The following is a 70,385-nucleotide window of genomic DNA, read 5'->3' on the forward strand; positions in this document are numbered from 1 at the left end:
CATCCCAGAGGCTCTCGTCACCTCTCGGGGCCTGGGGAGGAACGTGCCCGCAAGGGACTTGTGCCGCCTCTGGTCTTGGGTCCCTCATCTCACACCTGAGAAGGGCAGACCGGGAAGCCACTCGAAAGCCCCTTGTAGCCCTGCCCATCAGGCCTCCCCGAAAACTTGTGAGTCCTCTGGGCCACTGGGTCCTGGAAGGGAAGCAGGCAGATGTGAAAAGCTCTGATAAGCTCTGTAAGGCAAGGGTGAGCCACTCAGCCTGGGTTCATCCCTCAAGTGTCCCTCACACACCCACCGGCCCTTCCTCTGCTGGAAGGCACTGGGGATGTGGAGATGAAAAAGAAGGCGTCTCAAGATGCCGACAGGCCAGCAGGGAGGACAGACAAGTAAGCCAGGCTGATAGGAGCTGTCCCCGAGACGGAATACTGGCAAAGTGTGGGGGAGCACAGAGTAAGAAACACACCATGCCTCCAGGAAAAGGATGCGTGGCGGTTCTGGAAGGCTGGTGAGAAACAGGCATCCGAGTGCAGGCTCCAAAAGCAAGAGGGAGTCTGCCTGGTGGACGAGGCAGGGGGGTGCGCTCCAGGCCAAGGGCACAGCGCAGGCAAAGAGGTTGGAAAGTCCAATCAGTTTGAAATGACCTAAGAGTTCAGCAGAGTGTGAAGCAGTGGCTGGGAGACCGGAGTGGAGTCAGAGAGGCCGGCTGGGAGTCCGCCGCGGTGATGCGGACCAGAGGCCACGGGGACATGAGCTAGGACAGTGCCTCAGTCCACGCGAGGCCAGGTGGGGCCGCAAAGACCGGCCAGACGTGGATCCTCCTCTTGGCGGACAGACCCGCCATTCGCTCACCAGTAAATATTTACTGAGCATCCGTACTGTGCCAGATACTGTGTGAAGCAGGGACCTTTCTCCGGGAGAGAAAAGAGGTCTGAACGCTTTGTGTGAGTGTCCTAGGACCTGCTGTAAGAAAGAACCATGAAGCGAGTGGACTAAAACAACAGAAACTTACTCTCTCACTGTTCTGGAAGCTGGAGTCTGGACACCTCCAGGTGTCAGGAGGGCCGCACTCCCTCTGAGGCTCTGGGTGGGATCCTCCCTCGCCCCTCCTCGCCTCTGCCGGTGGCCGGTGTTCCGCAGCATTCCGTGGCTCGCAGCCACGTCCCTGCTCTCTCTGCCTCTCTCGTCACGCGGTGTTCTCCCGGTGCGTCCACCTCTATGTCTCTTCTGTTCTCACGAAGTCACCAGCCTCGTTGCATGAGCCCCCCCCACCGCCCCCCGGGAATGACCACCTCTTAACGAGTTACATCTACACAGACCCAATTTGCAAGTAAGACCACGTTCCCAGGAACCGGGGGTGGGACTTCACCATACGCTTTTGAGAAGGGACACAATGCGACCCACAAGGTCAAGTAACCACAACACACGGTGGCAACTGCCTTAGAGGAACCGAGGACGGGATGTGGGAATTCAGACTAACGAGAGCTCTTGCCGAGCAGGGGAATCCAGGGAGGCTTGCTGGAGGCGGTGGCCCCTCGGCCATCCATTGACAGGATTTGGACACGCAGCTATGGAGAAGGAAAGGCATCCTGGGCGGAGGGGGCTACGTGAGTGAAAGCAGGGAGGAGGGAACAGCCGGGCGGGAACTATCTCACACCGGTTATAACCAGTACCCGGAAAGTTCTCCCTCTCGCACCCCTCTGCCCGCCCTCCTCCGCATCTTGTGCAGCCCAGGCTCACTCCAGCTCCATCCCATCTTGCTGTTGGGCCTGGTGGGCTCTGGAAGAACGCTGCTCCCCAGGATCGTCAGGACACCCCTGCTCATGTCCAGACCTGGATTTGTTTTTCCCGAGCTGCAGTTAAGACAAATAATAATAATAAACTCTGTATTTATCAAGCAGCACGCCAGTAGGAAATTATAACCCTTTAAAATAAATATGTATCTAATTATAGGAAAGCAAGCTGACTTTTGCAGCAGGGCCAGGATTTCCCTTGCTAGCCGGGCCTGCAGATCCTGCCCCACCTCCCACCCCACCCCCAAGTCTCACTGGGCATTAACCTCAAAACTACGGTGTCTGCTGGGCTCTCAGCCGTGAGCCAGGCTGTGCTGAAATGCCCCAGCGGGCTTGAGAGGAAACTGGCTCCCTGGGTTTTCCTGGGCCCTTGATTACCTCCCAACCACGACGCCGCAGCCCCCACCTCCTCCTAGACTGTCTGGCCTGCCCGCAGGCCTTTGCCCGGCGTGCATTTCTGTGGTTGGCAGTTGTCTCCCTTACAGAAACGCCAGGAATCCCGGAGAGGGCAGAACTGAGCCATCGTGGGGGAGGAGCTCAGCCCCAGGGCTCCCGGCAACCCCCCACGCCTGCCCTCCAGTTAGTGGCGCGGGAGGCCTTGTCCACACACCCCGGGAAGAAGGAGCAAACGGCTGTGAACGTGTTAGTGGGGACATGTGGTAACCGTCATCACTTAGGAACTGCGTGCAATTACCACCTGCCAGGTGAGTCCTAGAATTAGTTCGTCCTTTAAGCAAATGTTTATTGAGCATCTGTGACGTGCCAGGTACTGCTAGTTGACGGGCTCACTTCGGGTCTTTGCTAGAATGTCCCCTTCTCACGGAGGCCTGCCCTGTGTGATTCCTGTCCCGTTCCTAGCCTACGCCTGGCTTGCCCACCTTCCCTGACTCTGCTCAACGTTTTCCCTACCACTTGTCACCATCTAGTATTCTAGGTGACTTACCTTTTGTCCACTGTTATTGTCTGTTGCCCCAAAGGGAAGGTAAGCTCTGATGCCGTGGGGTGGATTGGGGTTTTCTTTGCTACTGTAGACCCACTAGGTCGAGGCTGGGCACATAGTAGATGCTCAGTTAGTATTTGCTGAATTGCACTGAACTAAGGTCATTGTTTTTGGAACCAGATAAATCAGGTTAAATCCCCACTCTTTACTGGCTGTGTGAAGTTGAGCTGTGACATAACCCTCACTGAGCCTCATTCTCCCCTTCTGGAAAGTGGAGCATCCCTGGGGATCCCAGGAGACGTGAGGCCCGAGGAGCCCAGAACAGTGCCTAGCCCAAAGACACATCTCAAACACCAGGAGGGAGGCTTCTCGGGGTCAGGTTTGGGGCGGGAATTCCAAGGTCCGTGGAGGCCTCGAGTGTCAGGCAGGCAGGATTCGAATTCTGACACTGACCCTTCCTAGCTCCGTGACCTTAAGCACATCACTCAACCTCCCTGAGCCTCAGTTGCCTCTTGTAAAACGGGATGCAAACAGCACTCCCCCTCGCTCAGAGGTGGCATTTGGTTGTGTCCATCAAGGAAGGCACAGTGCCTGGCATGTCGTAGGCAGCCACGGCTGACCGGTTCCTCTTTTCCCTCCTCCCAGAGGAGCTGTTGGGGGCTGAGGAACAGGAGCCTACGAGGGGGCAGAAGCCTGCGGCAGGGGCAGGGGCACTCTGTCAGACAGAAGAGCCCCTGGCCCCTCTTCCCCTGGCCATGCGTCCCCTCCTCCTCCAATTACCCAGCCTGGGCTTGTAAGATGTGGTCCTCGAGGACGTTCCCACCTCCCCAAGTCCACCCTGTCCTTGGCTCCTCGGCTCCCCCGAGGCCCTCTCTCTCTGCCCACTTTGGCACTAGTGGGGTCCCACAGCCTCCAAAATGAGATGATGGCTCCCCCCGGGACCTCCAGCAAATGCTGGAGGAAGAGAGGGTCTCCTGGGAAATGGAGGGCTCCCCCAGGGTCAGGGGTGGGCGTGCTGCCTCCCAGGCGCCTGCGGGTGGCTTTGTGTCAACAAGCAGAGGAGGACAGGGAGGGACTGATGCCAGTTCTGCAGCTGCGGGTCAAGAACAGGGCGGGTTTGGACCTGGTGGGAAGCAGAACAGGGAGGTGGCCATGGCAACCTTGCCTGGCACTCCAGACTGGGTGATGCCCCTCCACCCTCTGTGTCTAGATGAGGGCCAGGGAGGGCCAGCCCTCCCCAACGGGGCTGACTCTTTTGAGGACCGTCCCGGCCCCACATCACTAGCACAGAGTTGGGGTGAGGTCTGATGCCCGCCCGTGAGGCTCCTCAGCAGACACGGGGAGTGGGAGAGGAGGGGAGGTCATTGCACGTGCCGTGTGAGAGCCGGGAACGTATTTGTCGTCCTAAAGGTGGCACTTCCGCCAAGGCAGGGACGTGCCAGCTGCCAGGCAGACCTGTTCCGGCTTCCCCATTGCAGCGGCTTGGCAGGCACTGACCTGGAAGGGTCCTGGAGCAGCCCCAGTGTGGACGCGACGTGCTCCAGAGTTCCAGGGCCCCCTTAGTCTGGGCGATGGCAGGAAGCAACGGAGGCCAGGACAATAGATACACATGAGACAGACAATGAGCATGGGACAGACAGAAGACGCGTATAGGACAGAAGATTGAGTGTACTGAGCATTCGAGGTCTGGTGGGGGACGTGGGCTTCGCGTCTGCCTGTCACGCTGTGTGGCCTGGGCTGGGTGCCAAAGCATCAGGTTCATTCCTGGGGTTTCTACAGGTTACCGTGTATTGAGCTCCGGGCGCGCCGTTAAGCACTTTGCCTGCCTGATCTCATCTGAGCCCCAGAACAGCCTGTGAGGAAGGTACTCTAGTCTCCAGCCAGTAAACTGAGGCCAGGTCACTTTCCAGAGGCACACGCAAGCACCAGAGCAGGTTTTGAAGCCGGCTCTGCCCGCCTCCAAAGCCCATGTTGCAGACGAAGAAACCAAGGTCAGGAGAGGCCAAAGCCACCCGGCTAGTAAATACCAGAGCTGTCAGGCTCTGAGGCCGGGCTCCTTGACTGAGAGTCTGTGAACTTGGGTGGGAAAGAAATACACCTTGATGTCGCCTCACCTCTCAAGGAAATGTAACACGTCTCTCCCGCGTGAACGTACGCCCCACCCCACGGTTATCCTAGCGCGCCTGTGACTCTGTCACCAAGCCAAATCCCAGATCTTTCCATGCCGTGCCGCCATGGTGGCAGGTATCTTGAAACATCGTCTGTGTTCATCCCCACTTTGACATTACACGAGTTACCAGGCTGGATGTTAGGGGTTGTAATTTAACGCACTAGTAAAGAAGCATCCGTTGCAATAGCCCAATTTAAAAATTTTTGATAACTTTTTTCTCAAATATAATTGGCTTGTTTTGCAACCAGACATATTTTATGCAGTTAAAAACGTTGTTCTGAAAAGCCTGCACGGTGTTTATCAGTCACTGAGGTCATGGTACAGAAAAGGTGAAGGCCCCGTGCTCCCCAGGCTGTGCCCGAACCCCGACTCGCCTTTCTCGCAGGTACTCAGCCCTAACGTGCCACCCTTCCCTCTCCCAGGCAAAGCCCAGTAGCCAGCCTGGACTAGCCTGGGGGCTCGGCACACCTCGGGGGAATGTGCCCCCCCTCCTTATCTGACTCGCCCCTCCCCCAGATCCCTCGGCCACTGAAGAGTTAAAATGCCAAGTTCTCTGGAGAAGCCACTCTTCCCTTTTACAACCAAGTCAGGTTTGTGCTGATTTCCAGGCACCAATTACGGGCCAGCTCTCTTGGACCAATTAAAATGTGCAGGTGCAATAGTGTCGACATCAACAGTCTGGGGTTATCTCGGCAGATATTTTTTCATGAAATATTTATAAGAGACTCTGGGAATTTTAACCCCTTCTGTGGCTATGCTTCCCCTTCCTGGCAGGGTCCTCGCTGGAGGTGTGGGAGCTAGCAAAGAGTGAAGGCAGAGAGGCGTGCAGAATCCTGCAGAGGAGGGGGCTGGAGGGCTGGGCAAGCTCAGGAGTGGGTCAGGGGGAGCAGGTCCGCGTTTTTCTTTCTTTCTTTCTTTCTTTTTTTTTTTTTAAGAATCTATGAAATTTGGGGCGCCTGGGTGGCGCAGTCGGTTAAGCGGCCGACTTCAGCCAGGTCACGATCTCGCGTCTGTGAGTTCGAGCCCCGCGTCGGGCTCTGTGCTGACAGCTCGGAGCCTGGAGCCCGTTTCCAATTCTGTGTCTCCCTCTCTCTCTGCCCCTCCCCCGTTCATGCTCTGTGTCTCTCTGTCCCAAAAATAAATAAAAAACATTGAAAAAAAAAAATTAAAAAAAAAAAAAAAAAAAAAGAATCTATGAAATTAGACTAATTAAGAGTCTGGTGTTCTGGAAAGAGCCCGTGTGGGTTTCAGAAGTCCCAGGTTTAAGCCCGGTTCGTGCTGTGCCCTTGCCGTGTGACTTCGGGCAAGCGAGGTGGCTGGCCTCTCTGGGCCTCTGTGTCGTAATTTGTAAATGGAAGGAAATGCCCTCTCCCTGCCCACTTCCCATGGCCATGGTGGGGATTAAATGTCAGCGTGAATGGGAGAGGCTTTGGAAAGGGTTGCTGCCTGTGGAGAGGGTTGGGGGTTTTGCAAGGAGGTCTGGCTGCGGAAACAGATAACTTAGGCTCTCTGGCTACCAGACGTGGGCTGTGGATCAGCCCGACAGCCCCAGCATCTGGCACGGAACCTGGTACCAAGTGAGCACGCGTGAAGTGTTTGTGGAATGAATGTATGCACGGACCTGAGCACTTTCTAGCTTTGTGACTAGCTGTTCATGTCAGCGTCAGGCTCGTCACCTGTAACTGTGGCTCCTGGCCTCAGCCTCGCAGATGCCGGACAGACCTCTGGATCCCTGGGTGAGGGGCTACACCCTTCCCTTCCAGAATCCCCGAGGTACCTCTGTGCGACTACGATTGCATTCCGTCTCTCTGGCCCTCCCCTTCGAGAATCTTGCCCTCACCCCAGGCTCACCGGGCGCGTTCGGGAGGTGGAGTTCTCGCCAACTTATGTATTTAGTCACTCTTTTGCCCAGTGCTTCGCTACTGGAGGCCAGCTCCGCCCCCTTGCCCCCTCTTCTTTCCAGAAAGTTACTTTCAGAGTTTGCAAAGGAGGCTGGAAACGTGTTACAGCTTGAGGAAGGTCCAACACGCAATTTAAAACCAACAGCAAGAACACTGCAGCGATAATATTAAAGAACACCATGGGAAAGATCCGCCCATAAGGCAGCCTTCATGTGGGTCGGTTCCCTTCCACGGGTGGGGGTGGGGGTGGGGGTGGGTAGACTATTGAAGAGGCGTAGCCAGAATGAGCGCACCATTTTGCTGTCTGCTTTGTTCCCTCATTATCCGACCCTAAGCATTTTCCTTGTTGCCGTGCACTAAACAATGCTGCATCTACCAGTAGAATTTGAGACCGTCCCGAAAAAGCGATTGTTACAAAGACCGGATTGTTTCTTGGAATGCAGTGATGAGGCAGCATCCTTTCTCATTCTGTGGCTTGTAAAAATGGCACACGGGCTCTCAGGCTCCAGATGGTCCCTCGAGCTTCTGAGGACAGAGGAAGGTACAGATCGGCTCGAAATGGGCTGGGCCAGGTGATTTGGGTGCCGGGCGTGTCCTGCCCCCGATCCAAGCAAAGGGCCTATGCCCAGGTCTTCCTCCAGCTAATGTTGGGGTTGCTGCCGTCTCTGCTGCTGATCCCGGGGCCATCCCTCTCCTAGAACCTAAGGGCCCGGAGGCAGGAGGCGGTTCCCAGGACCCTGCCTTCTTCCTCTTGTGCTGTGGTTCGCATGAAAGGTGGAGACAGCGGTGCGTGATCTTTGCAGCAAGAAACAGCGTCAGGTGAAGCGCTTGGCGACCCTCGCACGCGAGTCAGGATCCCAGGCCCCTCGCTGACCAGCTTGCTTCCGTGCTCTTGACCTTGACTCAACGCGTAACGTCATCCCATTTGATCTCCGCGACGTGCCTCGAGCCGGCGGAATCAGCCTCGTCATCCCTGCTTTTGAAGTCCAAGAAACTGAGGCCCGTGTTAAGTAGCTGCTTCGGATACAATATAGAGAAACCAGATTCGGACCCCGGCCTCGACCACCTGCTGTCTGACCTTGGGAGGTTTTGCAGCCTCTCTGAGTTTCCACGTCCTCACGGAACCAGGGCCCTGCAAACGCTTAATAAATTCCGGCCACTCATCCCTCCCCGCGTGCTGCGAGCAAGTAAGTGCTTAGCTCTTACCGGGGCTGCCGGGACTCTGGCGGGAGTAGCTCGGCCTGAGTCACTTGTCCGAGGTGGGCCCACCACAGGGGGGCGGTCAGGGTGGGCCTCCGAGGTTTCTTCCCTCACCCTGCATTTCTTTCTGCCTTTCTCCAAACCAGCCCCACCGTGGCTCTGAAGAACGAGCCCAGCTTCCTGCCTCGTGCCTTCTGGCTACCAGCCTCCCAGCCTCAGTAGATTCCCCACCCAAAACAAGCTCACAGCCGCAGGTCTGCCCTCAGCCTTCGTTGCTGACAGCCAGACTAGAGGCAGGGAGGCCGCTTAGGAGTCCTTGATGGGAGGTTCTCCACGAGAGGGTGATGAAGGCGGGAGAGGGTGATGGGACCAGGTGACCGGGCCAGGAGAGGGTGATGGCAGTGTGATGGAGCGCAGACTGAGAGCGGTAAAGGAACAGAGTCCAGGACTCTCCAGCAGATTGGAGACGGGAAATGGGGATGAGAAAGGAGCCTCTAAGGGTCCCCAAAGCTCAGTCTTGGCTCATGGAGGACCAGGTTTGGGTGGAGATGTTGAATTTGATTTCTTTTCAACGTTTTTTATTTATTTTTGGGACAGAGAGAGACAGAGCATGAACGGGGGAGGGGCAGAGAGAGAGGGAGACACAGAATCGGAAACAGGCTCCAGGCTCCGAGCCATCAGCCCAGAGCCTGACGCGGGGCTCGAACTCACAGACCGCGAGATCGTGACCTGGCTGAAGTCGGACGCTTAACCGACTGCGCCACCCAGGCGCCCCTTGAATTTGATTTCTGCAGAGAAGAGCAGAAGAGACAGGTGGGGATCCAATTTCCAGAGCCTCCTGTGCCAGGTGGTGCCTGGAGGCGGAGACGCTGGGGGTTGGGGAGGAGACAGGCTGGGTCCGGAGAACACTGGGGGGTCCTGTGTTCTCTCCTGTAGCCGCCAGGTCACTGCAGCTCCTCGGGCTGGCGCGGATGGGACAGCGCAACCCTCAGTGACTGTGCAGTCAAGGCCTCTTGCCTCACAGCCTCCTTTGGCCAGAGATCTTCTTAGCCTGGTTACCCATCCTGACCTTCAGCTCATCAAAGGCAGACAATTTGGGTTTCGGAAACTGCTCATTCGCTTTTCTGCTTGCTGAGGCAGCAAAGCTTTAAGAGGCCCATCCAGATGTGGGCTCAAGCAATCAACCCCCTAATCAGGACTGAGCATGTCAGAAGGAGGCAGCAGCTCTTGGGGCCTGAGCGCCAGGCCCACGGGCCAGGCCTGTTTCTCTTGATAGGATGTTCAAGGCAGGAATCTTGAGGACTCTTAACCCTCTGGCTGACCTGGGGTTGGCAGCATCAGCCCTAGGGATGTGACTTTCCTTCCAGCAGGAAGACAGAGTTTGCTGTTGGGGCAGGGGGTCAGGGGGAATAAAAGTGTCCTGGAAAACTACTGAGCTAGGAGCTCTGAGTTGCTGTGTTCTTCTCGAACCTCTCCCCTGCTGAACCTTCACGGCATCGTTCGCTGCTCTGCAGAATTCACACAACAAATATTTTTTAAGTGACTCCAGGTGACAGGTGTACCTTAGGTGTTGGGCACACGGCAGGTGAGAGAATCCCGCCCGCCTGGAAATTTATTTCAATGCAGAATAAAAACAGGCATAACACTGCTTGCCTTTCTTACCTAGAGGCCCCCTGAGATCTTGTCCAACTGCCTCATTTTGCAGAGAAGCACATCCAGAGGGGGAAGGGACTCGCTGAGGGTCACACAGCAAGAACCCCCAGCCCGGGCATCTAGGGTGCCACCCAGCAGGGCTCCCATTACCCCCGGCTGCTCATAGGAGTTAAAGTAGGTCGCCTCTGCGTCATGGTTGTTAATCTTGTAATTGGAGAAAAGAGGTAGGTTTGGAAACCCGGCCATGACTGCTGGCTGCCTCCTTCGGCCCAGAGCCTGACAAGGGGCTGTTGGGGTCCCTGGCCCCTCCCACCACTGACAGTGGGGGCCAGGTGGGGCCTGGAGGTGATAGAAAACATGGGGATGGGGACACTGCCCTCGAACTATGCAGACTCTACCAGGAGGCAAAGACGGGGACTTAAAGGGAGACCCAGCCTTCCGGAACCACCTCTCTAGGCTGAGGCTGAGCCTGGGTGTCTTCCAGGCCCTGGTGGGAACATCCCAGGCCAGCTGCTGGACGGCCTCACTTACAACCCTGGGAGCTGATCTCGGAGGCTCTGCAGAGGCCATTAGCAGCACTTTTTTCCTGCTATTGCATTTTTACAGCCCCCAGCTCCTCTGGATAGCATTTTCCCTGTTAAATCAGATGTTTTGGGGGGAAAAAAATTAAGAGAAAAAAATGAATCATAATCCTAACCATAAATCCTAAGTCACGTTACTGTAAGCGGAGGGCTTCGTGGGATCTATGGATCAGAGGGAGTGTGTGGGAAAGCTCGGGAAAGCTCGCTATAATGAGGCAGCAAGGGAGGCCAGGTCTTCCCAGGGGGTGTCCTCCACCAGCCTGATATTTCACACAGCCTGGCTTCCCGATGACTTCAACCTCAGGGACGGGCAGCACATTTATCAGGAGGCTGGGGGCAGGCGGGGGAGGGAGCCAATAGGGAAAAGGGAATCTCTAGCAGAGAATGACATAGGTGGCCCCAAACCCTGGTTGATGATTCTGGAAGAGGCGAAGTACCATCCAGGACACCCCTACCTTTCCCACCCTGCCCGGGTTTCCAGAAGGTTCAGAGTCCTTTTCCAGGATGCCACCAAGGGCCTGTTGGTACCAAGAAGGTGTGTGTTCCCTGGCCTATCACTCTTGCTTAGGAGTCAGAATCCTTTATGGATGAGAGAACTCACGTGGGCAGGTGCGGGGGTTGCTCCCAGCGCCTCTGTGATCCAACCAGCTTTCCTCTGAGCATAAACAAACCAACTGCAGGAGGACTTGGAGAAACTCAAAGAGGGGAGTTTAAAAGAAGGCTCTGGATAAACATAAAATATAAAGCATGCTTGCACTTGGGAGAGGCTTGGCTCTGAGGGAGGGGCGAACAGGATAGTTAAAGGTTTATGAGCAAATGTTTATGTGGCGGTTCTTACTACTCAGATGTCAGGAAGAGGAAAGGAGCACAGAGAGGTTCAGAGATTTGCCCTAGGCCACACAGCAACCCCAGGTCCAAAGGCTCCTCATTCAGGCTTGGGATCATTTATCCTAATGGCTCAGGCAACGGGAAGCATTGAGCACTGCTAGGGACCAGGCCCTGATGGCAGGGGGAGAGGGGGGGATATAGAGAATGAAGCCCTCAGGAGTTCATGAGACAGCAAGGGAGAAAGGCACAGTAACAATTATGATGCCTGGTAAAGAGATCCATGGTTAATTTCAGATTTATTGCCATGGTTCATTCCCCGGAGAGATTTGAGGCAACAGCGAAGTGCTGTATATCAGAAGCAGGAACAAAGACTCTGGGGGCACTAGTGGGAGAGATGGTCTCTGTGTGTGCGGGGCGGGGGGGGGGGGGCAGAGGGAGGGGTAGTAGAGGGGGGATAAAGGAAATCCTCTCTTTAATCGTGCTTCAGCCTGATCTTGAGACACGGGGGTTTACCTGGAACAGAGGACTCAGAAGGGTGCCCCAGGTAGAGGGAAAAGTCTATGCAAAGGCCCAGAGGTAGGAAAAAGCAGGGTGCATGCCTGACTGTGAATGGTCAAGTGCAGAGGAGTGAGGAGGCCAGCTGGGGGAAGTCAGCAGGGTCCAGGCTGGAAAGGGCTTCGATGCCACAGAGTCTGGACTTCATCCCACAGGCGGTGAGGAGGCACAGACAGATCCAAGGAGGGAGAAGTGTCAAAGTGAGGTGGGCGTTCTGGAAAGATCCCTCCCACTGTGGTGACGCTGATGAAGGCGGGAGGCCGGCCAGGGGGCTGGAAATGAGGAAGTGTTTGGCACTTCTGGGACAGAGGTCGGAGGGAGGGAAGGTTTGATATAGACGTTTTGAGGATGGAAGGGATTGACCGGGCTTTTGGGGGGTGACGAAGGCAGGGTTCCCGACTGCTTCTGAGGTTCCAGCTTAGAGAGAACCCAGCTGAGCGGCCACAGCGTCAGTTTTTGAGCGTCCTGACCTCCGGCCTGGTCCACTCTCTCGTTAGGAAACCCAGCAGATGTAGCTTCTGATCCCAATTCCTCCTCTATCAGCCTTGCCGCCTCAGAAAAGGCCCTTTCCCTCTCTGGGCTTCTAGGCTCCAGTTTCCTTATCTGGAAATGGGATAACCAGAGGCAGGGCTGTGTGTTTCAGGTGGGTCCCAGCAGGAAACAGACTGATCACTCACATTGGATGACTTAAAAGAGAGTTTGATAAAGGGGACCGTCTACAGAGATCTGGGTGGGATGTAGGGAAATCTCAAGGCACGGTGCTGTGCCCCAGGTGACGGTGGTCCCCGCTACCACCCCCAGGCCGGTGTGGGGAAGGCTGCCTGGCAGGAGCCGTGAATGCCGGCCGCCCCTTCATTGCCATCCTGAGCCCTGGGCCTGGGGCCTTGGGCAGTGTGTGCCCTGGGGACGGAGTATGTGACAGTCCACCTATGCAAAGGTCAGCATGGATTCACACCCCTGACCCCAGCCGTTTCGGATGGAGAGGCCAAGGCAAGCTGCTGATACAAAATCAAATTTATCCCAAGTTCACCACCAGGACCTCAAATGATCTTTTTCCCTTTCTGCGCCCCATCCCTCTGCACCTCTCATTTTCTTTCCACCATCTCTTTCCCTCTCCCCCCACCTTTCTCCTCTTCCTCCTCCTTCCTCCTCTCCCCTCTCTCTCTGTCCTGGCCCAGACCCCCCACTTTCAACCTCCCTCAACACCTAACACTTCCAAAGAACTACTCCCCAGTCAGAATGCCCTCTCTTTTGACTTAACGTTTCCGGAGAAGGAGGGAGGGGAGGGAGGTGTGGAGTTAGTTGTTTAGTTAGTTGGGGCCCCAGCCACCCTGGGAACTGAGTCTAATGAACAGGGGCTCTCAGGGGCTCCCGCGGGTGGACAGGCTTCGCATTCCGTGAATGCCCGGGGTTCCTGGCCATCCGGAGCAATTGGCCCACCTGCCCGGCAGCCTGGACCGTCCAGGGAGGTGGTGGTCAGTCCTGAGCGTGACCGGCTGCTCTGGGTGCGTGCTGAGGGACAGGGGGTCGGCCAGAGCATCGGCACTATTTCGGGTGACCGGTGAGGGACCAGGAAAGACAGGAACCAACGAGATGGCATTGGTGTATGCTAGGCACTGGGCAAAGGGCTTTCACCTGCATGAATTCTCACGTTGGCCAGCCACAGCACTCACCATTATAGATCAGGAAAGCGACACAGGGGGGGCCAGCTGAGAGCTTGTGTCTGTGGAGGGTCCTGTGAGGAGCAGAGAGTAAGCAGAGTGCAGGCCAGTAACCCTATGGGTTGGGTTCCTACCGCGCGCCAGGCACGGGGCTGTCCTCAGGAGGACTGTTGTCGTCTCGTACGATTCCAGAAGGGAGTGGATGTGGCTGGTGGTCAAACACCTGGGATGTCAGGGCTGGATGGCAGGCATCTTCTAGAAGCCCAAACGCTCCGTTGAACAGATGGGCCACTGAGTCCCGGAGGGAGGAGGTGGCTTCCCCAAGCGCATGGGGAGTCTTCACCTTCTACCTCACTGCAGTATTTCTCCAGGACGTGTGTCCTGCTTCCAGTCTCCCCTGTGTCGAAGTTGATTTTTATTCCCCTCCTCAAACAATTAAGCTTTAATATACCAAAAACCTAAGGTTGAAAAAGAAGATTCCTCTCTGTGACACAAGCCATCAGCTACCTTCTGGGGTTTCCTCACTTCCTTCTTCTCGAAAGGGCTCAGGTTGGAAGTTGCAGAGGACCCAGCCATCAGGGGTGCTGGCCAAAGCCGCCACCCCAGAGCAGGCGATGGGGAGCCAGAAATGCTCCAGGAAGGGAGGGAAGGGTGCTGAGGTTGTCTACAGGGGGTCGGGCAGGCGTTGAGAGTTCTCTCTGGGGGTGTTGGTTTGGTGCTGACAGCACTGGAACATTCCTTTCCTCGCTGCTCCCTGAGGCACATCCCTGCACTGGTGGAATAAAGATTCCACGCCCCCCCCCACCCCCCCAGGGACGATGGGTGCTCGAATCAAGTGTAGTGCGTGTAAATTCTTCCCAGAGAAGATCTCTAAGGGGTCCAGGAGCCTCGGCAATGCAATGGAATGTTTGGATGTTTTTTAATTGTTCTGGAAGTAGGATCCATAGAGTTCATTAGATTATTTATTTATGTTGATGTATTTATTTACATGTTTTTTAAATTTATTTTTGAGGGTGCGCACCGGGGGGGGGGGGGGGCGGGGAGGGCCAGAGAGAGAGAGGGAAACACAGAATCCCAAGCAGGCTCCAGGCTCCGAGCCGTCAGTACAGAGCCCGACGCAGGGCTCGAACCCACGGACCGCGAGATCATGACCTGAGCCGAAGTCGGACGCTTAACCGACTGAGTCACCCAGGCGCCTCTAGATTTATTTATTTATTTTTTTTTAAATTTTTTTTTCAACGTTTTTTATTTATTTTTGGGACAGAGAGAGACAGACCATGAACGGGGGAGGGGCAGAGAGAGAGGGAGACACAGAATCGGAAACAGGCTCCAGGCTCCGAGCCATCGGCCCAGAGCCTGACGCGGGGCTCGAACTCACGGCCCGCGAGATCGTGACCTGGCTGAAGTCGGACGCTTAACCGACTGCGCCACCCAGGCGCCCCTAGATTTATTTTTAAATGGCAAAAAGAAGGTGGCTTTATTTGTATGCTTATTTTGTTATGAAATGTACATAAAGAAGAGTTGTGAAGTGTACTGCGTAACGTAAAGGATGATGAAACAAACACGGACCGATCATCCAGCTCGAGAAACAGGACACATTGTCACCGTCTCAGACCCCCCCGGGGGCCCCTCCCAGATCGCATCTCCCTCCTTCCCCCTCACGACGACTACTCTCCTGAGTTCTTAAAAATTTATCATCCCCTTGCTTTCTTTATAGTTTTCCCACCTATGAACTCATTCCTAAATGACGTATTGTTTGGGCTATGCCCACTTTTGAACTTTTAAACTGCAAAAGTTTATACTATACAAGGATTTATACTAGAAATATTCAGACTTGCTTTTCGAGCGCCACATTCCGTTGCTTCTGAGACCCATCCCTGTCGATGTGTGAACCTGAGGTCCGTTCCTTTTCTCTGCTCCATAGTCTGCCTTTATGTAGCTCAACCACAGCTCGGCAGGCCCTGGACATTCGGGGTGTTTCCAGGATCTGAGACTCACGGACGGCGTTCTGTAGACATTCTCTTATACGGGTGTAAGGGTTTCTCTGGGGAAAACAACCAACGGGGTTGGGTTGGGTCGGACGGCTGGGTCACGGGTATGTGCATATCAGCTTTAGCCAAGCCATCTCTAGAGTGTTTCCACCAATTTACATGCCCATCGGCCCGTGAAGGAGAGTTCCAGTCTCCCTGCACCCCGCAGGTGCTGATGTTGTCAGGCATTTTTGGTTTTGTCAATCTGGCGAGTGTTTGCGGTGGGGGAGGGGCTGGTAATGTTATTTAATTTGCATTTCTTTAGCGTTTCATAAGACTGAGCACTTTTTACACATTCCTTGGCCACTGGGTTTCCTCCCTGTAGAGGACAGCTCCGATCTATCACCCACTTTTCTACTGAGTTGTAGGTTTTGTTATTGATTGATCCGTATAAGGTTTTTTGTTTGTTTCGCTTTTACATTCTAGACGTCAATCCTTTGCCGTTATATGAATTGCAAATACCTTCTCATACCATGGTTTTTCTTTTGATTTGCGTTACCGTGTTTCCAAAGGGTCTATGACCCCAGAAAAGATTGATAACCACTTACATTAAGGTTCTGTAAACAGGAGGCATGTGAGCTAGAAAACCTCACACTTTTGTTAAGCCGAGTGGCATTACAGTGAATTGAACTGGAAATCAAAAATGTTGCCTTAGGGGCACCTGGGAGGCTCAGTGGGTTGGGTGTCCCACTTTGGCTCAGGTCACGATCTCGCGGTTCGTGGGTTCGAGCCCCACGTCGGGCTCTGGGCTGATGGCTCGGAGCCTGGAGCCTGCTTCCGACTCTGTGTCTCCCTCTCTCTCTGCCCCTCCCCTACTCACGTTCTGTCCCTCTCTCTCAAAAATAAATAAACGTTAAAAAAAAGTGTCACGGGGGCGCCTGGGTGGCTCAGTCGGTTAAGCGTCCGACTTCAGCTCAGGTCACGATCTCGTGGTCCGTGAGTTCGAGCCCCGCGTCGGGCTCTGGGCTGATGGCTCGGAGCCTGGAGCCTGCTTCCGACTCTGTGTCTCCCTCTCTCTCTGCCCCTCCCCCATTCATGCTCTGTCTCTCTGTCTCAAAAATAAATAAACGTTAAAAAAAATTAAAAAAAAAAAGTGTCACCTTAAAAGCCAAGATTCTAGCTTCTTTTGAAATACCAGACTAGCCAGGCCTGTGGCTCCTGAGTGGTGGGGGCCGCGAGTGGACACAGGGCCGGTGCTGTCTGTCACCCGAGTCCCTACGGCTTCCCAGACGCCGAGGGTCCACTGCCACTTATCACCCTCGGGCGGCATGGAGATTCCCTTCCACTGGCCTTTTCCAGTTGCGTATGTCATTTGTGGGCCTTCTCATGTGGTCAGCTCGCTGTCCCTCTGCACCCATCACCTGACACTACTCCATCTACTGCCGTGGCTGTCATTTCTGCTGTCACGTGGATGCGTCCGGTAGGACCACGACTTAGAACTGATCTCCGTCCTGAGTCCTGAGCAAGAGGAAATTTCACCTCATCTACGGAGCTGGTTTGATCAAGGCCTTTCCATAAGGACCTGGCTCCTTAAGGAGCGCGGAGAGGGAAGAAGGGCCCCGGAATCAGGTGCCATCGTCTGTTTGGGAGGACTGGTGGTGACCAATCAGACCGAGCCCATTGCCTTGATCCCCAGAAGAAGAAGAGAGGGCTATGGCAGAGATACCTGGTTTCCTGTTTATCTGGGGACACCTCGATTCATATCGCATTTATATCCATTAGCGTACTGAGCCTCGAAGGCCCAGACTCTGGGTGTCTGAGATAGAATGAAGTTATACAACCTGCTCCAGCTGGCTTTACACCCAATCTGGGAGGTTCGACAGGCCTGCAGCCAGGGGGCTCTTTAGCGCGGCTCATTTCTTGCACACTTACTCTGTACCAGCTGCTGTGCTGGGAGTTTTATGTGCAGCCTTATCGTCGCATCGACACAATTCTGCGTGGTGTAGCAACCCAGTCCTCATTTTCAGATGCAGAGATGGAAACCGTCAGGTGACCTAGCATCACGGAATACCGTAGGGGTTCCCCGCTCAGGCGTTGGGAGTTCCACCTGTCTGGGTTCCAGCCCTGGCCCCGTTGTCTGGGTGTTCCCGGACAAATTACTGTTCCAGAGCCTCGACTTCCCCGCCGATCAAATGGGAATAATAACACACTTACGGCTCAAGGTTTGTGTGAGAAGCCGGTGAACGGTGTCGTGGAACCTTTGGCACGGGACTCCCACAGAACAGGGATGAGAAGGAGCTGGGGTGCAAAGTCTAGTTCTCGCATCCCTGGCTTTCACCGGACCTTCTGCGAAAGCCCCCGCTCTCCCGTTCGCCACAGTCACAAAATGCCCGTTTCCTGCCCTGAACTGCCAACCCCTCCTCCCCACCCTTCTTCAGAGTCCCACTGTCCTGTCTAGGACACACAGACAGCTGTGGCTGGGCGGGCCCTGTGTCCATTCTGTGGGGCTGTGGGCTGTGGGAGGTTCTTTGGGGGAGCGGGGGGTGGATTTTTCTCCTGGGGTTAGTCCCTGCCCATCTTCACTGGGGAAAAACCGGGCGGGGCAGAAACATTCCAATTTCTCTTGGCATTTTCCGTTACCGTTTTCCTTCTCTCTCTGAGTGGCTATCCCATCAACCCCAGGCCATCAGTGAAGACGTGGATGGCCGTGTTCCCACGACCAGTCGGAGCATATAGGACCTGAGCTACAGGCCTGCGGCATGACGTGGAACTTGCTGTGTCGTCCTGGACAGATCTAGAAACTGGTCGTAGCAAAGCCCTTTCTGGCCTTTCCCCGTTTGCTCTGAAGTCTGACCGGCCCACTGAGGTTGGCTGCGTTGATTTCAGCCCCCTGTGCCTCCCTCTTGAGTTGCACCTTCTACAGAAGCCTTCCCTGCCTCCCCAGAACAGTGTGGGAAGGAAGAGTGGGCCTTAGGGGTCAGGCCGCCTGGGCTTGAACCCTAGTTCTGCCCCTCACTGGCTGTGTGTCCTGGGGAGAGTTACTGAACTTCTCTGTGCTTACGTCCTTATCTTAGGACGTCCTTATCTCAGGACAGAGCCCTGTGCAGGGCGGGCATTCTGTCTTGGCTGTCGCTCTCGTCGGAGTCAGGCTTGTGCAAGAAGCATAGGCTTTCCCTGGGTCCTTCCACTAGCTTGCCCTGTGACTCTAGGTGTCTCTTGTAATCTCGCCAAGCCTGGTCTGGGTTGCCCCCCGGGAGAGTGGTTGCAGGACCCGCTTCGGGGGCGTGAGATCCGTGTGTCTCACAGGCCTCGTGCTCAGAAGGGCCTCCCGCTCGGTGATTCTCCGCTGTTGCCCTCCTGAAACGCCCAATAACTTTTAAGCCTTTAGCACAAGGTCCTGCAAATCATGGCTTGCGTTTCTCTCTCCTGTCTTGTGCCTCACCTTGGCTGGACTGGGCAGCAATGCCCGTGGCTGGTCCGACAGGGGCCACCCTGCACAGAATTCTGGAGGCTCCTGCTGGCTGTCGCTCCCCAGCCGTGGCTGATTCACCAGGCTCTGGGCCTCCACAGGCACAAGGGCCACTGTCCCCCACCAGGTGACATGTGAGCTGTTTTCAGTGGAAACTTTTTAGCTTGGGATTCTGACCTCGGAGCGGGTTGATTTAGGCTATCTGCTGCCGTGGAACTGACCATAAATTTTCTGCGTATTAGGTGATTTCAAGGAAAAAAAATCAATTTTAATAGCAGCAATCAAAACTGTAGAAACCCGCAACTGCCATCATGGTGCTGCTTTACATCTGGGTTTGCAGGACAGGAAGTCAAAGAGCCAGAGGGTCCCCAGCGCCCTGCTGGGGCAGGGGTGGGGGCGGGAGGGGGAGGGGTGGGGGGAGGGGACCCATCAGACTGGACCAAAGCCTCCTTGATAGCGGCTCTTCAGACGTAACATTTTGTGTTACGGCTGGTTAATCTTTAAGCCGGAATGTATTCTTTATTCAATGATAATTATGAATTGTTTCATAGCTAATTCATTCTCATGATTGAAACCCCAAAACCACAAAAGGATAGAGGGAGAAAATTCTCCCTCCTGCCCTCCTTCCTGGAGGCAGCCCGTGTTCTCCGGGCTCTTGTGTGCTTCCGAGAGAGTTTATTTGTATTCGAGAAAAAAAAAAATTATGTATTTATACTCCTATATTTCACCCATTTTAATACACATGGTCACATACAATGTCCACGGTCTGCACCTTGCTTTTTCGGGATGTATCTTGGAGACAGTTCTTCATTCACTCAAGCTGAGTTTCTTTGTTCTTTTATATGGCTGCACGGTGGTCTGTTTAAAGAGCCCTGCCCTTATTTAACCGGTCTCCCTGGTTATGATGGATGGCAGGCTGTTTCCATTCTTTAGAGCTGTGCGTCTTGAACAAATTCTGTTCCCCCCTCAGCTCACCGCTGACACCTGTTTAAGGGGCAAATGGCGCCGTTCCCTTCGTCGAGCCTTCCTTACACGCCGCCTGTTACAGCTCCAGCCGATTTCCAGACGCGCTCCCTGGAGACACGGGCCCGCCTCTGTACCCTTCCTTTCCCTCTCCCAGCAACCTCCGGGAGTCCACGCTGAACCTCCATGGTCTACCCTCACCTCTCAGACACCCCCCTTTCCCTCCCCACCGCCACCTCCCGAGACCCAGGCTCCACTGCGTTGGGCTTGGACCGTTGCAGTACCTCTCCCTCCCGCTGATGGAAACCACATCAGGTCACTCTCCCCCCGCTTCCACGGGCGGATGCCCAGGAGATAAACCCCCAGCCCCCCCCCCTCACCTCCTGCCGTCGTCTCCCACGCGTTATCCCACAACCACACTCCGAGCTCTTTCCGGTCTCCGATTATATGCACGTACTGTGCCTTCTGCCTACGACATCATACCCACGTAAGTACTTTCCTTCACCTTCCCGACACCCACTCCCTTGAAATCTCAGCTTCCAGGGCGCTCTTCCCCAGAGAGGCCTGCTCTGAGGTCCCACCGACAAGCAGTCGTCCACGCAAGGTGGCCGGCACCGCACCCTGTTCATTTCCTCACCTCATCCGTCCCTGTACGTAATGATACCTTTGTGGCGTGTGCGTTTGGTTAGGGTCTGGTCCCCCCACTATCATGTGGTCTGTCTGCGGGCAGGGATGTGTGTCTTGTTCACAACTTTGTCTCTTGTCCTTAGTGTGGGACCTCAGCAGTGTTCGTCAAATGAAGGCACGGTTCTGAGCCCTCCGTCTTTGCCAGCCCTGCACTCAGCATTGGACCCCCCGAGTTTCCTAAACCAGAGGGATGTGCACCTTCCTGGTAATATGACCCGATGAGGAAGGGCTAACTCTGCCACAGAGGAAGCCTGGAGAGATGGGGACCATTCCACAGGTGACGGAGAAGGGAAAGGGCTTTCAGGTAGAGGGTATAGCCTGAGCAAAGGTGCAGAGACATTAACGCTCACAGCCCGTCCGGGGAGAGGGTGTCTCCCGGCAGGGACACAGGTATGTGGTGAGAGGGGACAAGGCATGCTAGGAAATTTCCCTGAGGTCCTGCCGCGGTGGGTCAAGGAGTTTGAATATTTTGGTTGTGTTTTATTTCTTTGCATCCCTAGCCCTTCTCTTGTGCTGGACAATACGGTGGGCATGTAACGAAAAATCCCGGATGTAAACTGGTAACCCACGGTGTTACCTCTGTTTTACAAAAGGGGAGACCGATGGTCCCAGATTCCAAAGTGACTCGCCTTGCACCTGCTTACTCTCCTCGGTCGTATTTATTGGAAGCTCCTTGTATCCGTGAGGGGAACCCACGTTGCCGTAACAAAGAGACTTTCATTCTCCCGCCCCCCCCTGCCCCCACCCCACCGCGTAAAGAACAAAGACCTTACCTTTGGGTGAGTGGATCCCGTCACTCAGTCGTTTGGTGACTCAGGTTCTTTCCATCTCGTTTCTCCACCATTCCCTCGGGTGTTGTAAACATCTACGGGGTGAAGCTGGGTCTCAGCCATGTCCTGTTTGTAGACGGAAGGGAGGTGGCAAGAGGTGGAGGAGGAAACGTGCCCACTGTCTTAGAGGCTCTGTCTCAGATGGAGGACGCACCACTTTTGCTGACATAAAGTGCAAGGCAAGAACTCGGCCAACTGCAAAAAATGCCAGGAAGTGTAGTCTAGCTGGGCGGCTAGGTGCCCACCTACAATCCCACTACTCGGGAGGAAGACGACAATGTGTCTGGTGGACGATTAGCCGAGGAACCTACCATAGCAGACCCCAGGTCACCAGGAGCAGGTGGCTGGAGGCTTGGCTGGTGGGTGACGCCAGGTCCCGGTGCTCTCGTCACTCAGGGCATAGAGCCATGAGCTTTGCCCCTGCCTCCTGCCGGGGAGAGGACCTTGGGGTTCCCCCGGCTGTGTCTGCCCATTTCTCTGCATGGTGCTCTCAGTGCTCCGACCCGGCCTCAGCCCCTCTGCTATCTTTCATTCTTGGCTGGCGATGGCTCTGAGCCAGACCTAGACCTTGGCCTTGCTACTCAGTAAAGAGACGTGCTCGGCAAGTTAAGCATCAGGGTCCATAGTCTAATGGTTCGTCGGGACTGTGTGACAGGAGAAACACTTTTAAGCACTTGAGAAGCAAATTTTGAAATACGGAAACAAGCCATTAATTACAAATCATTATTATCCGGTGATTAACATGGGCCCCAGCTATGGACTGGAATGTTTGCGTCCCCCCGACCGAATTTATAAACTGCATCTTAAGGCCCGCGACGGTGGGATTAGGAGGTGGGGCCTTTGGGAGATGATTCGGTCTTTAGGGGGAGCCCTTGTGAATGAGATTAGTGCCCTTGTTATAAAGGAGGCAGGAAAGATCCCTGGCCCTTCCCCCACTGGTGGCTGAAGCTAGAAAGCACCGGTCCATGAACCAGAGGCAGGCCCTCACCAGACACTGAATCTGCTGGCGCCTCGAGCTTGGACCTCCAGAACTGCAAGAAATATATTTCCGTTATTTTATTTTATTTTTTTCAACGTTTTTTATTTATTTTTGGGACAGAGAGAGACAGAGCATGAACGGGGGAGGGGCAGAGAGAGAGGGAGACACAGAATCGGAAACAGGCTCCAGGCTCTGAGCCATCAGCCCAGAGCCTGACGTGGGGCTCGAACTCACGGACCGCGAGATCGTGACCTGGCTGAAGTCGGACGCTTAACCGACTGCGCCACCCAGGCGCCCCTATTTCCGTTATTTATAAGCCATTCAGGCTACGGGATACTGTCACAACAGCCCGAGTGGGCTAAGACCAGTCCCCCAAAGACTTTCTTGCTAATATTGTAGTAGCCAAGTAGGGGTCACTGTACGCACCCCAAAGTGATAAACTTGCGTCCGAAAGTTCTGTACTATAAATCCAAACGGACTTTGATCGCAAATAGTATAAAACCTCATTAATATTAAAATTAACAATAGCTAATATTTATTGAGCACTTACCGCGTCTGGCGCTCTGTAGCACCTTCTACAGCGTCATCTCTCATTTACTCATTACCACGCCTGAATGGAGCACTGTCATTAGCCCCGTTTTCAGACAAGGGTGCGGGGAGTTCGAGTGGTCACCTGACCAAGGCTGCGTACAGAGCAAAGCTCTTTGCTCGGCACAGAGCAAAGCTAAGGTTTGATTGCAGCTCACCTCCGGAACCTCGGCTCCTAAGAAGCTGCTAGCCTACGGATCACGGAAGTAACTTTCCCCGAAGACCTACAAGGTGCTACCCAGCTTCTTGAACCTGGTGGCGCCCCTGGTCTGTCTCTCTCCCCATTCCAGCTGAAGAGATGGAGATACGGGAGGTCAAGTACACGCAGCTAGGGAGTTCTCTTGTTGGCCTCCCTCCCCTGCAGAGAACAGACGCTATGTGTGCCCTTGGTGGGGGTTGGGGGGGGTGGCCCTCCTACATGGGCAACCCTTGGGATGCTCCACGTTGCTGGGAAGGGAAACCTTGGCTCCTCTCCCCCTGAGAAAAGCCAGCAGGCCCTGAGATGGCCAGCAAATCTCCCCTCCGGCTCCTCTCCACGTCTGCAACCACCTGCCTTGTCCTTCCCGCCTCCTCTTGTGGATCCAAGGGCTGAAGATTTCCTCCTCATCCTCTCCCTCCCACCCCTCCCCTTGCCCCTCCCACTCCAGCCTCTTCAAGCAGCCCCCCATCTTTCTGAAATGTTAGCAAACCAGATAACGTCACCTCCTGCCTAGAACCCTCTCACGTGCCCAGTACCCTCGCAGTAAAGCCGCTGCTGGGCACCGGAGACTCTGCATGACCTGGCTTTGCCTCCGTTCCAGGCTGTTCCCGTCTCCTCCTCTGTCACCCCCCTCCCCAGCCCCATGGGTGCTCCGCCGGCTGCAAATAAAAAGGGGGCGGGTGGAGCAAGGGCCTGCGAACAAATCAACTTGGAAAATTCCGTGTTCTCTATGCGTTCTTGGAAATCAGCCCGGTCTTCCCCAGATTTCTTTGGTCGTGGCCGAAGGAATGTCCTGCCCATCAGCTCCTTTGAGTCTGCTCCTGCGGCTGGATGGGCTCCCTTCCCCGCCCTGTACTTGCCCGCCTCCACACCTTTGCTCCTGCTCCCTTCGCCCACCACACCCCTGCCCAGAACACCCTCTCTGACCCCCCTTCCCGCAGGGAAACATTTCAAGGTCCAGCTCAAAAGCCATATTTCCCACGAACCTTCCTGATTTCACTCCACTTGCTTTCCTCAACCTGTAGCGTTAGCCTGGGCCTCTCCCTGACCTTGAATTGTAAAGCCAGCCGGGATGTAGGGTCACCTGTGGTCTGACTTTGACTCCTCCCTGAACTATGAGTTTTTTAAGGCAAGGGACTGAAGCTCAGCGTCCTTTCATATCTCATATGGGGCCCGGCACGTTACAGGTGCTCTGCAAACATTCCTTGAGCAAGAACTGAGAAAGGAGACGCAAGGTGTGAAGAGCAAAGACCCTGCCCAGCCCCAGCTCTGGTTCCCATGGCAACCACCAGGGAGGGACACCGGGGAGGCTCTGAGGCCCCGGGGTCGCCAGGCCTGACTCTGGCCATGGCGGACAGACCAAGAGGCTTCCCTGGCAGCTCAGGAGCAGGTGACGGGGACTCCAGTGCCGTCATGACAGGCTCTACGTGTCCGGTCTGGGCGTCCTTGGAGAAACGTGTCATCTGTCATCTGCAGATTGGCAGCAACGGAAGGACCCAGGGTAAGACTGCCTCACTTATAGCAGGTTGTATCCATCCTTTCCTGAGTCCAGAAATTGCACAGATTTGGGCCAGGACCCAAAGGAACATATTCTGGGGGCCATGGGCGTGTGCCAGAGCCAGGTCCCAAGCCCTGGGGCTCGCGTGGCCAGGCGGGCAGTGGGAATGACAGAAGTAGGCAGGGCAGAGTTCGAGGTCCTCTGGGAGAGCCCGGCCCTGCCTGGAGGGGGCGCCCTGCTCAGTGCCAGCCTGTGACACCAACAGAGGATGGGCACCGGGGAAAGCCAGACCTTCTGATTTGTATGTGAATCTCCTGATTTAAAAAAAAAACTGCTTTGGAGCGCCTGGGTGGCTCAGTTGGTTAGACGTCCAACATTGGCTCAAGTCATGATTTTGCGGTTCGTGAGTTCAAGCTTTACGTCCGGCTCTGTGCCGACAGCTCAGAGCCTGGAGCCTGCTTCGGATTCTGTGTCTCCCCCTCTCTCTGTCCCTCCCCTGCTCATGCTCTGACTCTCTCTCTCTCTCTCTCTCTCTCAAAAATAAATAAACATTAAAAATGTTTTTAAAAACATAAACATAGTATAATTATATACTATGTAAGAGTGTCCGACTTCAGCTCAGGTCATGATCTCGCGGTCTGTGGGTTCGAGCCCCGCGTCGGGCTCTGTGCTGATGGCTCGGAGCCTGGAGCCTGCTTCCGATCCTGTGTCTCCCTCTCTCTCTGCCCCTCCCCCACCGCTCACAAATAAATACACATTTAAAACAGTTAAAACACTGGCTCAGAAATGCTAACATAGGTGAAAGCTGCGTATCAGTCCTGGGTTCAGCAAACGGTGCTGAATGTCAGCAGCATGCACCTGAGTTTTGTTCTAACAAGCACGTCAGAGTTGGGGTTCATGTTGGAAGTGCATGTCAGGAGTGCACAGCAGCCACATATTCTACCCGAGGGGCTCTGAGCAGAGAGCCACGCGGTGGGTGCTGTGATGTGACACAAATATCTCGGTCCTGTGTCCACTCACACGTTGGTGTAAGAAGCCCGCCCGGCTGAACTGCCTGGCTCCAGCCCCTCCCCTGGCACGCTGCACCTGCATGGCAGGGAAGGGTCGTGTTCTTTCTCTCAGAGCCTGGTGGCCCCACGGAAGCCTTTACGCCCGCAGCCAATGGGTTGGGGACGCACATATGTCCTAGCCCAGGCGTAGAGGTGTGCAGCTCTAAGTCAGAGGCCGTGGCACCTACTGCCCGAGTCCCTGCCCACCAAGACCCCCTCCCACACTCAGCCCCGCTCCCTGGAGAAGACACCTGTCACAGTCTTCTTCTCCAGCGGGCAGAGGCGGGGCCGAGAGAGGCCTGCTGCTATTACACATGACCCTTGGCCAGGTGGTGTGGGGTGCGGGAGGGAGGCGACGTGGCTGCTGTGTGGTCCCCCTCTGTCATTTGTGTCCTCCTCTCTTGGTGGCAGGCACGGCTCCCAACCAACCTTGGAACTGAGAGGACTGGGTGACGTGTCCCCTCACCCTGACCACCCTGCCCCCACCTCCATGCTTGGAGACAGAGAGAGAGGGGGGGGAGAGAGACAGACAGACACAGAGACAGCGCCCGGGGTCATGGAAAATAGAGGGGCTCCGACCCGGCCACTTACTAGCTGTGTGATCACGAGCCAAGTGTACAACATCTCTGTGCCTCAGTCGCCTTCTCTGCAAAATGAGGGCGGGGGGCCTGGGAGGGGGAGGGGAGCTCACATCTGTGGGCACAGCAGGGTGGGCGTAGGGCAGGCCCCGTGAGCGCCCCCTCCTGCCCTTCCTGGTCTGATGCCCTTGCAGGGAGCGGTCCACAGGTCAGCATTCCAGGGAGGGGAGAGTGGGGGGGGGAGTGTGGAGAAGCCGGGTCTCCTCCCTGTCACCCCCCTGTCTTTCCGTCCCCCCTCTCATTGCTCCCCAGGGCAACGGAATGTTCCCGTTTCTCAGAAGGGACATGGGCACAAGGAGCCCCTGTTGTTGCTGACCTGCCCCTACAGGGCACACTCGGGCGGGCGGGTCTCCAGCAGGCCACCACTCTCCTGTGCCATCAGCCGCCTCCCCCCCCCCCCCCCCCCCCCCCCCCCCCCCCCCCCGTCCCTCCGTCTTCCCCACCTTTAGGCTCAGACTAGCTGTGTCCTCACCTGGTCGCCTTTACCCCGAACCTACCAAGGTCCAAGCTTCCACCTGCGACAATAAATACTCCCAGACGAGTCGGCCCCGCTTCTGCCAGCAGGGTGTGCGGGACCCGTTCCGTGGCCTGTCTGAACCTCATTCATCTTTAAGCTGAGAATCATACCCCTCGTGGGGCTGGTACAGGTTGAAGCCAAATGCCACATCCTTAGTGCCCCGGCTTCACGGGTCTTCTGTCCTTGTTCTTCACCCCCATACATGTTTCCTCTCCGTGCAAAGCCACGTCAGAGCCTCCAGACCTCACCGGGACATCAGACCTGCTTCCTCCTGTGGGGACGGTGGCCTCACTGGTGGTCCAGCCCTGGTAGCAGACTGTCCGGCCCTTAGGGAATAGTCTCGCCCTTCCCGCAGCTCTAGCCACTGTTACCAGGCCCAGGAGGGACAGGATTTCATTGATTTTCTCACCCACACCCTACGCCCTCCCTGCCCTTTCTCTCCACGGGGAACCCACTGTGTCGCAGAGAGAGCGAGAGCGAGAGCGAGAGTGAGAGCGAGAGAGAGAGAGAGAGAGAGAGCACGCGCGTACCAGATGTTCAAGTCGTGTTCCCTTCTTACACATTCAGCCCGTTGGGGTGTTTGATCTCTGGCTTAACAAGTTCGGCCATCTTTCTTAAGAGAATAAAAGAGATTCAGACAGAGAAAGAGGGAAGGAGACAAAGAATGAGCAAGACAGTGAGATACAATGAGCCAGACTCAAAGGAATAGATAGAGGAAGACAAAGCCAAAGCCCGAGCAGAGAGGGAGAGACAGACAGGCAAGACAGAACAGGGAACACCTTCTCTTGGAACCCTCCCTCTTGCCTCCCCTGGGGTTCTCGCCCCTGCTCAACCCTGCCTCCCCGGCCCCAGGCCCAGCCTCAAAGCCACCATATCAACTCTGAGTGATCACGCCCTCCCGTGGAGGTGACAGCCTCTCGCTCTGCATGACAGGGCATCTGCTTAAGACTCAAGAGCCTCTGACAGGAGATGGGATGAGGAGCCCTGGGGTGCAGAGGGCCTGCTGGCAGGGGACAAATGGGCTGCCGGTGGGGAGCCCAGAACCCCCGCCTCCCGCACTCCTGGGTCTGAGCGGCCTTGCAGAGGCGCCCAGGGAGCCAGCCGCTGAGGCCTTCGCTGAGCATTAACTCTGCATTTATTTCCTGCTCTGCCTCTCCCTTCCCCCCTTCCCCCCTTCCCCCCTTCCCCCCTTCCCGCTCCCCTCCTTTGTCTCTGGGTCTTCGATTTCCTATTTGAGAACAGTTCCAGCCCGTGCCCCTGCTGAAATCCCAGCCTCTGTAACCAGCGAAGGCTGTTTGGAGCCTGTGAGTCAGAGACCAGCGCTGGTTTTTATTAAAGGCAGAAAGAAAATAATCTGATTTTACAAAGCAAAGCACCTCCTTATAAGCCAAGGCGGCCATGAGACATCTAACTGCCTGTGATATTTTAAACCATGCATGTGTGCACAATAGCCCCCAACCCCTTCCCGGCCTCTGGTGGGAGCGTCAAACCTGCGTGGGTTTTATTATTATTTTTTTTTTTTCTGGCTAAATGTTTTTAGGTCACTTCCATCCACCCCCACTGCGCGCTCCTATGCAGGAAACGCCATGAATTCCATTCCAGCCCCGGAACCTCCAAAATTAATGGGATCACTGGAAATGCACCAGGAAGGATGCCGGGGGCGAGGGGGTCTTTGTCTCCTTGGTCTCCGGGCGGAGAAGCTTCTCGCCAGATGAGAAGGGGAGCCCCTCCAGGCCCTGCGGCCCTTCGGCTGCAGGCGCTGATCCCGGGTCCCCGGGGAGCCCACCTGGGGCGGGCAGCCCGGACCCTCTTTCTGCTCTCCCCCACCACCCTCTGGAGCTGTCTCTTTCTATAATTCTCTTCTCGTCCAGTCTATTAGCGTTCTCCGGCAGGCTCTGCCCAGTTCAGCCGCATCTCCTTGTCTAGTTTATATTAGAAGAGAAAGCTCTGGCGTGGTTTCCCCTCACCTGAGGAAAGAGATGCTTCTCTTTTTCAAGACACTCAGAGCCTTTGATGAAGCCCAAGAAAGACTTAAATTGTAATGAAATTCAGTCTTTTAGAGATGAGATTGCCCAAGAGCGCTTCTAACTGCCTCGTGAAAAGGGCTTGGCTCTCCAGCAGTCAGCAGCTGGGCACCGGGGCCTGCCCTGCGTGCCCGCAGGCGGGTCTGCAGCTTGGCTCCTGCCTGTTTTTCCCCACCCCCCGCACCCCCCCACCCCTGCACGGGCTATTACAGTAGCCGGCCCAGCAGCAGCCTCCCGCCTGGTCTCCCTGACGCCCCTTCTCCTCCCTCCCCTGCTCCGACCACATCCCTCCTCCTCCGAGGCCTTCAGTGGATCCAAACCCCCAGCGCAAGCACCCCCTCCCCTCCTTCCCCAGCCTTCCCAAACCTGCCGGTGGGGGCGGGGGGGGTGGTGGACTGTACCATCTATCGGACCTCCGCACAACCATGTCTGTAGCCTGGTAAAAAAAAAAACCCACTTCCGGGGCGCCTGGGTGGCTCGGTGGGTTCAGAGTCCGACTTCGGCTCAGGTCATGATCTCACGGTTCGTGATATCGAGCCCCCGTGTCGGGCTCTGTGCTGACAGCACGGAGCCTGCTTGGGATTCTCTCTCTCTCCCTCTCTCTGCCCCTCCCCGTGCACTCTCTCTCTCTCTCTCTCAAAAACAAACCAATAAATAAACATTAAAGAATGGGTACTAAGTGCCAGGCTCCACGCCAGGGGATAGACACGTAGCATAGGGCTGACCAGAAGAAAAGGTCCCCCAGCACCAGGGAGCTCAAACTCATTCATTCGTTCCTCTTTACCGCCAAACACCCAGAAAAGTTGTCTCTGCGGGTGTCCCCAGGTTCCCTGCCCCCACTTTGTTTAATCGCAAGCCAGCCACTTCCATCCCGTCCCTCCACTGAACCTCCCTCACCTCAGACGCCGAGACCTCCAAGACCCCACGGGTCCCTCTGCGTGCATCCCACCTGACCCAGCTGCGGCATGGCCTGTAACTGGCCACCGCCTCCCTTTTAAATCACTCTTTGGTTTCTGCAGGCACCACTTTCTGCTGGCTTTCTTGCCACCTCACCGGTCACTCCTGTCCCCCTCCTCTGTGGGTTCCCTCTTCGATCTTATAATGTTGGGGTATCCTTGGTAAAGTCATTCTCGGGGCCTCTTCTCTGCAATCACTCCCATCAGGACCTCGTCTGCCCTTTGGATTTTAAACAGTGTCTCTAGGCTCACAACCCCCACCTTTGTATCTCCAGCTCAGACCTTGCCCCAAACCCCGGACTCAAATATCCAACTGCCCAGCCTGCATTTCCTCCTCTTCTTCCCCCTCCTCCCCACCCTTCTCCTCCTCCTCCCCCTCCTCCTCCCCCCCCTCCTCCTCCTCCTCCCCCCCCTCCTCCTCCTCCTCCTCCTCCTTTTTCTCTTAAGATTTTATTTTTAAGTAATCTCTATACCCGGCCTGGGGCTCGAACTCACAACTCCGAGACCAAGAGCTGCAGGCTCTACCGACTGAGCCAGCCAGGCACCCCCTGCCCCGAGTCAGCATTTCTTCTTAATTGACGTCTCATGCCCAACTTGTCCAAAATGTGATTCCTAAGCTTTCCCATAATTCTGTCCGTCACGCAGCCTCCGTCAACGTGGTCAGAAGCAAGTCCGCGCTTTGGGTTCCTCAGGCCAAAACACCCAGCTGTTGTACGGGGTTCCTCCCTTTTGCTCACATTCCACACCCGTCAGAAATCTTGCTGACCCTGCCTTCAAAGCTCATCCAGAATTCCCACCAGTGCTCCATTTCCACTGGCCCCATGGCGGTCCAAGCCAGCATCCCCCGTCTGGATCTGGTAGCTTCCTCCTCGCTGGTCTGCGCCCAGCAGGTGACGCGCCCCTTTTGTATTAACCTCTGCTGGAAACCTTCCCATGGCTCCCATCTTGCTCAGAGCAAGAGCCTGCAGGAACCTTGCGGACGGGGGCCCCACCCCTGCCCGGACTCCCCTCCTCCCTCTCTTCCCCATGCTTGATTCTTTCCAGGCCTGCTTCTTCTTCCGCCTCTTTAACTTGCTGGTCTTTCTCCCTGGGACGCTTTTCACGCTGATACCTACATGGCTTTTTCCGTCACCGCCTTCACATCTGTGCTCAGATGTTACCTTCCCAGTGACGCCTCCCCTGAGCGTCCCGCTCAGAACCGCCCTGCCCGCTCCGCAGGCTCTGTCCTCTTCCCTCCCTTCTTCTGCCTTCGGCACAGCACTCGTCACCGTCTGACGTGCTACCTAGTTATTTGCTCTTCATTTGCCTTCACTAGAATGTGGGTCAGGGGAGTGGGTTGAATTGCGTCCCCCCAAAAAGACACGTCCGAGTCCTGAGCCGCGGTAGCTATGTTTTCGCCTTACCTGGACTTAGTCTTTGCAGATGAAATTAAGTCAGGGATCTGGAGATAAGATCATCCTGGATTTAGGGTAGACCCCCCCCCACCCAAATCCAATGGCTGTTGCCTTATAAGAGAAGACAGGGAGAGACTTGAGACACAGAGACACAGGGAAGATGGCACGTGAAGATGGGGACAGACAGCGGATGATGCGGACACGAACCAAGGATCGCCAGGAGCTGCGAGAAGCAAGCGGGAGTCTCCTCCAGAGCCTCCCGAGGTAGCGAAGCCCTATCCACACCTTGAATTTGGACTGCTGGCCTCCGATCTGGGAGATCACACCTTTCTCTTGCTCTAAGCTGCCAAGGTGGTGGTGTTGCCTCAGTCCTAGGAAGCCAAGGCAGGAGGATCCTGGTTCTGTTTTCCCCTGCGGCCCAAGCTCCAGCATGCCGCCAGGCAGTGTGGTCACGCAGCATGCGACTGGACGAGTGTCCCCCCCGGCCCCACTCCCTCATTTGCAAAATAAAAGGAAAAGTTCTGCATCCTGTGGAGGTCCTGGTCGAGGGGATCAGATGGTACGCTGAGTCTGTGCCCCCCCCACCGCACACTGTCCTCCTCTCCGAACTCCCGGAAGCCCCCATGCTTGTCCACCTCGGAGAGCCACTCTTCATGGTTTTTTATCCAACAGCCCTTAACGATATGGGAAGTATCCGTGCTGTATCGTTAAGTGGGAAAAGGCTGGTTACAAAATTGCATGTGCATTCGCTCTGCTTGTAAAAAGCGGGCATGAAAGCACCGCCCGTGACCAGAGGGAAACTCTAACTCAAGTGCCCAGAGCCCAGAATCCGAATCGTTCTTTGCGTTCCCATTGGGTGTTGCTCAGAGCCCATCCAGCGTGGGCAGCGGGGAGGCCCCTCTTGCCTGCCTTCGCCCCCTCCTTCTCATCTCCCATCCTGCCCTCAGTTTCCGGAGTTTTGTTGTATTTCCTTCTGTAATGCTTTGTGAGTTTCTCCATAAAAGTCAAGCACCTCTTTTGCTCGGTTTATTACGAGGTACCTTTCAGGGTTGTCTTGCGGTTTTGAAAGGAGTCTTTTTTCTCCTGTACAGTTTTTATTTGTTTGAGTGGCGCCTGGTTCCGGACACACCTTCTATGTTGGTGCCTCCTTGGAGCAGTCCCTGACTCCCCTTCCCGGCACCCTGAGTGTCCCCTTTACGCCTCTCCCAGGTTTTTATTTTTCTTTGCTTAATTTCTTTATTTGTGTGCATTTCGCTAATGCAAACTATCCATTCATGGCTGTCTTCTCTCCAGGACTGTGAGGTTTAAGAGAGGAGGGATAGGGTCTGTCTTTTTTTTTTTTTTTTAAGTTTATTTATTTATTTTGAGAGAGAGAGAGCCGCATGAGTGGGGGAGGGACAGAGAGACAAAGGGAGAAAGAGAGAATCCCAAGCAGGCTTTGCGCTGTGCTGTTAGCACAGAGCTCAACATGGGGCTCGATCTCATGAACTGTGAGATCAGGACCTGAGCCGAAATCAAGAGTCAGATGCTTAACCGACTAAGCCACCCAGGTGCCCCAGGGTCTGTCTTAATCACAACTACAATGCCAGTGTAGAGCCTGGCACCCAGTGGGTGTGCAGGAGGGTGTGGAATGAGTCTCAGGCACACACCCAGGGGTGTAGGTAGGTGTGTGTGTAATCCAGGCCCGGCTGGTCCTGCTTGTAGGGATCTGGGTTCATCACTTCACTGTTTTGTGCTTTAGCTTCTCCAGTGACAAAGGGCGTGGCTTCTGGGTGCCCTTACAATGCTAACAGCCTTTGGTTCCATGAAGAGAGGGCGAGAAAGGGTCAGAAGCAAGTTGCTTTCCGCAAGGCAGGCTCCCACATGTAAGCAAAAACTGACGGAGGGTTTTCAAGTCGCCAGCTGGCAGCTGTGTTAAAAAGCTAAGCCATGATAAAGAGCATGTGGAATCTGTCTGTCTATCCATTTATCTATATAATGGAATATTACTCAGCCATAAAAAAGAATGAGTTCTGGCCATTGGCAACAACACGGACGGACCTAGAAGGTATAATTTTTTTTTTAATTTTTTTTAATGTTTATTTATTTTTGAAGGAGAGAGAGACAGCGTGTAACTGGGGGAGGGGCAGAGAGAGAGGGAGACACAGAATCGGAAGCAGGCTCCAGGCTCCGAGCCGTCAGCCCAGAGCCCGACGCGGGGCTCGAACCCACAGACCGCGAGATCATGACCTGAGCCGAAGTCGGCCGCTCCACCGACCGAGCCACCCAGACGCCCCTAGAAGGCATAATCTTAAGTGAAATAAGTCAGACAGGCAAAGACAAATACCATATGATTTCACTCGTATGTGGAATTTAAGAAACAAAGCAAACACACAAAGGAAAAAGAAAAAGAAACAAAACAACAGACTCTTAACAGAGAACAAACTGGTAGTTGCCAAAGGAGAGGTGGATGGGGACATGGGTGAAATAGATGAAGGGAATCAGTTACCTTGATGAGCCCTGACAAGTGTGTAGAATTGTTGACTCCTACTGTACATCTGAAACTAAGATATACCACGTCTTTTTCTCTGACTGACCGACTTCAGATGCCCTCACACCTTCTGCGGGGGTAGAGCCCTCCACTGGGAATGGGGATTCCTGGCCAACACCCAAGGGGAGGCTCAGCATTCCACAACAGCTGAGCAGCTATTCCCCAGGAAGGGTACCAGGGGAAAATAATAATGGCGACCGCATCATCGACGCTGGACTTGGTCTTTGGCCGAACCGTCTTCTCATCTTTTCTATCCGGGGCTCTACCCTCCAGCCTCCAAGTCCCCCACCCCATTAAGAGGAGTTTTGAACTGATTACTAAGAATGAATAGCAACGCAACTGAGACCTAGATACTGAACTTGTATTACAGCGAACGCTCTTACTCATTCTAGAAGACTGTAGGTTCTTGGGCGATCTCTATATAGCAATGCAAATGAAGTCAGTTTTACTTCTTTTGAATTCTTACACGATGTGATGTACTCATTTCTTCTTTCCTCATTGTGTTGATTAGGTCTTCAGTTCAATGTGGAGCAGTGTCAATGATAGAGGGTATCCGATCTCGCTCCTGACTTAATGGAACTAGGCCTAACGCCTCATCCTTGAGTGAAATATTTGCTTAAATTTCTTCATAGATACACTTCATCAGATTAGGGATGTTCCCTTTACCCTTATTTCACCAAGAGTTTCTGTTTTAATCATGAATGTGTGTTCAATGATATTAAGTCTCTTTTCTGCATGTTTTGAGATGACGCTCTGATCTTTCTCCGTTCGTCTGTTCGTGTGCCGTGTCGTAGAATAAATTTTCCAATATCGAGCTAACCCTACATTCCTGGGTTAAACTTTACTTGATCATGATGTACTTTAAAAATATGAATTGCTGAATTCCATTAGCTAATATTTTATTCAGAATTTCATGTCCCATTTCATAAGTGAGATTGGTCTATAATTTCTTTTTCTTGTACTGGAGCTATTTTGGGGATCCTATGACATGGTACTTTGAACATCAGATAGCATTGGAAAATTTTAGATATTTAACAATCCGCACAGAAGGCCTCTCGTCCGGCTCAGGGAGGAGATACACCTGTGCAGGTGGGTCGGCCTGCCCACACGGGACAGTAGGAGAGGCTCCTGCGGGGGCGCGATTCAGGATTCATCCATGATTTTGAAGGCTTTTGGTTGTCAAGAGTCCCGTTTAAGACACAAGGAGGCCTGAGAGTGGATCACAAGCTGATTTCAGGATTAGCTGCCAACCCATGAGACGGGCAGAGAAGGGCTGTTCCACCTGTCCGACCAGTACCGGGACCATTCCTGCTGGGGAGATATCACATTACATTGTGGTATCCTTGGTGACCAAAGGAGTACATGTCTATGTTCTTCACCAGCATATGGAGTAAGGTTGGGGGTTGGGGAGGCAATGGTTGAACTCTTTGAACCAACAGGTCTTCTTCTAGCCACGTTGTTCTAACATAAGATCAGTAAGAAATATCATTTTATCCCTAGAAGGCGTTTTGGGGGAGTCCAGAATCCTGGCATAGTCCCAGCTTTGTCCCCAAGCAACAGTTTGCGTGCCCCCTGGAAATGGGATGGGATCCTCTTCTGAGGCCGCCAAGAAAGAGCCTTGCTCCGTGACTCTGAGTTCTCGACCTCATGTGTGAGACACGGATGATTACACTCCACCTTCTAGGACTGTAATACTGATTAAACATGACAAAAAGCGCCAAGGGTCGGTCTGGTACGCAGTCGCTGCTCAGTCCATTCCCTCAGTTTCCTGGGAGGCTGAGGGCAATTACACAGCGTAAAAGGAGTCACAGGGGCAGAGCTGTGTCCTGCTGCTTCAGGTGGAGCACTGAGCTCCCCAGTGCACACTTGAAGTCCCAGCAGATTCAGACCAGGGCCATCTGGGAGGAGAGCCCGCCTGGCCCTGGGCATGGCTCTGTGACAGGGAGGACAGGGACTGCGTGACCAGCTGCTGAGTGCCACGAGAACCTCAGAGAACAGCTTGGCTTGTAAACTGTCAGGAGCCAGAGCAGGAGCAGACCTAGGTGTTGGGGAGGGATGACTCCGATAGGACTTCCCATCGGGAGTGCGACAGGTAGCAGACTCTGACGCCTTGGGGGTGAGTTCAGAGCAGGGTTCCCTGCGATCGCTCGACCTGCTGCCCTTCCCACGGAGCATCCATTCTGGTGTCCAACCCTCCATCCTCTCCCTTCCTCTCCTCCACCCACCCTCCACTCATCTGTGTGTGCATTAGATTGTCCCCCCACTCATTCCCTCGTCACGCCGCCATGCATCTGCCCATCCATCCAACCATCTGCCCGTCTAGCCATCCTTCCACACATCTGTTGACTTCTTTCTCAATAGGTACGGTGATAATAATAAAAATTACAGTGGCTAATGTTTCTTCAGGCCTCCTTCGTGTCAGCCACAGTTTTAAGTGTTTCCCAGGTATACCTTAGCCCTGGCAACAAGCTAAAAGGGAAGTTCTAGTATTATTTCCATTTTCAAGGTAATAAAACTAAGGCCCGAAGAGAATGATTCGTTTGCCCACTGTCACACAGCCAGAAGACAAGGGGATACTAGAGCTTAGGTGGAACCCAAGACATCTGGCTCCAGAGCCCTCGCTGCTAACCACAGTGCTAAATGGCCTTCCAGATACCACCCAACACCATCCAGCCAGCCTCCCATCTGTCTTTTCAGCCATCCTTCCACCCTTTGACCTCCCAGCCCCAACCTCTTTATATGCCCCCACTTATCCTCTCCGCTCTTACCCACCTTCATTCCCAACCAGTCTCTCCGTTTCCTCATCTGTTCTGCCGTATACCCACAAATCCACCTGTCCACTCGCCAACTCTTTTTTTTTTTTTTGCACTACCTACCCCTCCCGTCCACCCAACAGCCATTTACTAAGTCCCTTCTCTGCTAGTGATGATGTCTAGAGATGCTTAGTCTCCGACATCAAAGGGCTCAGTTACTCTTTGGGGAGGCACACTGAGATAAAACAGTGGGGTAACCCAACGGGATACGTGCTAAGGGAGAAGGAAGCCCAGGAAGCTAAGGTGCACAGGGAAAAGGGCCCTGCCTGGAAAAATCCAGGAAGAATCCCCGAGGATCTGGAGACTGATTTAGATGGGTCACAATGATCCAGGTGGGAGAGATGCGAAATGGCCTTCCAGGCAGAAGGCTCCTCCTTTGCAAAGGACGATAGTCACCTGGTACATCGTTCCAGTAGATCGAAGGAGACAGTGCTTGCCAAGCCCTGGGCAGCCCCCTCTGAGTTCGTCAGTGGGATGAGGACAGGTCTAGTCAGGGGCCGGCCACAGTAGGGCTGTGGGCCAACATCCGAGCTGAGACTCGGGGCAGCTCTCTGGAAGAGAAATCCCAAGTCCAGGGTTCCTTTAAGACCCACTTGCTGTCTGGCTTCCCCCAGAGCCATCCCGCGTTTGCTATTCTGCGCACTTTCTGTGTATTTGCAAGTTCTGATTGAACAAACACTAGCTGGGGCACAGTGAACCCAAATAATTGTGTGCCTGTCAACGGTACATGTTAATTGGAGAGTTGTAGAGTCCACGGGACGGGTCACAAGGGAGCAGCCAATTACTCCGTGTACCTATTTGAAAGGCTCCCGCTCCCGGAATCCTGACTGGCATTAGAACACTCGTATTGGTCCGTGCTATTGATTTTCCTCCCGCCTCAGTTGATGGGCTCGTTAATTGACAATTACCTTTTTCCCTGTGTTGGGAGAATTGACCACAGGGAACTGAAGTGTTCAGTTTCATTGGAGCTGAGCTGAGCCTGTACCTGTTTAACCTGTAACGAGTCCCAACAGCCAACTCTGGGGAGCTGGGGCCTCCCAGGAGGAAACAAGGATGTTGGGGGGGGGGGGTGAACCTGGGTCCTAATGGGAGCAGACTCTGACGTCGAGCCTGCTGGGGCCTGGACAACAAGGGCTCACGGAGCAAGGGTGGACCTGGGTGAGACTGGGCCGAGACTGGGGCTAATATGCAAAGCTCCCAATGGGACCGATTCACATCTGGCTCCAGTGGGCAGTGAAGGAAGGAACGACTGTTTGCTGAGCAACTACTATGTTCCAGGCACTTTTTTTCTAATCGGAGCCCCCCCACCCCCCATAAACTTTTAATACTACAGATATGCTATATATCTGTTTATATATTGTATGAGTGCTTTATACATTAAAAAGTAAGATTTTTTGTAACCCCCCCCCCCCCCGGAAGCAATTGTTGCGCCCTGAGTGGGGGGGACATTGGTAGGGGTGGGGTCCCACTACTCCAGATACTTTGGGTCTGGATAATGAACCGTGATCAAGGGTGAAGCCTTAGGCACTAAACTTGGGTTCAAATCTCTGCTCTGCCACTTACTGTTTGACTTCAGTTCTCTGAACCTCAGCCTTTTCATCTGTTAAATGGAGCAATAGGACTTCTCTGACATCGGGTGGTAATAACTCAATGAGGTAATGAATGCATGTGAAGCACTTAGCACATAGTAAGTTCTCAACAAACTGTAGCATCTGTTGCAGTCATTACTTCCAGAACCCCACTGGCTAGGGGGACAGAAGTTCCCGGCGTGTCCTTTGCTCGTCGGGGGCACGGGCCATGTCTTACTGGTCACGGTGACCCCAGCCCTGGCCCTTGCTCCCGTGTGGACTGTCAAACAGGTTCACTCTGGCTCTGAGCAGGCCGAGCCGCAGGAAGCGGGTCGGGGACACAACAGCCGCGACCGATCAGCACCTGGGGGCCACGTGTTCCTCTGGGAACACCATGTCCCGCCACCAAGAGGAAATTGCTGTTTTAGCCTCTGCAGATGTCTGAGCGACTTCAGAGACTTCCTTAAACTCCTGCCTCTCTTAAGTGGCCCTGCCAGGTTGCCTGCCCGAGGCTGACCCGAGGTGCCCAGGTCTGACGTGTTTTGCTTGGATGAGGGCAAACCTCCCAGACCGGCCTGGAGGTCAGAGTCGCTGGCGGGGCATCAGGAGCTGACCTTCCTAGCGGGCCACGCCCCTCAGGCCAGGCCAGGCCCACATCTTACAAAACCTTCCCCGGGGTTTTGCCGCTGGGAGGTAGCACGGTGGGTCTTGCCCGGTTTTTTTTTTTTTTTAAGGGCTAAGGATTTTAAATTCAAATTCAGCGAAGAGCCACCGCCCCCCACCACTCGCGCTGGCGGCTCCGAGGCTCTCCAGTCTCTTCTAGGTTTGTGAGTTTCGTGTTTCCCCACGGCCTGCACGGAAACCCACCTTATCACACGCCGATCCGCCAGGCACGAGCCCCGGGACTTCACTTGGTCTGGTGCGCTGGTTCCCAATGATTTTTAAGCTGTTTATCCCTTTCTTCAAAGGAAAACTATGCGGAAGCCCAAGTGATATGGCAGAGGAACAAGTACCTGCAACGGGGAACAGGAACAGAAGTTAGCCCACGAGTGAATGTCCCCGATCTCTTCCCCTGCCACGCTCCTTGCCTTCTAGACAGCCCTTCAGGTGCTCTGCTCTGGGCCGGCCATCCCTGTAGCTGGTGAGAGAGAGAGACAGAAAAGCAGAAAAAGCCCAAAACCTGTTCGCTCTCCTCCCTCCCCGCCCCCCCCCCCCAATCCGGAAGCCCCAGGGCACAAAGGGGAATTTACCAGTTCGTGGTGAGAGGGGTTCAGACCCCAGCCCAGCACTCGCTAGCTGGGTGACCAGGGACAAGTGTCTTCACCTCTCTGAGCCTCCTCCACTTAGTCATCTAGAAAACAAGGAAGAGAACCATGGCCGCCCGCCTCTCGGCTTTGCCAGGAGAACAGGATGAATTTGTGAACATAAAAACAAACCCTGAAGGGCTGTCCCAAGAATTGGAAAAACACCTCGAGGAGTTTTGTGTCTTTTTTTTTTTTTTTTTTTAAGGTTACAAATAGTAGAAGCAGCCCCTCCATGAACTGTTAAGGAAGGCAAGCCGGAAAATCCAAACGACTTACGTTTTACTTGGCGGTGGGGCGGGAGGTGGGCGGGGGGGGGGGGGGGGAAGCACTAGTGTCTGCCCCCACCCCCAGCCCCCCCTCCATGGAGCAGACCTTGCTCTGTGCTCTCCTCTGAACATTTAGTTTTCTGGGCCTAAAATCACTGAGTTTTCAAACTGTTCCTGTTCTGGTTTGCTCTGTGAAGGCTGTTTCTGCAGAAGAGCCGTTTCAGCCCCTGGGTCTGCAGGGCGGAAGCCCCTCAGAAGCTTTGGTGGGGGTCAGGACGGGATGGGGGGGAGGGCACACGACTACCACCAGCACCAGGTTTCGGTATTGCCCGAGGGCATCCTCCCCTGGATGCCCTTCCGTGACACCAGCCTTCCTGGGGGGAGGTGACAGTGGGGAGGCAAAGGGCCCTCATTGTGCTGAGGGGGAGGGATTGACATCCCCCTGGCAAGGGTCCTGAGAGATCCGTATGAGGCCTGGCTTTGTTCTCATGCCAATCACCGTGAAGGAGGCTGGGAGAAGGGCCCTGCGGGGTAACCCTGGAGCCCCCGCACTGCCTAGGAACCAGCAGAAGGACACCAGCGGGGCCAGACGGAAGCACTTTGTTTTTGCGATTTGGAAGGGAGGATCCCAACCGGAAACCAGTGACTGTAGGAGTCTCCTGTTGCCAGGGGCTGTGCGAGGCTCCTTCAATGGCAGCTCACTGTATCCTCAAATGACTCTGTAAGGCAGGCACTACGGCCCCCTTCTCCAGATGGGGCAGCTGAGGCTCAGAGGAGTTAAGTGAGCCACGTAAGACCTTTCCCCCACCCAGTTAACGATCGTGGTGGAGGCAGGATGGTCAGCAGCATAGAGTGAGCTGGTGGGGAGAGGGCAGAGGGAAGGAGACTTCCCAGGAGCTGTGCAGGCCTCAGAATTCATGTGGCCCCCCCGGGTCGAGGTGATGTGCACCAGTTGGCTGATCTGTCTAGCCGGGAGCACCATCCAGCCAGCCGACCCTGGCTTACCGGGCACATGCTGGGGGGATGGCTTGGCGAAGACCGAGATGAATAAGACTGGACCTGATCTTCAAGCCCAGCATGGTCTGCAGGACCAAGCAGGCCACGGGCATAAGCGTAAGGCAGAGCGACCACTGTCATTATAGAGGGGTGTGTGGGAAGGGCTGTGGGCCGGAGGACGGTCACCAGCGGGATCAGAGGAGGACGCTGGAGCCCGGCCATGAGAAAGAAGGGGGGAAGGAGTGCTGCTTTGCTCTAGCAGAGCTCCAGCCCACGGGATCGTGGGCCACATGGTATGTTACTGCTTGCGTTTCACACGGGCCCTGCTAGATGGGAGGTTTCCAGCTGGTTCTTTCTTCTTTCAGTCTGCCCTCGGCCACGGTGTGGTCTTTTCCTTCATGCCGCCACCATCACTCTAGACGCCTAGGGCCTCCCACCTTCTGGTTGGGGGAAGGTTGGGACTCAGAGTTACCCACCCATCCAGGTAGGTTGGAGGAGGGCTGGGCAGTGTCTGGGCACAAGGGCATCGCTCCGGACCAGATGCTTGGTCAGTGACCTCTGAGCCCGTCCTCGGTGGTTCACACAGACAGTGATGGGAAAGGAAACTCGGGGCTCAGGTGACCTCCCCGAGGCCCCCTGAGGCTGATGACAGCCTCCCTGCTCCCGCTGGGGCTCAGGGTGTCGCCATAACCCAGTCTCTTTGGTCGTTCCTTTCTCCCTCCTGTCTCTTCTCACCTCACTCTGCAAGGATGCATCCCAAAGCAGTAAAGAGCCAGGACTCTGGAGCCCAGCCTACTGGGCTCGAGCCCTGGCTCTGAACTAGAGCTGTTTGCCTTGAGGCAAGTGACTTAACCTCCACCTCGATTTCCTCATCTGTAAAGTGGGGATAAGAATAGGGCTTACCTCTTTGGCTCGCTGGGAGGATTCGTGCCAAAGCACATGCTTTTTCTGAGACTCCACACTGGCCTCCAGGAGATGAAATGCCACACCTGTTATCCTCAAGGAATCCTCAGCGGGGGTGGCGGGGGGGGAGTGACGGTGTGATCCAGGCAGACGATGGTCATTGCAAAGTAGGGGTCCAGGACGCAGGTGAAGTGAACGGTCAGAGGAGAGAGCAGTCCTGTTGGAGAGTTTAAAATCTAAATTCTGGGGGCACCTGGGTGGCTCAGTCGGTTAAGCGTCCGACTTCGCTCAGGTCATGATCTACGGTCCGTGAGTTCGAGCCCCGCGTCGGGCTCTGTGCTGACAGCTCAGAGCCTGGAGCCTGCTTCAGATTCTGTGTCTCCCTCTCTGTCTGACCCTCCCTCATTCATGCTCTGTCTCTCTCTGTCTCAAAAATAAATAAACATTAAAAAAAAAATTAAAAAAAAATAAAATCTAAATTCTGGAATGGAGAAGAAGCAAAGAGAAAAAAGCGAGGGGTAAGTGTAGCATCTAACCCAGCATCAGGGCAAATAATGTGGGATCGGACAGGGAGCGATGGACGATGAGGGAAGGCACTCCAGGTGGAGGGTCCTGGCTGGGCGAAAGCACGGCGGCAGGGAGGCACGAGGTGATACACGGTGGATGTCGAGAGCGGGTCTGTGAAGGGACATCCGTGAAGCCAGACGCCTCGCCGGGGGCCCGCAGGGCTGATCTCAGGCGGTCCTTACACTAACCCCGTGAGTCCTGTTATTATCTGTGTTTTATAGATGAGGAAACTGAAGAAGCTCGAGGTGGGAAGCTCTTTGCCCAAGATCACTCCTTAAATGGTGTCTCTGCACCCTGAGTTCATCCATCTGTCTGCAGAGTTGGGAACTTGCCCAGTGCCCCACGCTGTTACCCAGGCAATGGGAGAAGAGTCACGGAGAAATGACGGGGAAGCTGGTTCAAGGCCAGGAGGAGGTCCTGGACAGCTCCACATGGGGGTTTCAGCTTCACCCTCCTTAGGAAGGCCAGTCACCCACAGGGGCCTCACACGTGTAGGGGTGTCCCCAGACACCTAGATTCTCAGCCGTGGGCTTTTTATGTTTCTGGTTTTATGCTCCAAGACTTTGTCAGAGGCTGAATTCTGTGTTCTACTCAGCTCCCAGTTCCTACCTGCCAGGAGGAAATTTTTCCGTGGGCCCGTGTGCTCATCTGCACAGCTCACTGTCAGCATGGCGGGTATCATCCTGGTGACTCCAGCATAAATCAAGGCTTCCCTATGTTCCAGATGTCCGCTTTCTCTTCTTCGGTGGGTCCACAATATTTCAGAGGAGCAGTTTTCAACCCCGGGTGCTAGTGAGAATTAACCGAGAGCTTTAAAAAATTCCAATGCCCTGGGCTTGCGGTCTATATGAAGGCCCAGGGGTGAGGCATTTTCAAAGCTCCTCAAGGTTGAAAAGCCCTGCTTTGGAGAAATCTGCCGGAAAAGTCTGCGGCCCCTCTCAGCACGGCTGGGGGCTTCCTCCACTCACATCAGCATAATCCACCTTATTAAAGCCTGCGAAACACAAATCAAAAGGTTCCTGCTGGCCAGAGAATGGGTCTTTGGAAAACGGAGCTGAGGTGTCCTGGGGCGAGTTCTAACTGTGCCCGGGGCCAGTTCAGCCATTGTGACTTCAGAGCCATCCTGTACCTGCGTAGTTAACGCCCGTTCGGCCGGGATAGCCAAGGCCCCGCGGAGATTTTTATTGTCCATTTTATGTTGTCGAACGGCAGCCTTAGATGCTTGTGGTCATAATTTTGAAATATTAAATTACACTGAGCATTAAGGGCTATGTTTTCTGTTAGAAGACAAGTTAATTGGTGCTCTTAATCTTTAATTTTGAGATTTAAGCCGGTTTCCCATTTAGCTCTAATTGGTAGTGTTCCGACAGCCCTCGCTGACCCCAGAAGCCTTTGATATGCTTTAGAAATCCTTTTATGGAAGCCCCTTTTTCTTCTGCCCTGCACATTTAATAGATTTGTATTTCCTCCGTCATCTTTCCTTCTGTGGAGATATTTTAAAATCGCACCGTGTGTCTGCAGGGAATAAATGCCTCCTCTCCAGCAAATGTTTTTTTATAGTGATCGGCAAAAGAGGATTAATTGCCCCCATTCACACACACCTCTTACTCGCTGCGTTCCATTTTCATACGGAGATGTTTAATCCTTTCTTCCGCAGCCAGGCTGGATTTGTCGGTAAATGCTTGTGCTCTCCAAGTGATGTTTCTGGAATAGACCTTAAGAGAGCATCTACTCCAATCACTCTATTTTACAGATAATAATCTCACCATAATAATGCTTTATGTGTCAGGGGGGAGCACTCATTGTGAGGATAGGGATGAGGGTGATAATGAGCCCTTCGTCCCTGGAGGTGTTCAAGCACAGTTTGGAAGCAGCTTGTCAGGCGTATTTTGGAGGCGAATACAGCGTAAGAACTGAGAGGTTTTCGCGTCTTCTGACTTGGGTTTAAATCCCTGCTGCTCACTGGTCCCGTGGCCTTGGGCGGCTTATCAGCCATTCTGAACCTCTCTTTCCTACTCTACAGAATGGAGTTAATAACAATACTTAGCACATAAAGTTACAGTAGAACCGAGTGAAATAATACCTGGCCCTTAGTGAGCACTTACTAAGTGTGGGTTACTGCTATTAAGCGTTATAGATGGCAGCCGGACTTCAGGAGTGGGAGAGCAGCGAGAACAGGGAAGCAATTGTCATAAAGACCTTTCCATCATCCTCAATCCCCAGAACTCAGTCACCCACTAGACTTTCCAAAGTGCCGTCACACCTGGAACCTCGGTGTACCCTCACGGCGGTCCTTTATCCAGACTACATAACAGTGTCGGGAACGGGAGGCTCAGAAAGGTGTAGTGAGTTGCCTAAGGTCACGCAGCATAAGGATAGAGCCCCTTAGGAATCCCAACTCGTCCGTACCCCTCTCTACCCCCTGCTTCCACGGAAACAATGCTCTTGTCTATCGGTTCCGTTATCCCTCTGGTTTATCATGAGGATGTATCTTAATATCGCAGGACATTCCTGAGCGGGGTGGGCATGCTTCTGGCCTGCCCAGATTCTCACCGTGAGGGTGCCGCTCGCCAATTCAAATGCAAGACTTGGAGCTGTTTCTTTTACTCCCAAGTATGTAGGGCAATCAAGCAGTCCGGTAATAATCATACATAATGTCGGATACTCCTAATGTACTTGTTTCGTGTGGCACTCTTAGAATTTTAATTTGATACAAGGAACGTTATTACTCCATATTCATTAAGTCGCGTGTTCACCTCTTTTAAAAACCCCTTTTCCAGCAATAATAGAAGACAATTTTACATGAGGAAAGTCATTTGGGAAAGAAGATCTGCTCGATAGGCTTTCCCCGAGGCTCGCCACAGCCTGGGCTGACCCCGCTGCGTTCTTCCACACGGTTCCCGTCTCCCCGCGCCGCGGTTTAACAGTATGACGTACCAAAGGCCGTTTACACCGCGGGCCCGTGGACCCATCTCGTGGGAGGGGGTTCCACCGGCCCAGCTCCCTGCTCAGCTCCCGACAGCGTCCCCTGGCAGAGGCCCTGTGGAGTCAGCCTTTTGCATCAATGTTATGTTCCCAGGAAGCCTCAAGGCTCCCAATCATGACAGTGAGAATCAGAGGAAAGAAGGGAACAGGTTGGGGTGGGGAGATCCCGACTCTCCTTAAAGACGTACACACTCTAAGAGCTGGGCTGGAGAAGTTGGAACATGGATGAAAGCGGGCTACCTTACCTTACGAGGTAGCCCGTCTAGAGACGCCGAAATCCACCAACAGCCCCCCAGCCACGCACACACACCTTCCTTTGTAACTCCTCACACCAAAGGAGACGGGTCTGCAGGGCTACACCCGCCCTTACTCTCTCGTGCTGACCTCCAGCTAAACCAGCTGTTCCAGCTGACTTCAAGCAGTGCCCCAAGAGCTCCTGGGAGTGGGGGTGGGGGGGTGGGAGTCCCACCCTGTCTCTACACTGGGCAGCCCCCGGTTTTGTTTTCCAAGTTGACTCTGCACAGAACTTTCATGTGAAGAAGGCACTTGGAGCCCAGGCATCCTGAACCTGTCTTACCCCCCGTGTTTCGCGGATCAGGAAACCAAGGTCCAGGGAAGGACGGGGTTTTATTCCAGCCGTGTGGCTGAGTTGGCATGAGAATTGAATTCTAACCCGGCTGCGGCACACGCTCTCGATGGCATTGGCCCTGCGGTGACACCAACACTGTAACATCCTTCCCCTGATCTTGGGGGGCCGATACTGTTTACTGCGTCCTTACGGCATGCCAGAAACTTGTTCTGGACAGCATGCACCCTCCCTTGTAAGGCTGACGGCAATTCCACATGGCAGCTGTAGCTGTCCCCGTCCTGCGAGTGAGGTCACTGGGCTCTGGGAGGTGAAGCTCTCGTGCGTGGTCAGCCAGGGCGTGGCTGAGCTGCGCTTGAATCCAGGCCACTGCTGGGATCCCAGCCTCTGCCCTTCATCCCTGTGCTTTACTGCCTGGAACCAATCGCCTGGAGCCTCCATTTACTACTCTGTGAAAGCAAGTGACTCATTCCTGTCCAGACCAATTTACACTCGAGGTTCAAGTCAAAGGGATATAAAAATTCTTGGCCACATCAAAAGTGCTGTAAAAATGCACAACCCGATACTGATGCCATTATAAAATGTGGACAAATTATTTGGTTTGGGGCCTTTTTGTTAATGCACTAAAGATTCTGGCAGGAAAAAGGGGTCTTTGCTCAACAGTGTATGATGCATTATGGGTTTATTCATTCAAAAACCTTTATTTAGAACCCTTTCTGGGTTCAACATTGGCTCAGGCACCAGGGTTTCAGAGACCAATAAAACCAGTCCCAACCCTCAAGATGCTCAGGGTCCTTGGAGTTTGCCAAGAGATAAAGCAGTGATTACATTCCAGGGAGGAATGATCTGGAAGCCTACAAGGGCACCGAGGGGGCCTAGACCAAGTGTGCTGGCCAAGAACGCGGGCTCTGCTCTAGATTGCCATGAATCCACATCCTGTTCTTCACTTACTAACTGTGTACCCTTGGGCCATATCCTTGACCTCCCTGTGCCCGAGCTTTATCTTCTGTAAAATGGGAATTATGAGAGGCGATAACAGAGTCCTACCTAAAAGGATTGCTATAAATATTTCATGAGCCAGGGACTCTTTGGAAGTCTGATAAAGACTAGAGACTCCTGGGAATATTGTTTTTCAATGCATCCAATAAAAATATATTGGATTAGAAGGTGTACTAATTACATTAAAAATAGTATCAAAATATTAAAACCACAAATTTATAATTTAGCGCGATATGTGCTTCTTTATTAAAGCATTCAATAATAAGATCCAGAGGCAGGTCTAATAAGCACCATAATTTCGAGGCAGTGATAGGCGTAAGTGGTATCTCAAGGCACCTGCATCTATACAATGTGAGAGGAATTTATATGTGATTTCTAGAGGTGACGCACAACTAAAGGAAATACTCAACTCAGTCGACATCAGTGAACGCAGAGCTATGATTTTTTCTTATTCCCTTCCAAGTTCTCTGACCCCCTGAATTCTATCCAGATGATCCTCTGGAGGCCCGTGGACCCAGGTGGCTAAGTCCTGCCCCTACAGAGACCCTCTGGTGAAGGGAAGGACGGGGCATGAGGCTGACGGGCTGGGCAGGAGCAGCCGCGGTGGGCTCAGGAAGGAGACCTGCCCTCGCGAAGCTGCCGTGTAGGTGGGGAGCCCTGAGGTCAAAGCGGTTGCCCCATGCGGTGTCTTGGAATTGAGTTGCGCCAGTTGAATAACGACGTGCCAAGACTAAGCTTGGGCGCTTCCAGAAACTCGTGCACCTGCGTCATCCTCCACTTGTAAGAGCTACGTGCTGGTTAAAGGCGGGCTCTGCCAGGGGCGCCTGCGTGGCTCAGCCTGCTGAGCTTCCGATTCTTGATTTCGGCTCAGGCCACGATCTCACGGTTTGTGGGTTCGAGCACCCAAGCCTCAGCCAGGTGCACTCACGGGGTAAGTGCTCTGCGAGCATCAGGTACTCTTGTCCTTGTCATTTGCGACAGCACAGTTAGCACTGTAAATGCCATCAGGTTGGGAACCCAGAATGAGCCCCTCGTAGACGGTATAGCCCCGAGGTTCAGACACAGGCTGGGGCTCGAGACCACCTGCTTGAAACCAGGCTCTGCCTCTAACTGGCTGTGTAACTGTGAACGGTGTTCAGCCTCTCTGGGCCTTAGTTTCTGTCCTCCATAGAACCAGAAAAATAATATCATCAACTTCACAGTGTGGTTGCCAAGACCGAATGATGTATGTAAAAGGCTTAGAGGGGCGCCTGGCTGGCTCCGTCGGTTAAGCGTCCGACTGCGGCTCAGGTCATGATCTCGCGGTTTGCGGGTTCGAGCCCCGCGTCGGGCTCTGTGCTGCCAGCTCGGAGCCTGGAGCCTGCCTCGGATTCTGTGTCTCCTTCTCTCTCTGCCCCTCCCCTGCTCGTGCTCTGTCTCTCTCTTTCTCCCTCAAGATAAATAAGCATTAAAAAATGGGCTTTTTTACTTAAAAAATAAAAATAAAAAATAAAATGCTTAGAATAATCGCAGGCTCATGTTAGATGCTCATCTGTTAGCCCCATTATTAGCATTGATACTTAATGCCCAGTGAGTGAACCTAGCAGCCCCTAACACCTATACTTTGCTATTTCCTAAAATCCGATAAACTTCGTTAAAAGTCTAGGAAGGCACTTAACAAGCTCAGTTACTTCTTTGATGGAATAATTTATCGGCCAGAGCCACGGTCACAGATCAGAGAACCTGAGAAGGTTTTTGGGGCAGTGAAAAACCCACGTATACTATGCCCATCATATACCACTTACGTTCCCTTATTCGATCCTCACTGGGGCCTCTCCAAAGAGTTCCCATAATCCCCATGTTACCGATGAACAAATTGGAGGTTCAGAGAGGAGAGGAGATGAGCCCAGGTTTGAGTCGCTGAGTGACAGAGCTAGAATTGGAACCCAGTTCCGTCCTACCCCCCGGAAGTCTCAGCGGCAAGGACTATTTCCTGCTGAGCCGGAAGGGTGAGGCCCGTCCGCCTGAAGCCAGCCTCCTTGATCCCCACGCTGTGGTCCCTGTGGGTCCAACAAAGCTGACAGCAGCCAGCATGTTTGCTCTGTGCAAACGAGCTGTGTGCGTTTATCTCATGGGCACTGAGCTGTAGCCTTCCTGCTTGATGCCTGAATTTGTAATGCACCACGGCCCTGCGGGAAGAGCGCGGCTCCCCCTCTTCTCGAGCTGTGCAGCCCTCAGGAGTTAGGGATGGCAGACGGAGCTTCAGCAGCTGCCAGGCATCGTACCCAGAGCAGCCATCGTGACCCTGGATCACGTGTCCACAGGCCCCACCGCTGGAACAAAGACCCGATGCCTGTTTCTCTTCCACTCCTCTTCCGTGGCAGCCGGGCGTGAGAGAAATGGGTGCTAGGCACACAAGAGCGTCCCTGAGTTCTGGAAACCCAGACATCCACCTGTTCATTCCCTGAATGCACGTGCAGAGCACATGCCGTGTTCTGGGCCCTGCAGATAAAGGGATGATAAGCAGTTCCTGGATACAAGAGCTGCCACTCGGGGAGACACACGTGTACACGTCACCGTGGCCCTGGGACATAAGTGGGGGTGTTGCAGAGGGCCACGGGAGCCGAAAGAAGGGAGTGGCTACTTCTCCCTGGGGTGAGGCTTGGACAGAACCAGGGAAAACCTTCAAAGGATATGCCATAGAAAACCACGTAGGTGTGCACCAGGCAGAGATGTGGAGGCGGCCGAGGATGGATGGAGCGGGCCAGGACCGCCACTTAGCGGTCACCTCCCAGTGCCGGGCGGGCTCTCCATCAGGCACCTGACCTGCTGTCTCTCACCTCATCGCCACAGCCATCTGATGGGGGCAGGCCTCAGCGTCCTCATCAACCGTGGAGGGAATGAGGCTCGGAGATGTGGAGGTACTTGCCCAGGGTCATGGCGCTGGGAGTGAGGGGTGGAGCCAGGGTGCCCCACTCCAGGCTGACTCCAGGGCTTGTGTCGTTCATACTGAGCCCTGCCAAAGGTGACCCACGGGCAAAGGCCCAAAGGAGGGAAAGGGTCTGAGACACTCAGAGAAGGAAGCCGGAGCATAGAAGCTCACCAGGATGGTGAAAGGGTATTGGAACCAGAGGACAGGGCCTTGAGTGTCGAATCCTAGAGAATGTCCTGTGTTGCTGGGGTCAGTTGTAACGAATGGTCGCTGATGAATCCCTTCTCCCCGTACCCACATCCTTGATGTGGATTCTTCGAAGAGATGAAGTCTATTTCCCCACCCCTTGAATGCGGGTTGACCGGTGACCGCTTTGGCTAATAGAATATGGCGGCAGTGATCTTGTGGGAGTCCCAGAGCCTTCAAGAGGTATGCAGCTTCCCATTACGGCCTCTGCTGCCCACAGACTCCGCTCGAGGAAGCCAGGGTTGGGCTCCTTGAGGACTAGAGGCCACGTGGAGAGAGACGCCCTCCCCCTGTCACCTCAGCCGTCTCAACCGAAGCACCTTGAGTCACCGGACACATCCAAGAGCCCGTCCTGGATCTTGGTCCCAAACCATCGTATGAATGCAGCCACGCAAGAATGACTCCAGATGACCTTTGGTAGAGCCACTGCGCCCAGACCAGACTGCGGGATCACGAGCAAATATATGGCTGGCTACCCCTGAATTTAGCACAACGACCTGAACTCCTCCCAGCCCAGCGATCTTGGAAACATCCCTCTATGTGGAGGGCAAGCATGCGAAGGCCGGATCTGAACCTAGGGACCCATCACATCTCAACCGCAGGGACAGCTGGGTTCTCCTTTGGAAGCTGGAACCAAACGGCCTCCCCTCCTTGGTTGATCCATTTGTTTTACTGCCATTTCTGCCTCCATACTGATGGCGGAGGCAGCTGCCAAAATAAACTAGGGCAGGCCTCACAGCCAGAAAACACCAACTGCCTGGATGTCTTTGCTTGTCTGTTTGCATACCTTTCTTTTTATTCGTGTAGACTCTCCCCTTGGGGACTCGGGGTCACTGGGGAGTGGAGTCTGTCTCAGAGACAGGAGCCGAGCCCTTAATATACACCAGGCACTTTGATGGACATCATGATGATTATGCAGCTACTATTATTTATGGATTCCGACCGTGCGCCTGAGACGTTTACCTACTGTACCTTTAATCCTCGTAGTGATGCTGAAGGACTGGTGCTGTTGCCTCGTTTCACTCGGGAGCTGTGAAATCCAGGGGGGCTAAGTGATTTGCCGGTAGGTGGCAAAGCTGGACTTTGGACCACATTGTCCAGCCCCAGAGCAAGAGCTATTCCATGCCACACGCCGTTTCCTTTCCAAGAAAGGAAAAATCTGGCAACCGAGAGACCAAGCGACGGGAATATCAGGCTTGACTGAGCGTGACTGAGCAGGAAAAGGACACAGAGTAAGTAGTCTGCGTATTGCAAGAGATGACTCTGTTTTCGGGGCACCTGGGTGGCTCAGTCGGTTAAGCGTCCGACTTCGGCTCAGGTCGTGATCTCGCAGTTTGCGAGTTCAAGCCCCGCACCGGGCTCTGTGCTGACAGCTCGGAACCTGGATCCTGCTTCGGATTCTGTGTCTCCCTCTCTTGCTGCCCCTCCCCTGACTCACACTCTGTCTCTCTCTCCCTCTCAAAAATAAATAAACATTAAGAAATAAATTAATAAAAAAATTTTTTTAAAAAGATGACTCTCGTTTCACTCAACTGGTAACCAAAGGGTCCCAACGTTTATCCTATGGTGTCTTGCAGTGACAGAGGATTCATGGGGTCCGGGTCCCTCCACTTTCTCCCTACCAGCCCCTATTTCCACACAAGTGTTCCAGGAGGAGCTCCTCACCCTGCACTATCCTTGGGCACTACCTGTGTCAGGAAGGACCTAGAAGGAGTGTGCCAGAGGGACATCCCATGCCTTGGGCAGGCCCGAGCAGAAACCCCGCTTCCCAGGTTGAGGAACCCAGAGCTCTCTAAACAGCTGTGGTTTCAGGTACCACCTGTCATGGCAAGGTCCTGGGGTCTGGGCCATCCACCTGGGCACTGCCTGAGGATGAACCATCCAGGAGAGAGACCAAGTCTGGGCCATGAGCACCAGCAAAGGAGGAGGACACCTACAAAATGCTTTTTATATTAAAAAAAGGTCAATCAAATAGACTCCACGAGGGAACATCGGAATGTTGTTTAACTTTCTTATACCTGCTTTACAGCCCATTTTATACTGTCATTTGGAATCATTATGAGGAAGGAGGCCCTTTAAAGGTATCGATTTCACCCAAGTGCCCCTCTCTGGGCCTCAGTTTCCCTATCCGCATAACACAACAATTGTTCCCATTTGTGTTCCCGAAACTGACTGGATGTCGAGACGCCTGTGGAGTTGGGGGGGGTGGGTCCCAATTTGGGGCTGTGGCCCTAGTGATTCTGAAGGAGGAGGTGGGTCGGGGGATCTGTATCTTAACAAATGTCCCGTGGCGATTCTTCTCACAAGGCAAGGTCTGTGAAACCTGGACGTGAGGACCTTCACCCCTGGAGTACCGATCGTCCTAGGTGGCTCGGGACTGAGAGGTTTCCTGGAACGTGGGACTCTCGGTGCTACAACCAGGAATACTCCAGATCCACTGGGACAACTCGGTTATCTCAACTGTACAAGATGACTACCCAGGGGCCCTCTGGCTCGAACTTGCTGGGACTGTGCCGTGGCAATCGTCTGCAATTTTCCCTGAGAGCGGCTGAAGTTCAATGTCTTGTTTCTAAGGCATCTAGAGAGGAGAAGCCGTCCCAAGTCGAGGCGGTGTGAGGCCTCTGGAGTAGCGTCCACCTGAAAGCCACAGAGTAGAATCCCCAGGGATGGAAATCTTCACTTCCGGCACACCCCCCTCCAGCCGGACTCTGTCTCCCCGGGGAGCTCTGCCTCAAGAGTTTTCACTGATCGTTCTGTGTGCACGGGGCGCAGGGACAGGAGGCAAAATGAGTGGGCTCCCTTCACCTCTGTTTGGCTTTTAATTTTATCTTTTCAGAAAACGGGACACTAGGCTATCCCACTTAGTCCTTACAACAACCCTGCCAGTAGGATTTGTTGTTGTTTTTTTTTTCATCTTATAAATAACAAATCGAAGACCCACTTGCGGCATATATTTGGTTCCTCTGCATCAGCGCCATCCGGGAGGAAAACAGTGCAGGCCCCATATGTAATTTGGCATTTTCTATCGGCCGTACCAAAAAAGTTCAAACCGACACATATGACCTCGATTTGCTGATACACCCAAAATGCCATCGTTTCCGCAAACGGTCCACATGAAAAGCGCTCATGAGATACTTCACATTCTTTCTTTATTTCTGTCTTTCTTTTTTGTTTGTTTGTTTTAACCAGTCTTTGGGATCTGGTATTTATATCTCCTTCTTTCGGCACATCTCAACTCGCCGTATTTCAAGTGCTCAAAAGCCACATACGGTGAGTGGCTACCAAAACCGACAGCTTTTTGATGGACTGGATCTGTCCAGTGCTGAAAAGGGCGGGCTCAAGATCTCCCACTTCAATTGTATCTGTGGCCCTTGTATTCGCTGCTGTGTTGTCTGTGACCATAACGTCTTCTCTGCAAACTATGCCCTGCGTCGCCTGACGTGCCTCTTTGCACGGATGTGTGCTTTTAATCTTGCATTTTACTTTGCCTGCTGATAACCATTACGCCACCTTCTTTCTGGTTGGCACACTTGCTTTTGCTCCCTCTTGCACGGGCTAACGTCGCGTGCTTTCCTTCCAAGGTTTCTCTCCACTCGACTGAGTCAGCTACGCTCTTTATGGGTCTGTTTCTCCCCTCACGACCTGGCGTCTTCACCTTCAACTCTTTTTCCTACCTCGAGGTATCTGCTGATTTCTGGGCTCTGTTGCCTTATGACTTTGGCTTCTCCTGACCTCTCAATCCAGGCAACCTCCCCGCCCTGCCTACGCATCATTTATATCATACACCGAACCCCCCCTGCACCCGCCGGGAGTAAATGTTAAAGATACTGATTCTCCGGCGCCCTTCCCTGGAGATTCTATTCTCAAGGGCAGATCGTAACACTCCATATTTTAGCAATCAACCCCAGTGGTTCTTGTGACCCGGCGACTGCGGGGGACGGGGGGGGGGGTAGTGGTGCCAGTTCCCGAATCACTTCCTTTCCACCAAATGGAATAGTCTTCCTGGCACCAAATCAGACTGGCAGACGATCTGAGGAGCACCAAGGAGCAAAGAAGGGTGATCCCACTGTGTTAGATGGCTTCGATTAGTTCCACTGCTCAGTGACTTATAGCAGAAGGTGACAGATGTGTTTTTCCTGATAAAATCCCTATACGTACAAATGTCCTTTCCCCCCACAGCCCGCCCATCTCTGCTTAAGAGTTATTTTGTTTTTGTTTTTGGTTTTAGATCGTAATATTGGCTTCTTTGCTTTTTTGGGTGGGAAGGCAATAAGGCTCTGTTTGCTAAAGAAATGGAGGGAAATGTTTCCAGTTCTCTTTAATTGAAATGATCTCATATGCAAACAGCAAAAAATTACGCCTCGGATGCGCCTCTGCAGAATTGAGGGGTAATGACCCCAGCTTAAGATAGAAGGCGATGATCCGTTTCATTGTCTAAAGCCGTAAGCATCTGTCATGTGTGGAAGGTTCGCTGCGGGAGCTGCCAGAGCGGGGAGAGGGGCTCCCTTCCTCCTTCCTTCCCTCTGCCTGTGCTCCATTGCCTCTTTTTTGTCAGAGAGGGAAAAGGCCAAAAGTGGGTGGGGTGGGAAGAGGCGGGGGGTGTGTCCTGAGGATGCCCTGGCCCCACTCCAAGGGGTGCCTGGTTGGGTCAGGCGGTTGAGCGTCTGAAAGCTCAGGTCATGATCTCGCGGTTGACGAGTTCGAGCCCCGCATCGGGCTCTGTGCTGACAGCTCGGAGCCTGGAGCCCGCTTCGGATTCTGTGTCTCCCTCTCTTTCTGCCCCTCCTCCGCTCATGCTCTGTCTCTCTCTGTCTCAAAAATAAATATAAACATAAAAAACAAAAAACAAAAAAAAAAGGAAGAAAGAAATTCCTGCCGACCCCAGGCCCTTGCCTCCTACTCCTGTGGGCATGGCCCACTCAGCAGCTCCAGGAGGGTTGGGTGTGTGTGGCATGAAGTCACCTGTGTCCCAAAGTGGAGGGCACTGTGGTTCCTCAGGTCCGGTGGGGATGCTTAGAAGGGAGAGAGCTTGGCCCAGAGGGGGAGCGCAGAAGGAGACGGCATGGGCTGAAGGGACAGGTGGTCACCTTCTCAAGGGTTTGCTCCTACAGGTACCCCCTTGCCCGTCAGCACCAGCAACCCTTCTCTCGCCTCGTGTGAATAAAGTTTGCTGAGAGCCCAGCTTGCCCACTTGTTGGTGTGCTGCCTAACGGGCACCCTCAGGCCAATCCACAGAGTTTGGGCGCCCACCTTTTAAGTTCTCGTGTACTTTGGAGAGCAGACAGAGAGCCCTGTAGGCGAGTCTTTCTCTTAAGGCGGGATTCTGCCTCCAGAGTGTGGGCACAAGCTTAGAGGAGGCGTGGCCACCGGGGACCATATGGCTCTCCCCGCCCCAAACCTTTACTATCTGGGCCCTTCAAAGTTGGCCAACCTCCGTCTTAGACTAAACAGCCCGAGTTGTGGGACGAAGACAGAGGAGCATCCGAACGAGGACAGGCTTCTGCCACATAAAGGAGGGTGGGTGGGAGAAATGGCCGCCGGCACCGAGAACATCTGAAGCAATGGCCCCGTGCGACCAGGCCTCCCAGAGTTCTCACTCACCCCGTCTCAGAGCCTTCTCATTTCTCACCAGGCTCCTCCACCCGGGCCACGACTGCCCATCAAACACAACACCTCGTTCCTACCCCGGGGCCCGTGCCCTTGCTTTTGCTCTTACCTGGAATATTCTTTTTCCCAGCTACCCCTGTTCTTGGGTCTTCCTTGTCACTCAGAGAGCTTCGCCCAGAAAGGTTTCGCCCCAAACAGGACTTTCCCTTGTCCTCAGGCCTCCCTCAATTGCTTTGTTCTCACCCTTCCACTCTCTGAAGGCTTTTGTCTGCTCGTTGGTGGTCGTCATCCCCCACTGGGAGACCAACAGGTTCAAATCGAGAGAGTTCAAGGCTGAGTGTATAGGCCTACCCCTTATCTACTTCCCTATGGTGGGGAAAGAAAAGGAAAACAGAAGGAGAGAGCATATCACCTCGGCACCAAGACCGCGTAGATTATTGAAGGAACGAGTGAATGAACGCGTCCCAGGACACTGGGTGAGGCTCTGGGCTTTGGCGTCAGCCTTCCTGCATTAAAACCCCAGCCGTATACTTGGTAGCTGTGTGACCTTGGGCAAGTTACTTGACCTCTGAGGGCCTCAGTTTCTTCATCTGTAAAATGGGAGTCATACCTTTGCCTACCTCATGGCCTTGTAGGGAGGATTAAGTGAAATGACACTGCAAAATGCTGAATCCTTGAATCCTCGGGGCGCCTGGGTGGCTCAGTCGGTGAAGTATCCGACTTCGGCTCGGGTCCTGATCCCACGGTCCGTGGGTTCGAGCCCCGCATCGGGCTCTGTGCTGACAGCTCAGAGCCTGGAGCCTGCTTTAGATTCTGTGTCTCCCTGTCTCTCTCTGCCCCTCCCCAGCATGTGTGCGTGCACATGTGCTCTCTCCCTCTCTCTCTCTCTCTCAAAAATAAATATTTAAAATAAATTGAAGAAAATAAGATGATATGTAGACACCCAGCTAACGGTGGAGCTGTGATTTCTTACCCCCAACATCAGGTCTGCTGCAAGTTCCGCTCTGGGCAAGACACTGGTGAGCTATGGGAGGCTGGACAAGTCAGTTAACCTCCCCACGCCTGGGGTCCTGCTCCGAAAGACGGAACCCGTTCCTGTTCCCCCACAGGGCTGCTCTGAGAACCAGACGAAGCCACATGCCCAGCCGTGCTCTGGAAGACACGGTTCACTGCCCAAAGCACGGGCTTAGGACGTGTTGAAGACGAGAGTGGGTCACAGATAAGGGGGAAGACTCTGGAGCCAGGCAGACAACCTATTAGCTATGAGGCTTCAGCAGCTTCCTCAGTGCTCGGAGCCTCAGTCTCCTCGTCGAGAAAATGGGGGCAACGATAGTCACTTCAGAGCGTCACTGAGATGATTTACTGTCACCACTATGGTTGCTGGCACAAAACAATGTTCATTCCACGGTGGCCTCTGTTTTTCCTGCCTTGCGGGATTTCATAAAAGCAAAATGTACCACACGAATGCGGATCCCGAGGGGATATGTTTATCCTCGTTCATTGCATCTGTGCAGGAACGCCACAAAGTTTAAAGCTCTGGCCCAGAGGGGATGTGAATTGAATCCATTTTTTTTCATTGTCAGCCCAACCTCCTTTTTATAACTCCTAATCACAGCTAATTTGCTTTGTGACGTTGGGTAAATCACTCGCCCTCTCTGGGTCTTAGTTTTCCTTTCTCTAGAAGGCAGATCATAACACTTGCCCACTGTGACGGCTAATTTTATGTGCCCACTTGGCTGGGCCAAAGTGCCCAGCTATTCGGTAAAACAACATTCTGGATGTTTCTGTGAGGGTGTTTTTGGGTGAGATGAACATTTACATCAGTGGACTTCGATGAAAGCACAATGCTCCCCATAAGATGGGTGGGCCTCATCCAGTCAGTTGAAGGTCTGAATAGAACAGAAGACTGACCTCCCCTGAGCAAGAGGGAATCCTAGCGGGTGATCTTCAGACTTGAATCACAATATCAGCTCTTTCCTGGGTCTCCTGTCTGTCAGCCCATCCTGCAGCTTTTGAACTTGTCAGCCTCCCTAATCAAATGAGCCAATTCCTTAAAATAAATCTCTTCTCTCTCTCCCTATATCTATATAGTATAGGTATATATATGTACATATATACGTATATACATGCACATTCTATTGGTTCTGCTGCCTTGGAAAACCCGACTCACACGCCCAGCCTACCCCCAGGGTCTCAGAAGATCCAGTTAGAAACTAGAGTCTTCCGGGTGGCTCAGTCAGTTAAGCATCCGACTTCGGCTCAGGTCGGCTCAGTTGGTTAAGCATCCGACTTCGGCTCAGGTCATGATCTCACGGTCTGTGGGTTCGAGCCCCGCGTCGGGCTCTGTGCTGGCAGCTCGGAGCCTGGAGCCTGCTTCGGACTCTGTGTCTCCCTCTCTCTCTGCCCTTCCCCTGCTCACGCTGTCTCTCTCTGTCTCTCAAAAATCAATAAATGTAAAAAAGAAAAGAAAAAGAAACTAGACTCTTCTATGCACTGGCAGATCCAAACGGGTCCCTGTGTCTCAGGGTCTGGGGCGGGGTGGGGGGCGGAATCTAAAGGGTACAAAGTTCTCTCCGGCCTCGGGCAAAGGGGTACCGCAGTCAGGGAGAGGGGCCCGGGTGAGCTTTTCCTCGGGCCTCCTGGAGCCTGGAGGCGTGAGTCTCCTGGGGGGCTGAGTGCTGACACCCCTCCCCGCCCCTCCTATTCCTCTTACCCTCCTGTCCTCCGGCCGCCTAGACAAATAACATCAACTGGATGGCCTCAAACAACAGGAACTTTTTCTTTCACGGTCCTGGAGGCTAGAAGTCCAAAATGCAGGTGCTGTCGGGATGGGTTCCTTCTGGAGCCTGGGGCAGAACGTGTCCCACTACCGCCCTCTCCCAGCTTCTGGGGTGCGCTGGCGATCCACGACGCACCCCGGCTTGTAGACACATCACCCCAGTCTGCCCGCGCCCTCGCTTGGCTTCCCCCTGCGTGTGCCTCTGTCGTTTCTTACGGGGACACCAGAGTGGTACTGGATGTAGAGCCCAGCTTACACCAGTACGACGTCCTCCTAACCACCTGCGTTGGCAAAGAGCCTGTTTTCAAAAAAAGATCACGTTCTGAGGTTCTGGGTTGACATCGGTTCGGAGGGGAGGGGATCCGTTCAACCCAATACACCTGCGTTGGGAGTTTGGGGGGCACTTTAGTCCCAGGGCAAATGGAGAGCAATCCTTCACCCTGTTAAAAAGAAAACTGAAGGCCCAAAGTGGCGTCACGTAGGTTAAGACCCCAAGTCGGTAAACCGAGACTTAATACCTAAACTAACTGCAGTTTCAACCCCCCAGGAATGTAACCTTTAACCAGTCAACGTGGGAATTCCCTGACCAGCACCAGGAACTTTATTTTAGACCCGTTCCGTGCCCTCTAGGAGGGCAACCTGCCTGGCCTCAAACCGTGGATTCTTTGCTAACAATTTCCTTTCCTCCGCTCCTTCTCTACCTCCGAAAACCTTTCATCTTCTGTTCCCTCTACTTGCTAGATGGGCCGCTGCCGGATTCATGAATCGATTAATAAAGCCAATTAGATCTTTAAAACGTACTCGGTTGAGTTTTTGTTACTTAACCAACGTCAGCAGCTCCATTTATCCTGCTCTTTTCCAGGCTGGCCTGGGAACTGGTGTGAAGACCGCAGCCCTCGTTGCAGGGGGGCCCAGGGAGCCGGAAAATCGGTTGCAGCACGCGTGTCTGTGATGCTCCCCTTTTCTGAGGTGTGTGAGATTTTTTTTTTTTTTGAATTACGTTAGTGATCCGACTCTACTCGATAACATTTGCAAACAATAGTCATTCCAAACAGAGAGAGAGAGAGAGAGAGAGAGAGAAAGCAGCAGCTAGAGAGCCATGGTAGCCTAGGACCTGGATGCTTAAGGTAGAGCCTCCCAGCATCGAGGCCCTCAGGGTGAACCCACCTGTCCATCCGCCCGTGATCTTGGGATTTCAACAAGGAGAGAGTGGGACACAGAGCATGGTTCCTAGAGCACGGGGAGAGTGGAAAATTGGACCTGGAATATTAGAAAACTTTTCGTTCCTGGAGCGAAGACTCCTCCTCCACGGGGGCTGGGGTGGGGGGCATTTAAGATTCCACCCCCCCTTGCCCCATCCATCAGACACCAGATACCGTAGGCGCCCAGCGCTGATCCTGTTACCTTTTACCCCCTTTATGGGGGCAAGGGGACCCGGAAGTGGGTGCTGGGCTTCAGTGTGTGCTCTCCCTTCCAGCAGCCAGTGCCCGTGTCTCTTTTCTTGAGGACTGTCCTGCCCTCCAGCTCTGCCCCTTTGCTGCGAGGCCAGAAACTGGAAATCCCGGGGATTTACATCCTGCAGCCCCTCCCTGGGCTGCACTTCGCTAGTGACTAATGGGTTCGGCATCTGAAAGTTCCAGCCGCCTTACCTCGGGGCATCAATTACACCCCCAGATGTCCCTGCCAGCTGAAGCTGCCCCTGCCCCCACTGTGATGGGACCTGAGGTCACATCCTTGCCGGCCTTCTTCAGCTTCCCTTCCTGTTGTCCCAACTGCCCGGCGGCTTCCTCGGGGGAGCACTTGCTTGATAAATCACTCCCATGGGAAACCTCGCGTCAGGTCGGCGCCTGGGGGCTCTGGCCTAAGACGCCCCACCTCTGCAGTGTCATTTGAAGCCCACCTGCAAGACAGACCTTCTGTACCCATGATGCTGACAGCCACCTCTGGGGTGTGATTTGAAGGACCCGGGGCGCATAATCTCCTCCCCAAGGCCTCTCTCCCTTGTCTGAAATCTCACCATTGCAGATTCAATCCCGTGGAATGTGTCCCTCACTCCCCTTAAAATGGAGCTCCTTCTGGGACTACAGCTTCATCACTGGCGTTAATACTGCTCCTTGGAGCGGGGCTCCCCGTAAATCAGAGCCTTTGCGGCCGTGGCTGTTGGTGGGGCCCCAGTCGGCCTGTTCCTCCCGCTGGAGTCGCGCTGAAACAAAATGGGGAAGGCAGAAGTCTGGGCCTCTGCCGTGGCCTGCCTCACACCTCGGCGCCCTGCTCCCCACTCCCGGCTCCTTCTGGCTCCTTCCGCTGCCCCATCCGGAGGGCTTTTCCTGCCTCCGGCTGCAGGAAAGCCCCTCCACTCAAGGTTTGAAATAATGGTGACCAGGATAATGAAAATGATGATAAGGCATCATTATTTTTAGGGTGTTAGTGTTCCGGAGGATGTTTCACTTTAAGTGGGATTTTTGGAACATCAAGAATGACCATGGGGCCCAAGGGGAAGCTTAAATGGTGGAATTCAGGCACTGCGGCCTCCAGATGAAACGGCCAGGGCATACCGGGCTGCTGGGTAGGTGAATTAGAATGGCAACTCCTGGGGACAGACAAGAGTTCCGAGGGTCCACAGCTTGGGGGGGTGAATACAGGCTGCATTTCAGCCCCACTTATTCCTGCTGAGTACCTTTGTGCAGTGTGCAAACCGCCCAGCCGTATAAGGAAGCCCCAAGAACCCTGACTAGTGTTAAAAAGAAAACCACCAGCATAAGATAGCATCACTTATGGGAGGTCCGGTCATCAAACCCAGGCTCAATACCTAACCTAACTGTAGTTTCAACCTCCCCCCGAAATGTAGTTCTTAACCAGTCAGTCGGGAAATTTCTGGGCATTGCCAATGAGGTAATCTGTCACAGGGCCCTCGCTATCTCCCCCACCTCCTTCGGCCCAGAGGAGGTACTCTGCATGATAAGATCCTCTCTGCTTTTCCCCCTAACAGAAAGCCACCTTGCCTGAAACAATGGCTCCTTTCCTTTTGCTAGTAACTTCCTTGCCCCGCTGACCTTCCTCTAAAAACCATCCATTTTATACAACTCCTTGGAGCTCCCCTCTACTTGCTAGGTGGGACGCTGCCTGATTCATGAATCGCCTAATAAAGCCAATTAGATCTTTACATTCAAGCATTGAATGTTTTGTCCACTGAGACCAGGAACAGTAATGGCCAGCATTGAGTTTACCCTGTGCCCCCACTCTGCTCAATACACTGCGCTGTCGTATGTCCCACATCTATCTCGCGAGGTCAGTTACAATTTGCAGCGTCCCCATTTTACAGATGGGGAAGCCGAGGCTCGAAGAAGTTGCAAATCACCCCAAGTCACATGGAAAATAAATAAAAGCTCCAGGGGTTGAGCTCCCATGACTGGGCGTCACGGGGAAATGCTTCCCAGAAGCATTTCAGAAGGGAGAAGGTTGGCAGAGGGCAATTCAACCTTGTCGGCAAGTCCAGTTCGCACAGAGGAGGAAGCACCTTGGCTGGGGGGCTGCGGAATGAGGCAGAGTGGGCCAGTGGGGAGGCAGAAGGTCTAAATTTGAGTTTCAAGCCTGCCTTTTATCAGCTGTGTGTCCCCGGACAAGTCACTTAACCATTCTGGGCCTCACCGTCCTCATTTGTGAAAATAAGAGTCGGTGGGGGGGGGGGGGGGGGGCAGTTCTCCAAGGATCCTTGTAGGCTCTCTCAGATTGCCACTCCTACTAACTCCCCAAGAGCGGCTGCAGAGGGGTGATGAGCGGGCTGCCCCGTCCCCAGCGCCCTGGGTTGGAGGGGGCAGGGGCCCTGCATCCTTAGCCCATTCCTGGACTCTGTGCTCCGAACCTTCCTCGTGGGCTTTTCCATCCTGACTCAGGTCTGCAGCTGCCGCCCGGAGGAGATCTAGCAGAGCCATTTATCAAACACACACAATTAAGGCCAGCGTTGGCCGAGATCTATTCCAGGAGCTGAGCGGAGCAGAGCCTGGGGGTGAGGAGGGGAGGGCAGGGGAGGAGAAGGGGGAGGGCGTGAGCTCTGAGCTGTGTGGTTACGGAAGGGCTGGAGGAGCCCTGCAGCAGGAAGCTTGGGAAGCCCTGACCCTGCCAGGGGGTCTATGCGGCGTCTTACCAGGGCACTCCAGTGCGTGTTACTCCCTTTTGCAGGTGGGGCAAGTGACGCAAGTGACGCAAGTGACGCAAGACGGATCGTCCAATCGGACCAAGGTCCTCCAGTGAGGGCGGAGCGAGCGTTGGAGCCTGGGTGGTCAAACTGAGGCCCTGTGCTTCAGACCGCGCTTGGACAACCAGATGTGAAAATAGAGATTTTTGGCTGAGCGTTGGCCTGGGAGACACCGAGACTGTAGATATTAGACAGCAGAGAGAAGGAGGCCAGTTGTCATGGGAAGAGTTTACCAAAGACAATTTCGAGAGCTGGTTCCGCGATTCCCCGGCTCCACGGCCAGATCAAAGGTATAAAAAATGGAGCGGAGGGAGATCAGTTCGTGGAGATTTCTTCGGGGAGGGTATGAAACTGGTGAAGCAGGCCTTTCGCACTCATCCCGGGGGCTCCAGACCTCTCCTTAGTCCCGCCCAGAGCTGCGCCCACCCCTCCCATCCCTGGGCAGGGAGGCAGCCTTCCTGGCAGGGCCCCTCTGCCTCCTCCCCTCCTGGGAGGGCTAGGCCCCGGGAGCAGGCTGAGAAACCCAGCCAGGCTTGTGGGTGCAGGTGCGTGTTCGCCGGAGGGGAGTAGACGCCGTGATGCTGCCCAAATCTGGGATCACCACTCATCCAGCGACCAGCCAGTCCACCTCTAGAGACCACCCTGGGCTGGAGACAGCCACCTCTGGCACACAGGTGCCCAGAGACCGGTCCACGCGGGGATAGGAAGGCCCAGCCCCTTCACCTCAATTCTGGACTTCTCTGAAGGGCCGTCCCAGCTTCAGAGCTCCCCGGGGGATGGCGCGGCCGCGGTCGTGACGCCCTCCGGCCCAATTCCTCCTTCTGCTTGGTCCTGCTTCGCTCACCCCCTTGCGGGGGGTTGAACCCGTGCGCAGGCAGATGAGTGAAGTGGAAACACACGTGACTGTGTATGTGAGCCTTCGTGTGAAGGCAGACGTGTGAACGCGTGTGAGCGGGATCGCGTGTGCGTGCACGCGTGTGTGCGCACACGTGCGGAGGTCGTGTTCCCTGCAGCCCTGCAGAGCCTGGGGGGGGGGGGGGATGACACGTGGGCCCGGCTGGTTCCCCAGCTTCTCCCTCCCTCTCACTCGCTGGCCCGTGTGATGCACGCCTGCAGGAGTTGACGTCCGCTCTGTGAGTGTGGTGTCCACGAAGCCCCGTAGCATGGCCCAGGCAGATTCTGCCTGTCTCTCTGCCCTTGTCCCTTCTGCCCGTCCTCCCCCCGGCCTGACCAAAGAGCGTCTCTTACCATGGGGAAGGCCCCCGTGGAAACCAAGGCTGAGTCTGGACAAAGGGGGGAAGGGACTCTGGGCTCCTGTGGTCCAGTCTCCTACTCGGACCAGACTGAGGGCCACCTGGCTTCTACTCGCTCCCCCGTGATGGAAGCTTAAGCTGTGGCCACCGTCTAAGCAGCCACAGAGGAACTCTTCTCCCCTCAGCAATCCCAAAACCACCACCCCATCCCTTCTACCCACTGGACTTGGCTCCTCCCTCCTCCCAGGTCCGGTCCCAGATGGCCCACGACAACCCCGTTGTCCCTGCCCGGCTTCCTGTCCTGTCCCACGCTGCTTCCCCGATAGTTCCCCTGTAGTCCCCACACAAGGACATTGGGTCCTGCTGTCCCCTCGTGGACCTCCCCTCTGGACACTGTTCCTATAAAGTGCGGGGTCCAGATTTGAGCCCACAGCGCCACAGAAGGGAACTCGCCCCACTCCCAGGGCCCCCATTAAGCTAAGAACGGTCCACGGTTTTAGCAGCCACATCACATTATCTGTGCTCACACTGACTTGAGGGGTCAGATACAAATGACCGGATCATTTCCAGTGGAATTTTGCCAAGCCGGCCCCACCCACCCACCCTGGGCTTGTTCCTTGGGACCATTGATTTTTTTTTTTTTTTCCTCTGAAAGTACCAGATTTTACATTGATTACTGTTAAATTTCTTCCTGTTGATTTTGGCCCAGCATCCCGCCTGGGAAGAGAGCTTTGGATCATAAATCAGCTGTATCAGAATAACTTGTGCTTTCGAGGTCTGGATGAACACATCTTTCGTGTCTTCATCCAAGTCTTTGGCAAAATTACCAGACAGGTTTGAGCTGGGCAATGTGCTCTGTATCCTACGGTCTGCCATCCAGTCATCCTGTGAAAGGGGGGCAGTGTTTAACTAGGGGACACCTGACTTTGATGAGGCCTGTCTGGCCCTTGGATCACGCCATGTTCTTTTCCAGATGCTCTGGACTTTCTGTCTAGTCAACCAGTCTAAACTTTTTTTTGTGGTGATCAGAATCCACCCTTCTACCTTCCCTGCTTTTTGGTAAACCAAGGAACTTGGCCCCTCTGCAGTCTCCTTGCGATTTTTCTCCTCTGCCTGATCCTTGGACCCTCCACAGGATCTTGGAAGTCTCGGCTCTATGGAGTGACCATACGATTTTCAGCCAAAGGAGATAACTTTGAGAGTGTATCAGTTATCAAGTGCTGGGTAACAAATTACCCTAAAATGTAAGACCACAAGTAATTGGCATCTCACAGTTTCTGCAGGTGAGACGTTGGGGAGTGGCTTAGCCGGGAGGTTCTGGGTTAGGGTCTCTCCGGAAGTTGCATCCAAGATGTTGACCAGGCTGCTGTCATCTGAAGGCTTGGCTGGGCTGGAGGATGCATTTCCAAGATGGCTGACGTGGCTGTTGGTAGGAAGCCTCAGTTTCTTACCACATGGGCCTCTGTAGGAGTGTTTGACTTTCCTTATGAGGTGGCAGCAGGCTTTCGCCAGTATGAGTGATCCAAGAGGGTGCAAGGAAGAGGCCACAATATCTTTATGACATAGTCCTAAAAGTGACATCTTGCCACTTCCGCCATATTTTATTCACTAGAAACCAGTCGCTAAGTCTTACCCACACTCAAAGAGAGGAGAATTAGGCCTCGTATTTTGAAGGAAAGAGTATCCAAAAAAGGCGTGCTGACATATTTTTAAATCACCACATGGGTGAAGGGAGGTGTTTTATAATTATGCCAGAATGATGGATTTGAACCAGGACTGTCCTGCACAAAGCATATTTAGTCACTCGACTCCTTCACAGTCTCTCAAATGTTTGGAGCTGAGCTACAGTTAAGAATCAATTATGAGCTACAGTTAAGAATCAATTATGACCTGGGGTGCCTGGGTGACTCAGTCGGTTGAGCGTCCGGTTTTGGCTCAGGTCGTGATCTCACAGTTGACAAGTTCGAGCCCCGCGTCGGGCTCTGTGCTGACCGCTCGGAGCCTGGAGCCTGCTTCGGATTCTGTGTCTCCCTCTCTCTCTGCCCCTCCCTCGCTCATGCTCTGTCTCTCTCTGTCTCAGAAATAAATAAACATTAAAAAAAATTTTTTTTAAATCAATTATGACCTTCTTCACATATACATACGTAACTGAAACAAAAGTTCACGGAATGGCATTTAACCTTACCATCTACATTTGTAGGGGAGGAAACAGTTCTCCTTGACCCTCTTAGGGTCCCTGCCTGGATCTGAAAATTAAATTCACAAAGATCGATGAACGGGAGAAGACCATGCAAACTTATTTAATGTAAGTTTTCTGTGACACAGGAGCCTCCACAAGGAAGCGAAGTCCCAGAGGAACGGACCCGTGTACGTTTGCATGACGTTTGATGAGGAGCGGACAGCTGTGGAGGAACGTGATACCGGGAGGTACGTGTTGTAAACTACGGGCATCCAGAGCAGGCTGTTTGTTAGCGTTCTTCTGGGTGATTCCCTGGTCTTCAGAGATAAGGACGTTCCTCTCCTCCAGGTCTAAAGAGGGCGCCACTCACATGATCTGCTTCCGGAAAGAAGGGTGGAGGGGCCGGTGCTCCGACTTAGCCTTCCGACCTGTCATCCTCTCAAACTCCTTCAGTGTAACATACTCAGTATGCCAAGGTGCCATACTTTGGGGGGAGTGGGTCTTAGACCCCGTCTCAGGAAACAAACCAGTATCCCGGGGTGTGCTTTCTGTGGGCACCAAAGCTGCTAAGCCTCTCCATTTATTTTGGAGCTCTCCATGGGTCTGACCCAAGCTTCGGAACCTACTTTTCTTATCTTTTCTACCCCCTCCTTCCTCGACACACGCACACTCTCAACCTTTAGCTCTTTGGAGTCATAGAATTATGAAATGTCAGACTATGAAAGAGGCTCTGGGCCCGAAACGACACACACCTTCCTGACGATGCGCAAGACAGACGTTACCAATGGATCATGGTAATGTCCCGTGAAGCTCAGTGTCTACCTCAGAATCCTTCCCAACCCAGCGTTCCAGGTATCCAGTTTTTTTGTGAGACAAAGTCTAGTTTACAGATGCTTTCTTTGAAGCTTTAAAAGTCAACTCTGAATCCCAGAGAAATGAAGTCGCTCTTCCAAGGTCACACGGCCGGTTGGTGACTAAGGGAAGATGGGCAACAGACTCTCCTACCCAGGCCTTTGCTCTCTCTCTCTCCTGAGCCAGGTTTCCGAGACTTTGCCCATTTATTCACTGTCTTCTTGGACCTCGTTCTCTTGACCGGCGATCTCTCGCCGTCTCATTCTTCATCCACCACCCACGGACTACCAGGTGATTTACAAGACCCCAGACCCTTCTCAGACAGAATCTTAGCGAGTGGCTGATCCACACGGAGCCACGGCCAAGAGAAGCAGCTTTGTTTGGGATGCGATCCACATCGGGAAAGAATGCACTCATCCTGTGGTCCAGATCTCTCCCCAACGGCTGGAATCGAGGGCCCGGAGTCCCTGCAGCCATCCATTACCACTGAGATGGCTCAGGCTGGGGGCCCGTGTTGTTTTATATGACGGCTTATCCTGCCGTGAGCCGTTCTGTGCCCCTCACTGACCGCTCACCTTCTGGTGCAGGCATCGGCTCAGCGATGAAGAAATCCACAAGCCCGTGGGCAATCACCGGCAAATGTCCGGTTTTCATGCTGCCTGGAGGGTGCGGTTTCTGGGGCAGTCCAAGGTACCCCAGGTGCACCAAGGGATGACGGGGAACCCACAGGAAGGGACACCTGATAAGCCAGGAGAAGGTTCAGAAGGATGGAAAGGTTACTCTGTAGCGAGGGAACGACAGCAGCGAACGCACAGAGGCGCAAGGGAGCGGTGGGTTTAGGGGCAATACAGACATTTCCGATTGTTGGAGGTATGCTGTGAGGCTGGGGCAAGTGGCAGGTGACGGAGTGGAGAGAGAGAAAAAGGACACAAGCAAGCGAGCACAAAGTATCCGTAACATGCCACATGGTAATAGGAGCAAAGGCAAAAGTCAAGCAGAGGTGGGGACAGAGCTGGGGATGCTGTAGGTAGGTGGGTGGTCAGGGAGGGCTTCTCTGAGGAAGGGACATTTGAGCTGCCGCGTGAGCTGTGCAAGGGTCCTCTCCCACCTGATCTCATCTGGTCCTCATGACCGCGTGAAAAGAAGGCGCAGACAAGGACCCTACCGCCCCAGGGCTGGTCCTGGGCTGGGGAGTGAGTTTGAGGCAGAGCGGGGCCCAGGATCCGGCTCTCCAGACACCCAAGGCAGGGGTCCTTCGAGCTCAGAGTGGCCTCCTCCGCCAAATGTGGGCTTCGGCCCAGCCCAGGACCTCTCCTCGGTCTCTGCAGCCTTGTCCACAGGGCCCCCCGCCTCCTCGAGCCATCTGAGTGATGACCACACGGCCGCTGCCCTCGGCTGGGCCACGGCGGGCTTGGCTCGGTGCGACAGGTCGGGCTGTTGTAGAGCGACGCCAGCCCCCTTGTCTCGAGGTGGGACCCGCTGTGTCCCTTCTATGCCCTGTCACATCTGATGCACCCTCCTCGCCTTCCCTTCTGTTTGCCCGGTGCTTCCTGCTTTCAGACCTGCTCACTTTGCTCCCTAATATGCATCGCTGACAGACATTATGTTTATTTCCTTGTTCCCTCACGGCCGTCTCCCCTGACAGAAGTTGGACACCCCGATGACGGAGATTCGGGGCGCTCTGTGCACGGCTGCAGGTCTGGCGCCCAGAACGTGACCGACTCCCAGTAAGTCCTGGAAACATGTTGGTTGAACGGGTGGATGCAGAAATGGAACAAATGCGCCGTGGATGTCCGTGGCCACGGGCCATCTCCCCAGAGAGCCTGTGTTATTTTCTTTCAGGCCACGGCTGCAGAAGGTCAAGGGTCTGGTCCATTTCCTTAGCCATCCTGACCTTGGCCCGAAGGCACTCGGCCCTGGGCATGGGAGGGCCTCCTTCCGTGCACCCGTGTTCCCTCCAGGCCAGCGCAAGGGGGACCCTGTCTTTCTTCCTAGCTCTCAGGCCAGGTCCCTGAGGAGACAACAGGAGGGGAAGACAGATAAGCCTATGAGGCCTCTGGGGACCCAGAAGGGCCCACGTCTGCACCTGTCACCCCTACTGCACGGCCCTGCTCCTCACTCCATCACCACTTCAGTCTCCGTTAGGAAACTGGCGGTGGAGTCCGAATCCCCAGGGGTTTGGACTCGTGGGCACCACGTGCAGCGATGATCCCGCCAGCCTCGAGATCAGGCCCATGGAGCCCCACCCGCGGGTGCAGGAGGTGGGGAGAGTGGGACAGGGGGCAATATGGGCCGGTGCGACTCAGTCGAGGGGCCGCAGCCCAAACAGCAGCTGTTTCCGTGATTCAGCAAAGAGCCGGGTGGGGGTGCTGATGGCTGGGGCGGGCCGGGACTGAAGCTGAGTGAGAGGAGTCGGGGAAGGCGGGGGGCGGGTGGACACGGGTCACCCTGCACGCAGGCCCGCAGCCACTACTTTTGGGTCCTGCCCCCGCATCACCTTAGCCCCGTGGGCCTGCCTTCACCCCCGTGGCCTGTTGCCACATGTAGGTTTCATGGATAATGTAGGTTATCCAGGTATGGTGAGGCCAGCAGATCGGGGCATAGTCTGCCGCCCGCAGATCCCAAGAGGAGGGGACCGTCACATCATGGGGAGCCACGCAGGGAAGCAGCAGGCGGGTCAGGACGCAGCGTGAGTGGGAGGGAAGCGTAGGGGCAAGACCCTGTATTGTGGTTTCCGCAGGGAAGAGTCGGTGGGCAGGTAAGAAGGCGAGTTTGAGTAATTTCATTGGGCTCTGGGGCCCAGGAACTGTCGCTAGTTGTCTGGTATCTGGCCCCGGGGTGATTAGGACAGGTGGGTAGCGGCCCAGATATGAGGGATAAATGAGGTGGTTGTAATATGTCTCTGTTTGGGTTGCCCCTAACGGGCACACTCACAGGCCAGTGGTTTACGCTCTCAAGGAACTGGCCAGCCCAGGGCGGGGTCGTCCCTCCAGGGTCACAAAGGCTCCAGATGTCAGAGCATCAGAAACGCATGGGTAATACACACCCCCTACCCCGTTCGCCAGACTCCCCTGGGGGCGGCACTCGGGCCACGGTTGAGCCCCAGCACCGGTCTGACGACTGGTGGGGGGGATGCTCTTGGCAAATGGTGGGTGGATGAGGGGCCACCATGGACCAGGCACGGTGCCGGGCACTGGGGGACAGAACAGTGAACAAAAAGGCAAGATCTCTCCTCTCAAGGATTTTATGCCCTGGAGGCACGGCGGACCCCGAACCAGTAAACAAACAGATAAACGAGGGGGCCTCGGTTACTGGGAAGTACGGTGGCGAAATGAAACGCCAAGATATTACGGCCTCTGGGCAGGATGGAAGGAGAGGGGCTCCATCGGGAAGGGCGGTCAGCGTAGCCTCTCTGAGGAGGTGACCGTTGGGCTGAGACCTGAATCTCGACAAGGAGCCACGCAAAGACTTCGGGGCAGAATATTTTAGCGAAGGAACGAATAAATGAAAGACCAAATCCGTTTCTCGGTCTGGATGGCCCACCTCCTTACAGCTGGCGGCAGGGTATTTTGAGGCCTGAATGACATCCGTGTCAGAATCTCACATATTAACATCGCTCCTATCACGGTCTCCGTCACGAAGGGAGACATTCCACAGGGTGACCTGGGCCCTGTGAGCAGGCGCTTTGGGGCCTCGGGGCAAGACACCCTTTTAACTATCCACGTTCTCTGACCCCCTGCTTCCAGGCAGTAAGTAGCTGTAACACGCCTCCCTCCCGCGCTGGGGGCTGGAGCAGACACCTTGAG

General features: G+C 54.2%; 2 long non-coding RNA genes across 2 annotated transcripts; both read right to left on the bottom strand.

The window, feature by feature from the left end:
- Positions 1 to 19,215: 19,215 nt before the first annotated feature.
- On the bottom strand, positions 19,216 to 23,800 carry LOC131487765 (uncharacterized). The gene is made up of 4 exons (XR_009249948.1): positions 23,468 to 23,800; positions 22,728 to 22,860; positions 21,142 to 21,264; positions 19,216 to 19,702 (listed from the first exon to the last, which is right to left on the bottom strand). It is a non-coding gene; the product is annotated as an uncharacterized LOC131487765 (long non-coding RNA).
- A 12,208-nt stretch (positions 23,801 to 36,008) lies between these two features.
- On the bottom strand, positions 36,009 to 43,114 carry LOC131487764 (uncharacterized). The gene is made up of 6 exons (XR_009249947.1): positions 42,597 to 43,114; positions 41,421 to 41,663; positions 39,202 to 39,302; positions 38,819 to 38,964; positions 36,780 to 36,934; positions 36,009 to 36,039 (listed from the first exon to the last, which is right to left on the bottom strand). It is a non-coding gene; the product is annotated as an uncharacterized LOC131487764 (long non-coding RNA).
- Positions 43,115 to 70,385: the final 27,271 nt, after the last annotated feature.

This window comes from Neofelis nebulosa, chromosome 10 (assembly GCF_028018385.1).
Source record: "Neofelis nebulosa isolate mNeoNeb1 chromosome 10, mNeoNeb1.pri, whole genome shotgun sequence".
Lineage (NCBI taxonomy): Eukaryota > Metazoa > Chordata > Mammalia > Carnivora > Felidae > Neofelis > Neofelis nebulosa.